Source organism: Nicotiana tomentosiformis, chromosome 6 (assembly GCF_000390325.3).
Source record: "Nicotiana tomentosiformis chromosome 6, ASM39032v3, whole genome shotgun sequence".
NCBI classification, from domain to species: domain Eukaryota; kingdom Viridiplantae; phylum Streptophyta; class Magnoliopsida; order Solanales; family Solanaceae; genus Nicotiana; species Nicotiana tomentosiformis.
In genome coordinates, this window is record NC_090817.1 from 95930599 (window position 1) to 96002687 (window position 72089).

General features: G+C 38.5%; 2 protein-coding genes across 6 annotated transcripts; one reads left to right on the forward strand and one right to left on the reverse strand.

Moving 5' to 3' along the window:
- The first annotated feature begins 28034 nt into the window (after nucleotides 1-28034).
- Nucleotides 28035-40852, forward strand: LOC104103096 (uncharacterized). 4 transcript variants are annotated; one of them, XM_009610978.4, is made up of 16 exons: nucleotides 28035-28173; nucleotides 28795-28947; nucleotides 29279-29363; nucleotides 29616-29748; nucleotides 29831-29915; nucleotides 30764-30850; nucleotides 30962-31057; nucleotides 31271-31725; nucleotides 35715-35796; nucleotides 35884-36060; nucleotides 36134-36187; nucleotides 37383-37475; nucleotides 37549-37614; nucleotides 38458-38504; nucleotides 39090-39788; nucleotides 40310-40852. In XM_009610978.4, exons 2-16 carry the CDS (start codon nucleotides 28831-28833, stop codon nucleotides 40692-40694), a joined length of 2661 nt encoding a protein of 886 aa, XP_009609273.1. In that variant the 5' UTR covers nucleotides 28035-28173; nucleotides 28795-28830; the 3' UTR covers nucleotides 40695-40852. The 4 variants fall into 4 exon arrangements, with proteins under 4 accessions (XP_009609273.1, XP_009609274.1, XP_009609276.1 ...); XM_009610979.4 differs by having other exon boundaries at nucleotides 28059-28635; XM_009610977.4 differs by having other exon boundaries at nucleotides 28060-28663.
- A 2391-nt stretch (nucleotides 40853-43243) lies between these two features.
- On the reverse strand, nucleotides 43244-56497 carry LOC104103097 (NADH dehydrogenase [ubiquinone] flavoprotein 1, mitochondrial). Of its 2 annotated transcripts, none has more exons than XM_070177610.1 (3): nucleotides 56339-56497; nucleotides 52549-54014; nucleotides 43244-43789 (listed from the first exon to the last, which is right to left on the reverse strand). In XM_070177610.1, exons 1-2 carry the CDS (start codon nucleotides 56339-56341, stop codon nucleotides 52554-52556), a joined length of 1464 nt encoding a protein of 487 aa, XP_070033711.1. In that variant the 5' UTR covers nucleotides 56342-56497; the 3' UTR covers nucleotides 43244-43789; nucleotides 52549-52553. The 2 variants fall into 2 exon arrangements, with proteins under 2 accessions (XP_070033711.1, XP_009609277.1); XM_009610982.4 differs by having other exon boundaries at nucleotides 52542-54014.
- Nucleotides 56498-72089: the final 15592 nt, after the last annotated feature.

The following is a 72089-nucleotide window of genomic DNA, read 5'->3' on the forward strand; positions in this document are numbered from 1 at the left end:
CCCTCTCTGATCTCTGGGCGCCTTTCACAATCAACGGTGCATCTAGGCTTGGACTTACTTCCAGTTTGGTTCCCTCCTGAATCGTTACCACTGTCATTTCTGCTCGACCAACCGGCTTGTATTCATGATCTCAACCAATCATTCCCACAAAACGAACATCATTGTGTACTGGCAATGGGTTATTGGTCACATTAGGAGGGTCCTCGCCATTCGTGACTACAATCAATTTTTCAACAATGAGTCTTTCTATGGCTCTTTTCAGGGTCCAACAATCATCAGTGCTATGCCCCGGAGCACCTGAATGATATTCACATCTAGCATTTACTTGAAATCCGTGTGAATCGGGATGCATATGGTGGGGAGCGATGGGTCCAATCACGCCCATCTACTTCAACTTCTGGAACAGACTAGAGTATGATTCAGCCAATGGAGTAAATTTTTCCACCGGCCTCTGCTCTCGACCATAATCCTGCCCAGGATGAGCATTGTAGGGTGCCCGGAAATTTTGCTGCTGAGGTCTGGGGAATCTTGGAGCTGGTGCCCGTACCTGTTGATTGGGAGGACGAGCATATGATTGAGCATTAAACACTGTATATTGTGGCGGTCCCATAGAGTACTGAGGAATTGGCGGGGGATAGTAATGTTGAGGGTAGCTGGATTGCCCTTGCTGAACTTGCACATAAGAGTGCGATGCCCCTCTTTGAACTTCCCTGGATCCCGAAGTCATCATGGACCCTTCATCTCTCTTCTTTCTATTTGCCAAACTTCCCGACCCATTTTGGATAGCTTGGATGGTGGCTTTGAGAGTAGCTTGACTTACAATTCTGCCAGTCTTGAGGCCATTTTCGACCATTTCTCCTATTTTGATCGCTTCCGCAAAAGGTCTACCCATTGCGGACATCATGTTCTGAAAGTAATCAGGCTCTTAGGCCTCTAGAAAAATAGTGATCAACTCGTGGTTATCCATGGGTGGCTTAACTCTAGCTGCTTGCTCCCTCCACTTGATTGCATACTCCCTAAAGCTTTCAGTCAGCTTTTTCTTCATATTGGACATGGAATTGCGATCCGGCGCAATATCTATGTTGTATTGAAATTGTTTGACGAAGGCTTGGGCCATGTCGTCCCAGACATGCCAGTGAGAGATATCTTGGTCAATGAACCATTCGGAGGCTTCCCCCACAAGACTTTCCCCAAAATAAGCCATCAATAATTCTTCATTTCCACCTGCACCCCTCAGCTGGTTGCAGTACATTTTCAAATGGGCGATAGGGTCACCGTGTCTATCATACTTCTCGAATTTTGGGGTCTTAAACCCTGGTGGCAAATGGATGTGAGGGAACATGCATAGATCACTGAACGAAACACTTTTGTGACCCCCTAGTCCTTGTATGTTCTTTATGTTCTGTTCAAGACTTTTCATTTTCCTGGTCATCTCATCCGGCTCTACCGTCTTGGCAAGCTTTTTATTTTTCATTAGTGACTCGTACTGAGGAGTCTGATTATATGGAGCCGAGACCCCGAAAGCCATATTTAGAGAGTAGTATTGGCCATCATAAGCATGAGATGGTGGCTCATTGATTGGCCTCGTGATAGGAGGTGGAGGCGGGATTGTGTATGCCGGTGCGCCAGACACGACTAGAGGAGTGTTCCTGACCGGTGCGACTGGAGGTCGCACATTAGAAGTACCAGGAGCAACATGGAGGCTATAGTTTGGCACATACCCTGGTGGTAGGATGTGGTCACTCGTTGCATGGAGCAGTGGTTGAGTAGCCAGGGGTACGGTGGAAGTTCCCTCTGAGGGACCACGGGGTGGAGGCTGACCAGACACCCAAGCTTGATATACATAAGACAATTGCTGTCTCAATTTTCTTATTTCCTCTGACTCTTGTTCAACTGATTGACCCTGGGGGTCGTCACTGAGCAGCTCGATCTCATCATTGTTGGCCATTACTACGGCTCCCTTAGATCTAGTTAAGTAATGGTGTGTTGCCAGTTTTACCACAAACCAACCACCTTAAGCTTAACATGTAAGAGACATCAAACGTGTTAGGGTTAAGCATTTTATAGATATGAAATCACACATAATGTGCCATGCTCCTATCATTGTCACTATTTCTAATATGCTTTTGAAGGCTTCATGTTTCATTCCGGCTTATGAGGTTGCTTCTTATTGACGCTCTTATTTTCGCCTCATGTTGATCCCTCATCTTAGAATCATTGAAAAATATTTTGATCGAACCTTTTATGGGTTGCCTACGTATCATGTCGTCGCATGAATCAGATCATTACGTAGTTCGGGGGGAAATAATAACAATTTTGATTTATTATTATTATTATTATTATTTGTTTTTTTCAAATTGACTCTAAAGACATAAATACGACTGAAAATGCGACAAATATAAAATTAAAAATACGACAAATGCAAAATGAAACTAAAAACTAATTGACTGCACTAAAACTTTAATCTTCAATGGCATTCTTTCTTAAACTGATATCATCAATGGTCTGCATCCCTTGGCCTCCACTCTCCCCCCAACATCTCGTACAAATTCTAAAAAACTCCCGGCAATTGTGGAACGAGGGCACGTGCCTGTTGACCAACTTTCTCATTGTTTAGATGACGATGATCGTCACGAATATATGCCGCTTTCTCTGCCAATTGAAGTACTTGCTCTCTAGCTTGCCCCATATTCACGTGACAATTCTGCAACCATATCTAGGTAGTGTTGAGGGCATTACCCATCTCAGTCTTGCGTCCCTCGTATTTTTCAATACGATAATTTAGTACAGCTCTCTCAATCATCCACTGACGCCGCTCTACCTCAAAATCTGCATGTTGATGACCTCCCTTATGCCTTTTTATTTCTTCTAATTGTGAAAGAAACTGACCCTTTGAGCGTATCCAATGGGCCCTTTCTCTTTCAAACTGCTCTCTCTGCTGATCAAACTCCAATTGTTGCTGGTGCGCATCCTCTTCAATGATACTCAAGTCTTCGTGCAGCTTATGCATTTCAACATTGTTATTTGCCTCAACTCTTCTAACTAAATCAATAGTGCTTGCCAATTCTTCTTCTAAGCGGGCCGCCTCATTTTTAGCATGCTTTAGATCTTTGTCCATTCCTAGTAAGGCCGATTGATAATCTTTCTCAATATTTAAACGAATTTGAGCGACTCCGGCTTGCAGTTGGGTTTGTTGTTTAGTTATGGTCATTCGGGAATGTTCCAGTTCCTCTTTTAACCTTTCTATAGCTCTTTGATCATTTCTCCTCCTGTTGGACCCTTCAGGACTATCTCTAAGTGACGAAGGGTCATGAAACCAGGTAATATATTCAGGGCTCACATCTCCATGATCTCGGTCTTCTACCATATCATTCAACTCCGAGACTTTACTTGCATACCAAATTTTCATAATTTCTTCTTCGTCATGAGGTTGATCTTTACCAAAATCATAACAGAACTTGCTCCTATCTCGTGTTGGTGGCACCTCCTATAGTCGTGCAAATTGGAGCATTACCCGAAGTAGAGCATAAGCCTGAACACCATCCAATCCTATGAGTACCAAGTAAGAATGGTATGCAGACTCATAAATGACCTCTTTAGAGGAGAACCAATCGTAATTCCAAGTGATCCGTTTGGCAGACAGAGTAAGAAGTAGTACTTTTCACGCGCCAATCCCTTCTGGTAAGTCACATTCATCAATTCTTTCCTGGTGATCATAAGTATGATTGGGCCATAGCTCACTAAAATTAGTGATTGTAGGATGACGATATAAATGCTCCAAAAACCATATCTGTAACAAAATATTGCAACCATCAAAGTTTCGCGCGCCCATTTTACATCTAGTTAAAGCACGGAAAATGCAAGAAAGAATCATAGGGACCAAAGTATAATCACCCCCTCCTGAGGTCAAAGCCTCAACTACACCTGCGAAGCGGATGTCAATGCGTCCCTCTCTTTCCGGAAAAACTACACGCCCCAAAAAAGTGACCATAAATGCAAACCTTCTATGTACCTTCCATGTTTTCTTATCTTCCTTTGATTTCAATTTTCCCCCATTCCTTTCGAAATTGCATTCTAGGCCATACAACTGAAACAAAAAGCCCAACTTAACCCATTTGCCTCCTAGACCTTCATATTGTCCGTAATTTATGTTCAAAAGCTTCAGAAACCTACCCTCGTTCACATTTTTTGGTACTATGGGCCTTTGGCGGCAAAGATTGCGGCCCCACCCCTGGAAATGGGTGATTTCCTCCAAGGTCGGAGTCATTTCACAGTCGGTAAAACGGAACACATTGTTTTCAGGATCCCAGTGCGGAATCAAAGCTTGAATCACATCCCTCCCGGGCTTTATCGTAATCATGTGAACCAAATGTCCCAAGTATTTCTTTATCTGATTTCGCTCATATTCCTTTAAGTCTCTCCACCAATCCCACAACAACTATGGTATCTGATCGACAATGAGAAAATCTGGTATCCCTTCTCATCTGGGCCTCTTTTCAGATTTACCTCTTTCTCCACTCATGGTATACCTATCTAACCAGACACGAGATTAGGCTTTGATCAAACATATTATTGACACACAAAAATTCTGATTTCTCGAATTTTGACTCTATAAAAGAATATAAATAAATAAATAAATAAATAAAAGCTAAACTGTGGGACTATAAAAAAAAATTAGATTTAGTATTTTTTTTGTTTTAGTATTGTTTTTTGATTTTCTAAGGAAAGAATTGTAAATAGGGAATTAAGGAAAAGGAAAATATTTTTGATTTTTTTTTTTGACAATTGGGGTCGGAACCGATGAGATTTGCCTACGTATCTCATATCCGGTTTGAATCAGACCCGCGTAGTTCGGTAAAAATCGACTTTGTTCGTTCAACTGATTTATGCTAAAGTCGGTCGACATGCAAGCCTCCCAAATAATGCAACAAGTAGCACATAACATGACATAATGGTCTCAATAAAGTACCTGTCCTAAAACAGAACTCGGCCCATGAGTCGAGCGCTGCTAATTCAAATGCACATGATGCAAATAAAGCGTAGCCTACTAGGGATATTCATTACTTGTGGCTTGTTCTTCTAAGTTTGTAAATCCTAAAGGAGATGGTATCTAGACCTGGCTTACCCGGGCGGACAACCCGAGCCGAGGAGCGTCAAGCATTACCAGTAGTAGAACAGCACTGGCTAGCTGACGGCTCTCCCGCCTAAACATGTGTGACTAAATCCTTCACCAGAAGCTGGTAGGCTAACTGGCTTTATCTCAAGACAGAAATTTTGTGATGCTGGTAGGCAAACATAACATAACTAATTATCAGAAGACTCAGTGGGATGCGAGAGAGGATACAATTTATATGTACAGTTCAACAATATCAAGACAGTAAAAAGTGGACAAGTAGCACATTAGTCCCAAATAAATCACAGTATATACAAAAATTAATAAAGCCAAATAAAGTCAATGTACAAGCTCGAATTCTTAAGATCACACAGGCAGGTATGACATCACCTTACTTTCTTTACTCAGCAGATATCATGTGTGATGGTGGTTATAAAATATAATTCAAAAAAAATGGCACAAATAAATCAAAATATATTTCTGGAAGGTAATAAAACAGATGGTACAGGTATTCTCTTGCCATGTGCATAGAATGTATAGTGATCATGGTCTGAAGGAATTTGGCTCTTCATTCTATGATTATATACATTTCAAATGGATAAATTATGTGGAAGATGTAGGCATTCCAAAGTCAATGGAGCTCTGGCTGTAGAATGACATCACTCTAACTGTAATTTTAATTCATTTTGAATAATAATTTATTGAACCTTCTATCCTGTGTAGTATAAAATGTGGAATATTTTATGATCTGTATGCAATCATTTAATCAAAATCAAGTAGTGATAAAATTAATAAAATTAATCAAGCATTGTTAATTATCAGATTATTTAGTAGATAGCTAGAGCAGTATGGTGCCTGTGGAATCATAAATCATTTGTCATGGTGTGTATGATATTATTATTGGCAGGGTATAGTGTAGGCTAAAATATGTATTCATCAGTCAACAGTTTTAAAAGAAAAATAAATGTTGTTGGTATATGAATATTTTATACATTATAAATCATGTATGAATATCATATTGACATTAAGATAAATATATGTGACTAAATGGGCTCTGTATACATGCCATATAATGAATACTTTCTATAATAAGTGATATTGATTGGTAATACAATGAATAGTATTTATGATATAAATTGGTGAATGTCTGCACTTTCTATCATTGTTAATACAGAACTAAAAAAATTCTGGCGTCATATAATATAAAATAAACATGTAATATTGATAGCAGCTAAATTTAGGTCTCAATCAAATCTAAACAGCATATTAACCTTGCAGAACAAAGGAACAATCAGTGATGAAAATTTTAATAAACAGGAAAAAGAAAAATGACAATATGATAAATGAATAAAATAAATAAAAATACATGTAATTATTTGATATACAAAAAACATATATATAAAAAATGAATGTAAATGAATAAAATAAATGAAAAAGGAGATAGTATCTCTTGGTGGACATGGTAATGGCTCAGTATGTAATATTTTGGACTATAGTCACACCTTGGAAGGCAGCAGGCAGGTTGTAACTCTCATGGTAGATTTAAACAGAATAAAAAAACAAATCTTAGTCTGTAGATGTATTTTAGTGGTCTCTAAATTATTTTAGAAAAATTTAATTTTACTATAGATAATATAAATTTAGTATACAGTGCAATGAATTTTCCAGGAAGACAGTATTTAGTGATGGCAGGTACTTTGATTGCCTGTACCTACAGAATGTGTGTAGACTAATATATATACTCATGCAAAACCTCTCCATGTGTGTAGGTCTTCATGGAAAATATCTGAGGTCTATATCATGGATTTTGTGGGAGAGACAATGGAGAATAAACATAGTGAAGAATAAAATACAGTGGGTGACAGAATGATATGAGACAAATATGAGACAATAAGGACAGAAAAAAAAAGTGGTGGATGCCATAGAAAGATAAGGCAGAAATATTCAATGTATTTAAAATTAAATTTTCCTGTCACATGCTCAGATGATACCCAGATAAAACAATAGAACAGTAGCATGTAGCATGTATGTGTGATATATGTAGTAGTGATTTCTTTCTATAAGATTATATATAAATGTCTGTCATTTTAGTGATAAGAGTGGCTCTTAAGGCCATCCTAGGTACCTGAAGGAAGGCAGATAATGTAGATTATGTCTACATTCTCTTTCTTATTTTATTGAATTCAGTGCAATATTTTGGATGTGTATGAATTATAAGATATGTATTAAATTGTAGTTTAATTTATGTGACATAAATCTGCATTTTCTATTATTCTTATCTGTACTGTGCCATTTGGTTGGTGACATCTTAAAATGTGATAATTAATGGACTTTAATATTCATTTCAAAGTATATCTTGTGAATATTTGATCTAACCATGAAGAAGAAATTCAGGAGGAGAATGTATGGGAAATATGAACAATTAAGATACAGTACATATGAAAGAAAGATTATCAAAGTAACAGTATATTAGTATAATGTCATGGTAATTTAACATTGAAAAAACATGAGGAGATAGTGACCTAAATTGATTTTAAGTGCAGAATCTTTTGATACAGAGGAGATACAGATTTCTTAATACTCTTGTTTGTTTCAATTAGTATTTTATGATTTCTCATATACAGATATTTAATTTAAAACATTGTACTACCCATTAATTTCTCTACGTGTGTAATAAGATGTGGTATGTTTAGATATCTTAGCTGTTGTTGTGCTCTTCATTGAATGACAATCACAGATAGCTATATAATGATGGAAGGCATTATATATTTCTGTAAGTTGTGGCTATAGGCGTTTGAAGGCTGCAGGTCTCTCAGTGGCTCTGGGTGGCTGAAAATCATGTACATGACCACAATGACATAGGTGAGATCAGTACAGATGGGAGGCTGGGAGGCAGGGTCCTGGTGGCCAGGCGTGTAAATGGCAGGTATGATTAATAATGCATGCGTGAGCATTTGTGAAGCCTCAGCTATTTATGCTCTGCAGTTCAGTGGGCTAAGGGTACTGTATGGTGGTCGTCATGAGAACTTGAGCCTGGTAACTGACAAATGCATTCTGACTCTAAATGACTCTGGGTGTAGATGTGGTACTCTCTGTGAATGTGTGTGTGGATAGTCAGGGAAATGGTCTGTATGCATGGATATGAAATATGTGGTGTGGATATTGTTCATGTGGGTGACAATGTTAATGTGACAGAACATGGATTATAGTAGGTAATGGAATGGTGAATATAGAATGTAATCACATGTATTCATGCATGGGAGGTAGATACTGTGGTGATAGCATATGGTGGTAAGTGGAAAGTTGGGAAGCAAACCTTGTGAGGGCAGTAGTGGATGTGTGTATGGATATTTCTGGTCTGAATGTAACATGGTGATGTAATGTGCCTGGCTTGTGTGATGTGATGTATACTTCTCAGTGATATCAAGGAGCGTCAGTATGATGACCCTCACCTTCTTGTCCATAAGGACACGGTCCAACACGGTGATGCTAAGGAGGTCACTATTGGGGATGATGGTGCGTTGAGTATGTAGGGCATACTATGTGTGCCCAATGTAGATGATTTGTGTGAGTTGATTCTCCAGGAGGCTCACAGTTCGCAGTATTCTATCCACCCGGGTGCCGCAAAGATGTATCAGGACTCGAGGTAGCATTACTGGTGGAGAAGAATGAAGAAGGATATAGTGGAGTATGTGGCTCGGTGCCTAAATTGCCAGCAGGTGAAGTATGAGCATCAGTGACTAGGTGGGTTGCTTTAGAAGTTAGAGATTTCGGAGTGGAAATGGGAGCGGATTACTATGGATTTCGTTGTTAAGCTTCCACGGACTCAGCGAAAGTTTGATGCAGTTTGGGTGATTGTGGACCGGCCGACCAAGTCAACTCAGTTCATTCCTGTGATGACTACCTATTCTTTCGAGCAGCTGACTCGAGTGTATATCCGCGAGATCGTCAGGCTTCATGGCGTACCATTATCTATCATATCTGATCGGGGTACGCAGTTTTACATCACGGTTCTGGAGGTCCGTACAGCATGAGTTGGGTACTCGAGTGGAGTTGAGCACAATATTTCACCCTCAGATGGATGGACAGTCCGGGCGCACTATTCAGATATTAGAGGATATGCTTTGTGTGTGTGATGGAGTTTGGGGTTTCGTGGGATCAGTTCTTGCCTCTAGCGGAGTTTTCTTACAACAACAGTTATCAGTCGAGCATCCATATGGCACCGTACGAGTCTTTGTATGGTAGGCAATGTAGGTCTCCTGTGGGTTGGTTCGAGCCGGTCGATGCTAGATTATTGGGTACAGACTTGGTTCAGGATGCTCTGAAAAAGGTTAAGGTGATTCAGGATAGACAACGCACAATCTAGTCCAGACAAAAGAGTTATGCGGATCGGAAGGTTCGCGATGTTGCATTTATGGTTGGAGAGTGGGTCTTGCTCCGAGTGTCACCCATGAAGGGTGTTATGAGGTTCGGAAAGAAGGGCAAGTTGAGCCCGAGGTTTATCAATCCATTTGAGGTGTTGCGACGTGTTGGGGAGGTTACTTATGAGCTTGTTTTGCCTCCTAGTATAGCGGGAGTTCACCCGGTATTCCATGTTTTTATGCTCCAGAAGTATCACAATGATCCGTCTCACGTGTTAGATTTTAACTCAGTCCAGTTAGACAGGGATTTATCTTATGTTGAGGAACCGATGGCGATCTTGGATAGACAGGTTCGAAAGCTAAGGTCGAAGAATATTGCTTCTGTGAAGGTTCAGTTGAGGGGTCAGCCGGTCGAGGAGGCGTCTTGGGAGACCGAGCATGATATGCACAACCGTTATCCTTTTCTTTTCACCACTTCAGGTATGTCTCTAAGCTCGTTCGAGAACGAACGATTATTTTAAGAGGAGGAGGATGTAATGACCCGGATGATCATTTTGAGAGTAATAGCCCCGATCCCCTACTTACTGCTTCCCTCGTATCCGTTTCTGCTTATGTGACTTGTCGAGAGGTCTTGTTTTTGCTTTCGGAGTGTTTGGGACACTTAGTCACTTAAAACTGAAGCTTAAGTCTTAGGATTTTGACCGCAGTCAGAATTGTGTGAATACGACCCCGGAATGGAGTTTCGTCGGTTCCGTTAGCTCCGTTGGGTATTTTGGACTTAGGAGCATGTCCGAACTGTGAATTTGCGGTCTGTAACTAATTTAGGCTTGAAATGGCGAAAGTAAAATTTTTGAAAAGTTTGATCGGGGGGCTGACTTTTTGATATCGGGTCAGATTCCGATTACGGAAGTTGAAGTAGGTCCGTAATGTTGAATATGACTTGTGTGCAAAATTTGAGGTCAATCATACGCGGTTTGGTATGATTCGGCATCATTTGTAGAAGTTGGAAATTTCGAAGTTCATTAAGTTTGGATTGGAGGGTGATTCGTGTTTTTGCTGTTGTTTGACGTGTTTTCAGGGCTTGACTAAGTTCGTATGGTATTTTAGGACTTGTTGGTATATTTAATTAAGGTATTGGAGGGCCTCGGGTGTGTTTCAGATGCTTAACGATTTGAATTTGGACTTAGGCAAATGGCTGAAGCCTTCTGATATCTGGTGGTTTCACAGTTGTGGTGGGGAGATCGCAGGTGCGTAATCACACGTGCGGATGAAAGAGCGTAGAACCGGGAGTTGAGGAGATGGCCAGGGGTCGCAGGTACGAGGGAATTTCTGCATCTGCGAGCCCGCAGATGCGCTTGAGGTTCCGCATAAGCAGAGAGTGAGATGGAGCGGAAGATCGCAGAAGCGGACCTTTGTCTGCATGTGTGCACATGCAGGTGTGACCACTTGCTCGCAGATGTGGACCCAACCCATTAAGTCATTTCCGCACATGCGAGGTAAATTTTGCATGTGTGGCGTCGCAGGTGTAACAGTATGTCGCAGATGCAGAAAAACTGGGCAGAAAAAGGGGATTTCGACGGTTTGAGTCCCATTTCGATTTTGGGACTTTGAGAGATCGGTGTGAGGCGACTTTTCGATGTTTCTTCAAGAAGATTGTTGTGGTAAGTAATTCTAACTCGGATTGGACTATATTTCATGAATCTATTACTATTTTCATCATCTAATTAGGGATTTGAGTTGTAAATTTGGGAGAAAATGATAGAAACTTCATAGGCTAAAATTTCGAGTTTTGGAAGGTGATTTGAGGTTGTATTCTAGTAATTCTTGTATGGTTGGACTCCTGAGTGGATGGGTGCTCATATTTTGTGATGTTTGTCGTATTTCAAGACGTAGGCGGCCGGTTTGAGCATATTTCAGATTTTGGCTTATAATTCCGTGTTTTTCTTTTGGAATTGATTCTTTTAGTCTATACTAATTATATCGTACTGATTGTGGCTAGATTCTGGGCGTTTGGAGATTGATTCGAGGGGTAAATTCATTGCGGAGTACGATTTTGCGCTGTTTGAGATAAGTAACAGTGTTAAATCTGGTCCTGAGGGAATGAAACCCTGAATTATTGGATTATATGAGTATTTTGGAGGGACGCACATGCTAGGTGACGAGCGTGTGGGTGTACACCGTAGGAATTGGGACTTAGTCCATTCCGTGAAACTGTAAAGTTGAATAACTTGTTGCTAGCTATATGCTCTCCCTGTGTTATAGAAATTTTTCTGGAAATCATGTTAGAAATCATATTTAGGCTATGTGATGGTACTGTTGGGACCCGCATAGGTCACGTACTTGTTGAATTATTTGCTAATTATTGTCTTGTACTCAGTCATGGTTTTACTTGCGTATCATATCTCGGTCTCTTCTTGATTCTTGTTGATACACTATGTTATCTTTGTTTGGGCTGATCTTTATGATTTCCGAGAGACTGGAGAGGTTGATGACTGAGTGAGGCCGAGAGCCTGTCTCTGAGTTATTGATATTATAGCACGTGAGTTGTTCGTGCAACACGTGAGTTGTCCGTGCAGATACATATATTGATACTATAGCACATTATTTGTTCGTGCAGCACATGAGTTGTCCATGCGGTTATAGCGCTTGGGCTGAAAGGAGCCCATACGGAGTCTGCACACCCCCAGTGAGCGCCAGTACCTATTGAGTGTGAGTACTGAGGGCTGAGAGCCGAGTGATTGAGATGTTGTGACGAGTTGAATGACTTTTGCCGTGAGATACTATACTTACTTTTCATTTGTTGATGCACTTAGTTGCTATCTATAATTGTTGTGAAATTTCTAAAAGATTCTATATCCGGATTACCTGCACTTTAACTGTATAAAACTGATTTGACTTAAACTGCCGGATTTGAAAGCATGTATATTCTTTGTTGGAATTATTGAAAATGAACTGTAATTGTATAGCTCGTCGCTACCTTCTCAGTTCCTTATTTAGATTTGTTACTTACTGAGTTGGTTATACTCACGCTACACCCTGCATTTCGTGTACATATCTAGGTGGTCCCGGTCATAGCGGGTGTTGATATTTGAGCAGCTGATTCCGGAGACTATCAAGGTAGTTACACGACGTTGCAGGCATTGGCTCTCCTTCATTATCTTATTCGCATTTCAATTCTTATTCCTTAGCTGTTGTATTAGACTGCTCCTAGTATAAATGCTCGTGTACTGAGTGACACCCCGATGTTGGGCTATTTTTTCGCACTTATGTTTTGGGTTTTACCCCATTTTTATGAAAAACTTCAGTTACTTTAAATGTCTTAATTCATTTATGTTAAATGTTGAAAGTGTTTTGAAATATAGGCTTGCCTAGTATCACGATAGGCGCCATCACGACGGGTTAAATTTTGGGTCGTACAGCCATCAAGGTCGAGACCAGGAAGTCGGACCTTTTTCAAAGTGAAATAGAGAGATAATGAGATGCTTAGGGAATTCGTGTCCCGGTTTCAAATAGAACGAATGGACTTGCCTACAGTCGCGGGCGATTGGGTCGTTCAGGCCTTCATCCAGATACTTAATACTCGAAGCTCGCTGGCTTTGCAGTAGTTGAAGCAAAATCTGATAGATTATCCGGTTGTAACTAGGGCCAACGTACATAACCGATATCAATCAAAAATTAGGGTCGAAGATGATCAGCTTGGGGCCCTTTCCGGTTCCGTTTATCCCATCAGAGCTATTGAAAGATCCAAAATAGACATTGATCGTGAAGCATGATCAAATAGGGACCGGTATCAACCATACAATGGAGACCGAAGAGGTAAGGTGTCTGGATGAAACCCTGTGAGAAGCGAAAGAGAAGCGTTCGAGGTCAAAATAACCAGGGACTCATGAGCAAAAGCGGTTTCGAGAGGCCCATCAAGCCTAAGGAAGCGCCAAAGTTATCGGAGTACAACTTCAATGTCAATGTTGCTACCATCGTATCTGCCATTGGACGCATCAAAGACACTAAGTGGCCTCGGCCTCTACATTCCGATCCAACCCAAAGGGACCCCAACCTAATGTGTAAGTATCAAGGCACTCATGGCCACAGAACGAAAGATTGCTGACAATTGAGAGAGGAAGTAACCCGATTATTCAACAATGGACATCTCCTAGAATTCCTAAGCGGTCGATCCAAAAACCATTTCAGGAATAGGAATTCTAATAAGCAGACCGAGCAGGAGGAACCTCAGCACATCATTAACATGATCATCGGTGGGGTTGACGACCCCCACGGGCCGATGTTAAAGCACAACAAAGTGTCCATCACTAGAGAAAAATGGACTTGAGATTACGTTCCAGAAGAAACTTATCTTTCAATGACAATGACGCTGAAGGCATCATTCAACCACACACCGATACACTGGTAATATCTGCACTCATAATAAATCTCAAGTTAAGCATATGTTAGTTGATCCAGGTAGCTCGGCTAATATCATCAGATCGAGAGTCGTAGAGTAGCTGGGTCTACGAGATGGCATGTGAGACCACTAAAGGGGAGATAACACTACCGGTAAATACCGCCGGAACCATTCAAGAAGCAAAGCTCTACATAATCGAGGAAGACATAAGATACAAAGCTCTATACGGGAGGCCGTGGATTCACAACATGAGGGCGGTGCCCTCGACACTGCACAAGGTGTTGAAATTCCCAATGCCAGGAGGGATTAGAATAATTTACGGAGAACAGCCGGCTGTAAAGGATATATTCGCGGTCGACGAGGTGGTCCCGATATCTGCACCAAAGATGCTGAGTTCGGTCGCCAAGGAAGGGACCAAATAACAATCATTGACATCGGCCCCGACCGAACCAGAGAAGCATAGGACAAACGAGGACGACAACTACAGAGTTCCCAGATTCTTTATAGTCCCCGACGATTCCGACGCCACCAAATCAACAGTCGAAGAACTGGAGCAAGTCATATTGATTGAGCACCTGCCCGGTCTTAAGGTATACTTGGGAACAAGGTTAAATCCCGATCTTAGGAAAAAGCTCATTAAATTCCTTATGGATAACATAGATTGTTTCGCTTGGTCCCACCTCGACATGATAGGGACCCCGCTGAAGTTAACTACCCATAAGCTAAGTCTGGATCCGAAGTTCCACCCGGTCAAACAAAAAAGGAGGCCTCAGTCCGAAGTCAAGCATGCATTCATCAAAGACGATGTATCTAAACTCTTTAAAATACGGTCCATTCGGGAGGTTAAATACCCGGATTGGTTAGCAAATGTAGTGGTAGTCCCTAAAAAGGGAATAAATTAAAAATGTGTGTAAACTATAAAGATTTGAATAAGATTTGCCCCAAGGACACTTTCCGTCTGCCCAACATCCATCGCATGATCGATGCGACGACCGGCCACAAGATCCTTAGCTTTCTCGATGCCATTCCGGGTACAACCAAATTCAGATAGACCCGGGCAACCAGGAAAAAACGTCATTCATCACTAAGTACGACGCCTACTGCTATAACGTAATGCCATTCAGACTAAAAACGCTGGTGCCACTTACTAACGCCTAGTAAATCAAATGTTCGAAGAACAAATAGGAAATTAATTGAGGTTTACACTGACGATATGTTAGTTAAGTCCATGCGAGCAAAGGACCATTTGAAACATTTGCAGAAAACCTTCAACATATTGAAGAAATACAATATGAAGATGAACCCGGAGAAATGCGCATTCGGAGTTGGGTCTGAGAAATTTCTCGGAATCATGGTGTCTAACTAGGGAATCGAGATCAATCCCGATAAAATCAAGGTCATAGAGGACATTACCGTGGTAGACAATGTCAAGGTCGTTCGAAGGCTAACCGAGCGCATAGCCGCATTGGGCCGATTAATTTCAAGGTCTTTCGACAAGAGCTATCGGTTCTAATCGTTATTGAAGAAGAATAATAATTTCTCATGGGCACCGGAGTGTTAGCAAGCCTTGGAAGCACTCAAGTGGTACCTTTCGAGCCCTCATTTGCTTCATACTTCGAAGGCATATGGCAGATGAACAGTTGTACCTATACTTAGCGGTATTCGAGATAGCGGTAAGTGGAGTCCTAGTCCGGGAAGAAGAAGGTACATAATTTCCTATCTAATATGTTAACAGGACTATAGGCAAGGCTGAAACTAGGTATCCTTACCTAGAAAAATTAGCGCTCGCTTTGCCAAGCACCTATAGGAAGTTAAAATCGTATTTTCAATGCCATCCCACATGTGTCGTGACTACTTATCGGTTGAGGAACATAATGCATAAGCCCGAACTCTCGGGACGATTGGCCAAATGGGCCGTGGAAATCAGTGGGTACGATATCGAATATCGACCCCAAACCGCTAACAAATCTCAAATTTTGGCAGACTTCATGGCCGACTTCACACCAGCCTACTCGAGGTCGAGAAGGAGTTGTTGAACTCGGGGACCTCATCTGGAATTTGGACCCTCTTTACAGGCGGTGCCTCGAACGCAAAGGGGTCCGGACTTGGCATCGTTTTAAAGTCACCAACGGGTAATGTCATTAGACAATCTATTAGAACTGTAAAATTGACCAACAACGAAGCCGAGTATGAGGCCATGATTGCAGGTCTCAAACTGGCTAAAAGCTTGGGGCTAGGTGATTGAAGTGAAGTTTGATTCTCTCATTGTGGTGAACCAAGGCAATGGAACGTTCAAAGTCAAAGAAGAGCGAATGCGAAGGTACCTGGATAAACTGCATGTGAAGTTACATCGGTTCAAGGAATGGACTTTGCAACATGTACATCGAGATTAAAACAACGAAGTCAATGTTTTTGCCAACATAGGATCATCAATTGATGACGATGAATTCAACTCGGGAACGGTCGTACAACTCATAAAATCGGTAGTGGAAGAAGGCCACGCCGAGATAAACTCAACAAGCTTAACCTGGGACTAGAGGAACAAGTATATAGATTAACTGAAGACCCAAAATCTGCCCTCAGATCTTAAATAATTAAGAGCTCTGTGCACGAAGGCGGCCATGTTCAGCTTGTCTAAACACAACACCCTATTCATGAGATCGTTTGATGGCCCACTCGCCATATGTGTGGGACCAGGAGATACCGAGTATATTTTGAGGGAAGTTCACGAAGGCACATGCGGGAATCATTCGGGTGCCGAATCGTTGGTTCGTAAGATAGTCAGAGCTGGATACTACTGGAACAACATGGAAAAAGGAGTTCGTACAAAAATGCGACGGATGTCAGAGACATGCACCGATGATTCATCATCCCGGGGAGCTGCTACATTCAGTCTTGTCACCCTGACCATTCATGAAATGGGGAATGGACATCGTTGGCCCGCTGCCATGGGCACCAGGTAAGGCTCAGTTCATATTATTTATAACTGACTATTTTTCTAAATGGGTGGAAGCCTAAGCATTTGAGAAAGTCAGGGAGAAAGAATTTATTGACTTCATTTGGGACCACTGATGGTAGGGTATAATTGCGTATTTTAGTTGATTATCGCACTCTAATTTACTGTACTTTAATTGAGTTTGAGTGTATATCGCTAGTGTTTTTCACTAATGGTGTGTTTTTATGCCTTGTAGGAGTGATCCCGAGCTTTGTAGATGTTATGGAATGAATTCAAGCTATTCTGGAGCTTTGAAGTCTGAGTAAAAGAATAAGGATAAAGTTAGGATCGTGTTCGGAGATCAATGGACAATCGTGCACTTAACGAAAGAAATGGAGAAGCGAGTAGGATGCCACCCAGATGCACGAGCACGCATGTGATGCAGAATACCTTCCAAATTGCGCGGCCATATGTCCGAGCACACTCCCAGGTGCGCGGCCGCGCACGTCCTCTTTCGGAAAGAGTCTAATTTCGCGTAGAAGAAGGTGTGTTCGTTTGAGCCCGACCCTACTTGGTATATATACATGGAAAACGTTATTTTTGGGATTTTTGACATATCTAAGACCTAAGGAAGCTAAAGAGAAGTGGGAGAAGCAAGAGCACAAGGATTTCATCATTCAATCCTCACCCAAGACAAGGGTTTAGATCGTTTATGCTTTCCTTTAACTTAAACTTATTTGTGATGAATTATTTCATATCCATGGAGTAGTTCTCTTTAGGAATTGATGGATTTGGTGTATTGAGAATTGTTTGTGGATATTAACTCTAGTTTTTATGTATTGGATCGTTTTGGATGTTTTAATTGTTGCATCTATTTTCACATGTTCATGCAATCGGAATAGGCATAACTTGTGATGTTTTTGCATTATATTGTTAGTTGAATTCATTGATTCTTCTTAGTAATCGAAAGAGGCTAGCTGAATTATTATTTAGACCTAGTTAGGACGATAATCGAAAGAGGTTCTCATAAAGACCAATCCACTACTAATTTTTGCATATATTCCCCGAGCATAAATTGGTTCATATTGTGAGTTTGAGACTTAATCGAGAGGGGAGTTTCTACTGAACATCTGAAGTAATAATTGAGAGAATTCGAGAGACTCACTTGAATCTTAGAAGTGAATTAGCTAGAGTTAAATTCCAAACAAGTATCTTGCACCTATCCAATCAACCCATATTTTCTCCTATTGATATATTCTTTGCTTACTCTTGTTGCGATTGTCATTAGTCAATAAGTTAAACTCTTAGTTAATTGTAGTTTTTAATCACATAAAAAGTAATTATTGATCATCTTGGATAGCAAACAAGTTATAAACTACGAAAATATTATTTAACTCCAATCCCTGTGGATACGATATTTTTTTATACTATATTCGACTAGCGAGCATATTTAAGTATGTATTTTGCGATCGTCAATTCTGGTGTCGTTACCGGGGATTGGCAGTTAATAGTGTTTGAAATAGTTTGTGGTGCTAATTCAGGAATTATTTCTTTTTATTTTATTTTTTCTCTTTTTACATTTGGTGTTACTTGATTGTGCGCATGCTACATGTTAGATTGTTGCATGACTCGATCCTCTAGGAAGGAAGTGCTACCTTACGAACCAGAAATTGAGAAGCAACTGCGACAGCTGAGGAAAGAAATAAATCTCCCCGAGAATAGAGAGAAGTTTGGTAAATCCTCATCCAAAGAAATTATGGCGGGGAGATGATGATAATGTTGATTTGGCTGCAAGAGAGGCAGCCCAACAAAGAGAAAAAGTTGCACGAGATACTGAGGAGACAGCTCTTCGAAATGCACAATTTGTCTATGAAGAGGAGAGGGCTCAGAGAATTGCTCAAAATCTACCTTTGGGTGCAGACCAATTAGAAAATATAGCTCCTGGTGATGGGCGACCACTGGGTGATTATGCTAGATCGGTCTACAACCAAGGCTTATCAAGTGTGAGACCACCTCCAGTTGCATCTAACAATTTTGAGTTAAAGCAGGGGTTGCTTCAAACTCTTCAAAACAGTTGTGTCTTCATAGAAAAGATGGACGAAGATCCAAACAGTCATGTAATGGAATTCGAAGAGATTATGAACACTTTTTAATACAATGGTGTATCACAAGATGCAATTTACTTAAGGGCATTCTCCTTCACACTCAAAGACATTGCTTTATTGGCTTCGAAGCTTGCCTGATGGATCGATTAGAACATGGGATGAGATGACCAGAAAATTTCTTGACAAATATTTCTCATCAGCTAAGACGTGCAAGTTTAGAAGAGAAATCCATAACTTCTGCCAGAACGAGACTGGAACTGTGTTTGAAGCTTGAGAGAGGTTTAAGGAGATAGTGTGAAAGTGTCAACATAGCGGAATTGAACTCTGGATGCAACTCCAGAACTTTTGGGATGAATTGACACCCGCCGCTCACACAACATTAAGCAATGCATCTGGAGGCCCGTTGATTAAAAAGACTCCAGATGAGATAGTCACAATTCTAGATGAGTTATATGAGGATGCAAATCAGTGGCCCTCTGAAATGGTTGAAAGAAGAAGATCAACTTGTGTTCGCCAAGTTTATGCTAACACATTTGTTCAGGTACAACTTGATGCCATGGCCAAAGAGATAAGGAAGATGACTTTAGCTTCAATACATAGTGAGCCCCATGCAGCGTGTGATATATGTGGAAGAGGGCACCCTACTCATGAGTGTCAACCCTCAATCGAGGAGGTTAATGTTGTCGGGAATTATACCTTCAATGCAATGGGTTAGAAGAACCCCGGTTTTTCATGGAGTTCACCTGGGATACTGCAAATACATGGCAACAAAATAATCCTAGATTTCAAGGACAAGGAGCTCCTGGTTTTGCGAATCAGCCGAGCAGTTCTAGTCTCAACATTCCACTCAGCCTGGGCCAAGATCTAATGAAGTCCTTCATTGTCAAGACAGATGAGAGATTAGATGCTCATGGTTCAGCTATCAAAGAACTTGTCATTGGTTTGAGTAACTTAGAAAAACAAGTGGGACATATTGCAATTGTATTATCTGAGAGAATCTAGGTACTCTACCAGCTGACACTGAGAGAATCCCAAAGAAACGGTAAATGTTGTGACCTTGAGAAGCGGGCAAGTGCTTAAAGATCCCACTACAACCCAAAAAGAGGTGGTACCTAAAAAAGAAAGTGAAGAGAAGCTAAAAATTGAAGGTGATAAGAGGACGAAAGGAAATAAGGGAGTTGACAAAAAGAAGAAGGAGGACACTTCGAGAAAGGAAGGTCGGAATGAGAGTGAGCATATGCCTACTCTACCTTTTCCCCAAAAGTTGTATAGAGAAAAGCTGGACAAGCAGTTTGAGAGATTTCTAGATATGCTGAGACAGGTTAATATAAATTTGCCATTCACATAAATTCTCTCATGAATGCCAACTTATGCCAAATTATTGAAGGAGATCCTTACAAAGAAGAGGAAGATAGAAGATACCTCAGTGGTCAAGCTCGCAGAGCATTGCAATGCAATCTTGGAAAACAAACTCCCACAAAACTATGGAGATCCAGGGAGTTTTACTATACCTTGCTCGTTATGCACTCTTAATTTTGATAAATCTTTATGTGATTCTGGTGCATTAATTAATTTAATGCTTTTGTCTATTTACAGGAAATTGGAGAATGATCTTGGAGAGATAAGGTCTGCGCCAATATCTTTGCAGATGGCAGACCAAACAACTATAATACCCGGGGGGACAATGGAAGATGTCTTAGTTCGGGTAGATAAGTTTATATTTCCTATAGATTTCATAGTGGTGAAATGGAGGAGAATAAAGAGGTCCCATTATCTTAGGAAGACCATTCTTAGCGATAAACAAAGCAATATTAGACATACATGATAGAAAGCTCATGCTTAGAGTGGGTGAGGAGACGATGACTTTCGAGATGACTGCGGAGATAGGGTGAAATAGGAGAAGCTAGCTGCAGGTGTAGATGGAGAGTGAAAAACTCAAAAGAGAAGGTCCCAGTGATTGAGAAAGATAAGTGTGGGGTGCACCCCAAGAAGGCTAAGAAGAAGTTGTCCGCGTGGATGTGTGCACTAGTTCGGGCACGAAGAATGGAGCCCGACTTTGACTCAGACCCCGATTAGAGATTCAGGGAAGTTCCTCTACCTTATATTTTTTAATTGTGTGTCATGGGGACATGCCACAATTTAAAATGTGGGGTGGGGGATATATTTGTATGTATGTTGTATGTATATTAATTTGGTTAGTTTCTTTTCGTTAGTTGTAGTAGTTTGATATAAAAAATTTAAATTTTAAAATTTTTGATTTTTCCCGACGATGGATATTATTCGACGGGTTTCTTGAGGGATTAAAGTCGAAAGAAAAAAGACAAAAATCTTTTGTTAGGTAATGTAATAATTCCCCATTGGTTTTCTTTGTGTCGCGGTTCTTTTTCAAGGATTTTGTTTGAACCGGGTGTAGTTAGTTTTTATTTTTGTGAGGAGTAGAAAACCTTGTGCTATGATTTGAAATGAAAGCAATATTTCTTGACTCTATCATGCCTTGAGAATAGTGAGTGTTTTAGTTGAGACACTTAGGCTTAGTTTTTGACTTTTGCATAAGTACTTTAAATAATATGATCTTAACTTTGCTTAACTGCTTTGACTAGAGTGTCTTGATAATCCGATCTTGAGTGAGTTATGTGCGAGGTGTGTGTGAGGTTTTGTGTTATTCTGTGTATTACATCTGATGTCTAGAACTTGCCCCGTGTGTTTGCAAAGCAAAATAGTAGTTTTATTCAGTCTTGGAAGTGATATAGGCATTTCTTTGTCGATCTAGTTATATGTTTTCACCCACCTAATTATTATGTATCTTAGTTAACCCCGTTTGATCCCGTCACATTGTTTCTTTGGTAACCATATTACAAGGCTTACCTAGTTGTTTGAATTAACCATCTATTTGAACCATTTACCTCTCGTGAGCACTTGAAATTATATGAACTTTGTAAAAGTTGAAGTGTGAGGGTGATTGGGTTGGTTTTTTGAGTGGAGCTAATGAAACAAGGAGAAAGGTGCACTGTTTTGAAAAAGTAAGAGCCACTTAAATTGAAAAAGTAAAAAAAATTATACATAGTGTAGTGTTGTGAAAATTATTCATTGATAAGTGGTAACTCTTTATGTATTTGTGCTTAAAGAAGTTGGGAGTGAATGCAAATTGATGTGAAGGTGGAATATTGGTTTGACATAAGTGTGGGGGTTTAACAATGAGATGTATGTATTAAAGTGCTTAGGGAGGTGTAGTTACTCTTATATCTAAATGTATCCTACCTGTCCCACATCTTACATTACAACCAATTAAAGTCCTACTTGATCCTTGACTGAATGAGCTCAATTATTAGAGTAGTACACTACGGGAAAGCCTATGGTTCATCGTTTGTGGCATATGAATGTTATTTCCAAGAGTGAGTGAATTTTGCCTATCTTGAGTTCCTAGTTATTCTTAATGTTTATTGTGTGTGGAACTACTCTCTTTCGTTGTGAGGGCACTTGATTCGTGAAGGAAAGGTAATGATTGACCTCTATGTTGGAGTAAGTGAGCGGGTTATAAATAATGCATGGTGCTTTTGAGTCAAATCTTGAGGCTAGAATGTTACATTATTGTGCTTAATTGATTTTAAATATTCTTGGTGTGATGAGTTATGTGAGTTGTTTAAAAAAGGTCGTGTCGTTATAAAGTGTAGTTTGATTGCTAGAGGACGAGCAATGGTTTAAGTGTGGGGTGTTGATGGTAGGTTATAATTGCGTATTTTAGTTGCTTATCACACTCTAATTTACTGTACTTTAATTGAGTTTAAGCGTATATCGCTAGTGTTTTGCACTAATGATGTATTTTATACCTTGTAGGAGTGATACTGAGCTATGTAAATGTTATGGAATGAATTCAAGATATTCTAGAGCTTTGAAGTATGAGTAAAAGCTCAAGGATTAAGTTGGGATCGTGTTCCCGGATCAACGGACAATCGTGCACTTAACGAAAGAAACGGAGAATCGAGCAGGACGCCACCCAGGTGGGTGAGCACGCACTGGGCGCGCATGTGAGGCAGAATACCTTCCAAAGTGCACATCCATATGCGTGAGCACACTCCAAGGTGTGCGGCCATGCGCGTCCTATTCTGGAAAGAGTCTTAATTCGCTTAGGAGAAGGTGTGTTCATTTGGGCCAGACCCTACTTGGTATATATACATGGAAAAACATTATTTTTGGGACTTTTGACACATCTAAGACCTAAGGAAGCTAAGGAGAAGTGGGAGAAGCAAGAGCACAAGGATTTCATCATTCAATCCTCACCCAAGACAAGGGTTTGGATCGTTTATGCTTTCCTTTAACTTAAACTTATTTGTGATGAATTAGTCAATATCTATGGAGTAGTTCTCTTTAGGGATTGATGGATTTGGTATATTGAGAATTGTTTGTGGATATTAACTCTAGTTTTTATGTATTGGATCGTTTTGAATATTTTAATTGTTGCATCTATTTTCACATGTTCATGTAATCGGAAGAGGTATACTTGTGATGTTTTTGCATTATATTGTTGGTTGAATTCATTGATTCTTCTTAGTAATCGAAAGAGGCTAGTTGAATTATTATTTAGACCTAGTTAGGACCTTTAAGGTGGTCCTGGGCTGCCTCAGCATCGACTTTGTACTGGGACACCATCTCTCAAGCATCAACCATGATTATTTCCGCCACTGACTTGGTTGTTTTAAACTCCTTGGCAAGGGTATCCCGTTCGGCAACGGTCGAGCCAATTGAGACTGGAGGTCTTCGATTTTTTGGGAACTAGCCTTAGCTTTCTCCCTCTCCACTCGAAGTTGGAATTCAACCGAGGTCAGCTTCTCCTGGACAGTCTCCTTTTCCAAAGCCAATCGGTCTATTTTGCCTTTCCACTCTTCGACCATGGCCTTGACCTCGTCTATCTCAGCTCTAAGCTGGTCGATCCGATCAAGACTCTGCTGGACCTACGGGTTTTGATCATTAGTTGCCATGCATAACTCGTGATCACTAACTTCAAAGATATTTACCTGTTTCACCAGGGCGACATGTTCTTTCTGAGTCGTATCCAACCCAGCCCGGAGACTTTTGACTTCTCCTTCATGTTGCTCGCTGAGAAGCTTATACATGTCCATTTTCTCAGCAAGCTCTTTGACTTTGGCCTCAAGTTGGCTAAGCTCATCCTCGTACCAAATAAAGGTTTTATGGTGGAGCACCGAGGCCTGCAGAATGTGAAAAAGAAAAAGGCATTAGAGTCATCAAAATCCGAATTCAAAGATAAAAGAGTGTGATTACACCTTACCCGGTTCAACACTTGTTGTGCTTCATTTAATAAGCATGGCGTGTCCACCTTGTTCATCTTTGCCTGGTCTTCTTCGATCACCAGGAACCGAAGGTAGCTAGCTACTCTAACGGGGGCGAAAATAACCTGGGCATTCTCCGGAACGGTGATAACGATAGATCGCTTCCGACCAGGATCCATGCTCGGAGTGGGGAACCGATTGATCAACCTCGGGCTTAAGTTCGACCCGCCGATCTCTGAGGATGGACTTTTTCTTGGCACCTCTAGATCTCCCAACCCAGTGAAGTTTTCCAGGGCGGTTGAGTCCACACCATCAAAGAAGCATCGAAGGGGATCATCCGCTACATGAACCCCTTCATTTGATCGATCCTTCATCGCCCGGGCCTCGTCAAACATAGACTCCGTGAACGAAGGCGATCCTGAAATCTCCATGACACCGGGCGGGATAGAGTCGGCGTCTCGAGGAGTCTCGACCCTCGCCCCTGCGCCAGCCTCGTGCACTTGAGGGGGATTAGCCTTCATCGTTCCCCTCTCGGCTGCCACTTGATCCTCAGGGACAGACGACTCCTGGGCCACAAAAAATTTGTCCTCCTCTGGCTCGTCCCTGAGCCGAAAAAGTAAGTTCGAGTCAAGCACTCGGGAGCTGGAGCTTTCCTTTGGCTTACAGACCAACCTTTCCTTGGTTTCTTTTTTTTCCGAGCTCGAAGAACTCGGGGACCTCTTCCTTTTCTTCTCTCCGGTTGTGGCTCCGGGCTGCTCGAAGCAAAAGAATCAATGGGAAAGTCCTGGTCTCCGACCGGAGTCCTAAGCTCAACGGTCTTAGGCAAAATTGCAAAAAGGAAATAAAAGAAATAAGAACATGATGCTAGAAGGAGAAGCCTAACGCAATTTATTCGGGAAAGAAATCTTACCATGGGAACTGTCCTCCCAACAGCCCTTCGGGAGTTTGCGCCACGAGCGATCGGAGTAGGGCATTTGTGAGACAATGCTTTCGATCCACTCATTTAACCGAGGGACAATATTTGGGACTCAAGCGACGACTGTACCACCACAAATACCAATGAGGAAAAGGGAAATGAGCGTGAAATTAACATTCAAAGGAAAGTTGTACTTAAGTGATGCATTCCACTTCTCGGGGAATGGCCTAAATTCGGCCGGTATCAAGTCTGAGGTCCTGACCCGGACAAAGCATCCTGCCAGCCTCGATCCCGGTCTGCATCTATGCTTGAGAATGAGGCCTCACTAGCCCGGCGCATGAGCTTTATCAGCCCCCCTCGGAAGATTCGGGGGACTATACAGACGGAGTAGATGATCTATAGTGAGCCGAGAGGAGTCGATCTTGTTCACAAAAAATCAAAGGAGGATTACGATCCTCCACAATGATGGGTGGAGCTAACCGAGGCATACCTTGTACCTCTTACAGAAATCTATAATGACCGGGTCCACCGGGCCCAGTATGAAGGGATAAGCGTAAACACTTAGGTACCCATCAACATGAGTAGTAATGGCCTCCTCGGAGTTAGGGACCACTATATCCTTGTTGGCCCAGTTGCAGTCCTTTCGGACTGTGGGGAGGTCATATTCCGTGATTGAGCAGATATATCTCGATGCCTTCTCACGCCGACCCTGTACCGAAGAGGGCTTCTTAACCTTGAAGTCGTCATCGACCGAACAACCCCCAGGAATGAACATCTTCAAGGGAGATTCAGGAGCCGGTTCGTCGGTAACCACGTTAGCAGCAGACCTCCCGAGGTCGACCGCATCGAAAGTGGTATCGTTGATTTCAGCAGTCAGTTGGGAGGTAGAGGCGGCCTTTTGGGGAACAAATTTAGAGGTTTTGACCATTATTATCTGGAAAAGCTTGAAAAAGATAGAGAAAGATTGAAAGTTGAAAGTTCAGATGTGCTGGCTTGAGTAGAGAATGAGTAAAAGTTTTGCAACGTACTGAGGAATCTTGAGTAACGAAGGTAAAAGTGCTAGAGTATAAAAAAGGGTAATGAAATCCTGAAGGCACGAGAGTAGAAGTTTGGGCGTAAAGTAAAAAATGAACGAAGGTGGGGATATTTATAGGAGCTTCGTGACGTTTCGTGTCCAGGGACATTCAACCGACGACTGTCACGCATTTGAGGTTACAATGACATGACTGACGAGACGTTTCAGGTTTTTTGTCGTTTCTGTCACGACGTATTGAAGAAGGAGTCGGGGAGATCATGTCGTTTCTCGTCAACTTATTCTCCGAGAAACGAGGAGACTATCTGTATATGGGTAAAACCGAGCTCATGGTACACCCCAGCTTCCAATACGTTAAACCGAGTTAGAGACATGATGATAAGGGACCAGAATCGAGGCAAGGGTCTCATCGAGTCAAAATTCGGGGCATGACGCTTACCCTCGAGAATATCGGGGCCATGATCCGGGGTCAGTCCAAATCCCAAAGGACTCTGGAGAATGTTGCACGACCAACATGAAGCCGTAATATCCGCTACCGGCCGGATATCACGGCGCGAATCTCGGCACGTATCGACGGAGAACCGGTGATCAGTTAAACAGAAGATTTTTTATCTTTTATAGAATTGTACTTAGGGTAAAACTCCCCTACTATATAAAGGGGATTTGATTATTCATTGAACACGTTGTAACACGCATCCCAAAGCAATATACTATTATTTTCACTGTTATTGAAAGCTTTTGTCCTCGTTCATCAGTGCTAGCCATTGTGAGTCCGGATCGAGGGTGAATCTTTCATCAAGGCTGGAGGGAGGGAGCCGAGGGTCTATCGGAAACAACCTCTCTACCCCAAGGTAGAGGTAAGGTCTGCGTACACACTATCCTCCCTAGACCCACTAGTGGGATTATACTGGGTTATTGTTGTTGTTATTTATTTGTTTAATCTGACGCAATTTATCGCTTGTATCGAATTAATCCACGTATCTTTAAAATCACTTACAAATTTAATTGTTATCCGTTTTTAGGGTAAACAAAAACAATGTTTTGTTTTGATTATTTCATTAAAATTGATTTTATTGTATTATTAAATTCATTATTCCGGAACAATGAAAAGTCCTATTTTTGTAAATAACCGATTTGGTGTGGTGGGATTGTTTCTTATTTTTCTTTCCAATTACGCCCTATCTTTTTACTCCATAACTCTATTTTACCCTTTATCTTTTTTTTTAAACTCCAAATATCCCACCTATAACCTACTTTGTTTTCGTCCCCTTTTTTGCCCACAACTTTTGCCGCTTCTAACTCCAGCGTAAAATTGCTAATTTTGTTCCGCTAATTTTGTTGGAATTTGCTTCCAACTCCAAGTAAAATTGCTAATTTTGTTCCGCTAATTTTGTTAGAATTTGCATGAATTTAATTACTCAATCTATTTATAAGACATATTTGGTGATAAATTAGTAGAAATGAGTTTTTTTAAATTATTTTTATGCGTAATTCTTAATGAATTTAATATTTAAACAATTGAGGGTATTTTAGTAAACTTATAAGTTATAGTACAATACGATACAGTCAAACCAAACATCAAAATGTTATTTAACAACATCAAACAAGACAATCTATCTAAACATTGTATTTATAAAATGATACAATACAATATAATACAATATATTATAAAACGATGGGTAACAACCATCCAAACAAGCTGTTATACCTGTTATGCCTGGGTGCGTGCATGTTTAGTTACAATTTTATATTTATATTAAAAAAATATTTATTTTATGTAAATATTTTATTTAAAATCCAATAAGTTATCTTTTTAAAAATTCAGAACCGGTACACTCAAAATTTTAGCTCCGTATATCTAAAATATTTGGCAAAAATTTATGGACAAATCTGATTATTTTTTCTCTATTTTTCTTTTTCACTCTCCCTCTTTCAATCATCTGACCCCTCACCCCTCAAAACAGGCTGGTAAATCTTCTGAAAATGCTCTGGAATCTCACTCGAAAGCTAAGCACAGCGCTGCAAAGTAAGAAGGCGGAGAGTTCTTGTTTGGCTTTGTCAACTTTGATCAGAAGAGAGCTTTTAGGCTTTTTTTTTTTTTTTTTTTTTTTGTCGGTTCACCTAATGTAAAGGCAAGTCAGACTCCTTCAGTTACATGATATTGCTATTCTGAAATCTGAACTATCTCTTTTGGATTTTTCTGAGGCCAAAATATCTATTTTGATGGTAAAAAAAAAAAAAGTTTTGAACATATGCCAGCAACTAATTAGTTTTTTTTCGTTAATAAAAAGGTTAAATATAGCTCAGTTTTATAACGGCTAAGGGCGCTTTCGGTATAGTTTAACAATATATTTGGCTATTTTATTCACTATTTGCTACAAAATTGGAAAGAAACCCATAAACCCCTAAAGCCCCCAGTTTGCCTTTCTGAGAGCACACACTAAACGAGAAAGAAGCTCTCTAAATTATCAAAGAAGAAGCCATTGGAGTATGTAATTTTATTATCAAAATTCAAGGTCGTTAATTTCAGCCCCTTTTCATATGCTTGCAGCATTTATGAGTTATCTTATCTTTGTTGTGATTCTCTATTTTCCAATTTTCCCTCTTTTTTTTATGGGTAGAAAAATTGACTCTTGTTATGCTGTAGAGGGAATTTATCAGCTTTGGTCCGGTAAATACAACAATGTCTTCGAGTTTTCAAGCTTCTATACTGGTGGCTGCCCCATCTTACCCCAATTCTGTCGCTTGGTCAGAGGAGAATTTGGTGGCAGTGGCTTCCGGTCATATCGTTACCATATTGGTAAAATTTTCATATTGACAATTGATCCACTTGTATCTTTCTTGTAATAATATTGTAAAAGCTTTTATCTTTAAAATGCACAAGGGTGTGGCCTAATGAAGTGGGAGGAGAACCATGAGGTCTTAGGTTCAAATCCCACACGAGGCAAAAAAAACAATAGGTAATTACCTACCAGATACTCGATGGAATAATCGAGGTACATGCAAGCTGGCCCGTCACCACCATCGTAAAAACAAAATTTGTATATTTAACAAGCTTTCGATTTAGTTATAATTGATTAGATATTGAATCAGCTGGTGTGATAGTGAATAAATATTTCTCTTTCTTTCAGAATCCAGCTAAACCATTTGGATCACGAGGTCTTATTACGATCCCTCATAGCAAACCTTTTCCTATTGGGTTGATTGATAGAAAAGGTAATGTGATGTGTCTTGTACAGTTAGTTTCTGGTTCACCAATGAGTTTCTTGTTAGTACAAGATGATGTTATCTGTAGAGCACCATATTTTTGTATAGGTTCTTTGCTTTACTGCCACTTGGGTATCCAGAATTTTCCCGCCACATCAATAAGATTATTACCTTATTAAAAGAAGTGCTGTGAATTATTTGGACTACTTATTAATGGTTTGTATGTATGGTCCAAATAATTTCTACTTGGAATCTTCACAGATTTACTCTCCGGTTGTATGCTACATATTGCATTATCTCGGGACTCCTCTCCTCAAGAAAAACAATATCGAGAAAATCGGCCATGTGTCCGGTCAATATCCTGGTCACCTATTGGATTTGCTCCAAATTCTGGGTATGATCATTTAAGCACATCAGTTTAATGATCTTTGGCCTTCTCAACAGCAATATGAACAACAATGTTTTGCTTGATGTAGTTGTTTGCTTGCAGTCTGCACTACTGAAGGACATGTAAGGCTTTACCGGATGCCATTTCGTGAGTTTTCAGCAGAATGGGTAGAGGTATGAATCAAACATGGATACGGAATAGTATATTCATAGCTTCTTGGTTCTGTACTTGTTTTTGTTTGTTGGAGTGCCTCAAATATGTAGACAAGAAAGCTGTTTCTGTCTAAGATTGCAATGTACGATGAATCAACTCCATTGACCTAAAAGGAAAGAACCACAATTGACGATTTGGAAGAGAAAAAAATTCGAGTTCAGGTGCAGAAAGGCTTCGCTGGATCATGAATGAATAGAAAATGTTCAACACAGGACTACTAGATTGATGCCAGAAAGAACTATCAAGATCTTTGTTTCTCTGTGATCTAATTTTTGCTGTTTGCGCACCATTTTTATGGCTTTTCAAACTTAAAGCACCAAACCCGATTGAAGATGCAAGAGAGACGAATCTTACATACGGAATGGGAGTCTCTTTTTAAGTATTGGTGCAAAGCTTTAATCTGCCTTCCACCGAATATAAAAAACCTTAGAGCTGCCTAACCAGTAATTCATCTTTGCATGAATGAAGAATGTGCTATGTCCTCACGGATCGAAGACTTTAATATCAAGAAAAGTACTTCTGAAACATAATATTTTACTACCTCTATAAATGCCCGAGAGCTTTCAATACATCTTCTGCTGTAGTTCATGGCTTTGGTTTTAGATACTGTATTCCTGGTCAATTCTCATTCCAAATATTTTTTCACTTTGTTGTGAATATCACTCTCCAAATCACATTTAACATTTCAGCAGAATCCTTAGTGGCCAAGTAACAATTTCCAGGGGCTTTCTCCTGTTTCTTCATAATGATCTTCTGTCTTTTATCCTTCTAGTCGTTGCCCATTGATCTGGTTATCAAACTTCAACAGGTCATGGATATTTCAAAGGAGCTGTATAGTTATCTCACAACTACCAATTTCCAAGCAGCAAGCTTTAGAGCATCAGAAGCTTCTGATGTAAGTTAAATTCACTGCTTACTATGTGAATTTTATGCTTTTTACATGATACATTGCTTCTTCTCTGGATATTAAGTTGTATTTGATTTCACTTGATTTCTATTCTGACAGCCTAGTCAAGCTTGCTTTGATGAGGGATATGCTGATGATCTGCCAATCTCTGTCATGAGAAAGGAACTTAAGCGTCAGAGACTGAATGCATTAACTGTACTTGCTGATCTCTTTGGTTCCTCCAAGTACTTTCACTATGCATGAATATCGTACTGTCATATGCTGTAAACTTAGACTGCAAAGAATGTAAACAGAGATAGAAGGGAAAAGAAGTCAACAAATAAGAACTACGTTTGCCAAATAATTATTTAGTTATTTTGATGACGAAATGTGCAAACTCTTTTTCTGATGCTATTACTTTTTTGTTAGGTGATGGAGGTCAAAGCTTGCAGTCAGAAAGGGAAAAATACTTTTAATGCTCCTCGTTCAAAAGCAAAGTCTTCTAAGAAAGTAGTTGGAGATGGCAGTCAATCGCTAATAACTGCAGAGGAATATGCCTCTCGCAGTGCAATGATGTCTTCACTTATTGTTGCATGGTCGCCCTGTCTGCCACAGACATTTAGATGTGGTATATCTACTACTACTGGCTTGACCAGTGACTGTTCTGTACTTGCAGTTGGAGGGAAGTCCGGCATACTATCATTGTGGAGAATTCATAAACCAGATGAGTACTCTATCATGAACAGCCCCGACTCGAATGAACCATTGCTTGTTGGACTTCTCAATGCACATGATACTTGGATCACAACAATCAGTTGGGGATTGTTCATTTCTGATGCTTCAGATCCTCTGCTTTTATTGGCTACTGGATGTTCCGATGGGAGGTGCGTACCTATGTTGATATTATTCAATTTTTACCTTGTAACTGCTTTCGGTTTTAGATCTCATTGGGTGTATGGGTAAGCAAAGAATGGCATGAAAGTACCAAGATATAAGCAAATATTGGCATGAAATGACAGAGATGATTGTCAGATATCGAGCAAGTTTTGCAGAATTTTATACACGGGAATAGTGATATGAGAGTTAATATCTTAGCTCTGAAGCTCTGGACAAATCAAGTACATGGGAGCAGATATGCGCACTCCCTGATGACTTTACTGTAAGAAGTAAAATGATTTACTTAATGATTCATATTAGTCCAGTGGTCAAAGGTCAAGCTATAGATTTCCAGGTCCTTATACTGCTAACCAATTATTGAACTAAAGTCAAAAATAAACTATGACTCAACTTCAAAATAGGTGGGGTCGATAAGAGATGCAAGACAAGGACTTGCTCATGGGTAACCCATCTAGTACTAATGCACAAACATGTTTAGCTATGGGATCCGATGCATAGCTGATATGGTTGCTTCTCACATCTTTCATCCAGGAAAAATGGTCGCATACTCACAATAATTAGATTGCTTTTACGTTGGTTGTCAATATCTTGCAACCCTCCTCTTTATCCTCACTTGTGATCGGCTATGCTTTGTCCCATAGATTGAGTTAATAATTGACTTGAGTGAAAAAGAAAAATTATCAACCGTAGATTCTTGAGGCTGGTTTCACATCTTTGAGTTTCTACTCAATGAAATTTAAGGTCATGATTAGACCTATCGTATTTTCACGTGGTGGAGTTAATACTAGGCTGGAGGTTTGGAAACAGACCCTAAAGTCTAAAGAATTCAGGTTGAGCAGGACTAAGACGGAGTACTTGGAGTGCAAGTTCAGTGACGTAACTCATGAGGCAGATGTGGATGTGGGGATTGATACGTAAGTCATCCCCTAGAGAGAAAATTTTAAATATCTTGGGTCAATAATTCAAGGAGATTGGGAGATTAACGATGACGTCACACATCATATTGGAGTGGGGTGAATGAAATAGAGGTTCGCATCCGGTGTTCTGTGTGATAAGAAAATGCCACCACGACTTAAAGGTAAGTTTTATAGAGTAGTTGTTAGACCTGCTATGTTGTATTGGGCAGAGTGTTGGCCAGTTAAGAACTCTCATGCTCAGAAGATGAAAGTGGCGGAAATAAGAATGCTGAGATGGATGTGTGGGCATACTAGGAGGGATAAAATTAGGAACGAAGATATTCAGAGTAAGGTAAGAGTGACCCTCGTGGTTGACAAGATGAGGGAAGCTATGCTAAGATGGTTCGGGCATGTGAAGAGTAGATGCGTGGATGCCGCAGTAAGCAAGTGCGGGAGGTTGGCAATTGTGGGCCTAAGGAGAGGTAGGGGAAGGCCGAAGAAGTATTGGGGAGAAAAGTGATTAGACAGGACATGACACATCTTCAACTAATCGAGGACATGACCCTAGATAGAAGAATTTGGAGGTCGAGGATTAGGATATAAGATTAATAGGTAGTCGAATTTAGGACACTGTACCTACTCAACTATATCAGTATTATTATTTTCATTCTCGTATTATCTTATTATTCGATTTTTATTACTACCTGTTGTTTCCCTTACTTCAGTTATTTTATTGCTTTGTTATTTTGCTTTTGTTACTGTTCTTGTTTTCATTAGTCTCAATATGACGTCTTCACTACTGTTTTTCTTTTTCAAAATTGCTGAGAATTGCTTTTCTTGAACCGAGGGTCTGTCGGAAACAACCTCTCTACCTCCACAAGTTAGGGGTAAGGTCTGCGTACGCGCTACCCTCCTCAGATACTACCCCGTGGGAATACACTGGGTATATTGTTGTTGTTTTTGTATTTTCACTCCTAAGAACTGCCCAGTTTCCATGATAAAGCCTTGATGAATTGAACAGCGAAACTTCAGCCATTATTTGCCACAATTACAAACAGAAAAAACTCTAATTCTAGTTACAGCTGCACGCTCTATGCCACTGATTCAAGTGACTAATATCACAACCATATGTGATGATGTGAACGAGAAAACAATTGAGTGCTATACATTGACCAAAATGCATAACATGGTAAATGATGAATCACTTGAAATTAAAGAATGATTATACTGTCTGGGTTAGTGTTCACATTCATATTTGATATTGGACACTTTGCTATATTTTGAGCTATTCTTGAAGATTGATACCTGATGTCAGTATCCAGTGTGTTCTCACAAAAATGTTAGAAAGTGTTACGCTAATGTCTGCAAAGTAACAAGTTGGAAAGGACAATCATATTGACTTATCTTTAGAAAGAAGAGGAAGAAAGGTGCATTGGTGCTTCCTTAGTAATTTTTTTGATAAGGTAATTAATTTAATCAAATGATTGGAAAATCTCCCGTATATGGGCAGTATAGCAAAAGTAGACAATCTACGACATAGTGTGATTCTCTACAATGATACCAATCTTCTATACAAACTAGAACATCATGGGTACAGCAAGAAGAATTTAGGAATAAGAGGCTATTCCTCAAATATACAGTCATTCTCTATCCCGTGAAAAGCTCTTCTATTTATCTCCCCCTGCAGGACCCACATGAGTGCATACACCGCAACATCCACGCTCTTCGACTTCCCTTCCTTCTTCTAAACTAAATGTCCAACTAGAGAGTGTCTCCTTCATTGTGCCTAGCATCACCTATGGCAGCTCGAACATTTCAAAATCTCATACAAGTGAGCTGCCACTTGACAATGCAGGAGGTGGTACATCTTCACTCGAACATTTCCACATATGCACCTGAAGCACCACCACATATGCACCTGAAGCACCACCTAACATATAATCATCCTTTTTCTCAAAAGGTGCTTCGGTAGTAATTGACTTATCGTAGGAAAGAAGAGGAAGAAGGTGCTTAATCATAAAGAATGTGTTATCATTATTGGGGGTATACGCTAGAAGAACCCTCAATGAAATTAACCATGAGTCTATTCTGGATTAACACAAGATGCTCTGAATATGAACATGAAAGAGGAATAGAATACTTCTGATATTTTTGAACTGGCAATCCTCAAATGTACTCTCCTTTGCCTTTTAATTACTACAATCCTGGCATATATTATTACCTCAAGATTATAACTGAATGATTAAGAGAAGGGATGTTCCTTTTTTGCTTTTTACTACAACTGGGAATGCTTTGTCTGGGAATTTAATGTAATATTCATAGCAAAAAAGCAGCAATGGGAACAGTATACTTCAAACCCCCCCCCCCCCCCCTCTCTCCTCCCCTCCCCGAAACTAAAAAGAAGTTGTTAGCATAGTGACTGCACCATTTTTCACCTGATTGTCTAGAGACTCCTCTGCTTTGTCTTTTCCTCCTTAGTATAACTCTTATGTTCTGAATAAACAAAGCACGACAGGAAAATCCAAAATAATATAGTGCACTTAGCTTCTAGATGATGGAATGATTTTGTTTTATAATTGCCAATGAGGACAGAATAAAGTAATCAGATGGTAAAGTCAGAGGGGAAAACAGTTGAATGACAGCATTAAATAAGAAATACGTGCTAGTGACCATCCTATTAGTAAAGCTAAAGAAATACGTTATTAGTTTTTAACGTTTAATTGCCAAGGAAGAAATGAAGTAATCAATTGTTTAAGCAAGAGGCCTAGAACGGTCATATCAAAGTTTTCAGGAAGAGATATGCGTGAGTGCCGTTCTATATTATAATGCTAAACAGCCTTGTTATATGGGCCTTAAATTACAGGAAGAAATGTAGTAATTAAATGGTAACAGAACAGTAGAATGGAAGCTTTCAAGAATAGAAGTTTTGGATAACATCCTGAATCAAACTGATGCAAAACAACCTTATAGAAGACGCCTATACATGTTGATGTTGGCGTCAAATTAATGCAATGGCCTGCATTATATTGCACGAGTTAATATCATCAAAGATTTATTCTTCTTTATTTTTCATTTTGTAGTGTGAAGATCTGGCAGGCGTGTTGCAGAAGACTAGTAGAATCATCAGAACTTAGTGATTCGCCCTTTTCTCTATTGAAGGAGGTCTCCTTTTAACGTAGAGATCTTTCTTTTGTTATTCTTCTTTTACTTTTTTGTCTCATTATCTGTTTCTTGTTGTCTCTTATACAGGTAAAAGCCGTCGACTTTGCAATGGCCTCTGTGGTTTCCTTCAATGTGTCTGCGCAATCACCTAATAAAATGCTTTTAGCCATTGGCAACGGATCTGGATCAATTGAAGTGTGGAGTTGTGACATTCTTGTTCGTAGATTTGAGAAAGCTGGTTCCTGTGATGCTCATAATCATGTAGTAAGTTCTTTTGATACTCAAATCTTTACCTCTTTATCATCTGGAGACATTAACTTGTGTTAATGTATTCTAGGTTACAGGTTTAGCTTGGGCTTTTGGTGGACGTTGCCTATACAGCTGCAGCCAGGTAAGCTACTTTGTTATTTGGTGTTTCGCTTCAGACTATTTTATGTCTGTTTTGTGATTCTCTTCAAAGACATTTAGGCCTCATTTGTTTGCACTTAATGGAGGTCTAAATCTGAATCATTCAGATCTTAGACATTAAGTGCGTTTGTTTTCAAAGTCTGAATCTTAATTATTCAGATCTTAATCGTTAAGTGTTTTTTTTTTAATTACTTCCCAACCACTTAATGAGTCTGAATAGGTTTGTATCATTAAGATCTATAACAGAGACTTAATTTCATTAAGATGCTATCATCCATATTCATTATTAACTGCCGCCACCGCCTACCATTATCAACTACCACCATGCCACCCACTACCACCATCATCCTCAATCATAGCCGCCACCATTGTCGACTACCACCACCCACCATCCCCACCACTCCCACCAACACTCATCCACCTCAACTACCACAACTAACCACCCCATCACCATCAACAACCATAGCTGGCACTGCCCATCATTATAAACTACCACCACCCACCACCATCTTTCTCAATCACAACTACCACCACCACCACCCGCCATTATTAAATATCACCACCCCCACCACCATCTTCAATCATAATAGCTACCACTACCAATCACCACTAGCTACTACCCTAAACTACCACCAACCACCGCTTTTAGTCGGCATTCACAAGCACTACCGTTAGCCATCGCCACCAGCAACTATCATATTTTAAAAAGCTATATATTTTAGTGATGTACTATTAGATTAATTGGTATTTTATTTGAATTTTATGTTTATTAATTTTCAAATAAACGTAAATTTTATACATTCAGATTTTAAAAATCAAACAGTCTTAATCATTTGGTATTCAGATCTTAATACACGTCTTGACATTCAGATGTGTATTCAGATTTAGATGTATTAATCTTAATACACATTTTAATATTCAGATGTGCATTCAGATTCAGACGTCTTAATCTTTAAAAAAAACAAATGAGGCCTTAAACCGCAATGGTTCCATTCCGTCCCCAAATGGAGAGCAGTCTTCGGATGTCTCTCTCACTATGATGGTTGTAAAAGTAATGTAGCATAAAAGGATTTTCCCAAATTCCGTCTCCAAATCCCTAAGTGAGATTCTACATGGAAGTTCTTGCATTTTGACCATATTTTAAATTTTAGATAAACTTTCTTCCTGAATAATTGCAGGACAACTCAACCTGCTGTTGGATTTTACATGAAAATTCTTTGTGTGAAGTACCTATTCCTTCCAATACTCCTGGTGTGAAAGGCTCTGGCGATGTACGCACATGTATCTTGGTTTCATGCATCTCTATCACATGCTGTTTCCTTTAAAATGAAAAATTCTTTTCAGGTGCCGGATGCATTTAGTTCTTGCTTTGGTCTAGCCGTATCTCCGGGAAATCTGGTGATGGCTGTGGTAATGCATCATCCCTTCAGTCTTTGATACAAGTGTGGTTTCTCTTCATATTAATTCACAATTTGCAATGTACATAGTAAACATCTCATCTCCTGGTTCTGCGAACAACTTTGAAGGGCAAATAAATGTACTAGTACTCTAATACCGCCAAGAAGACCAAGCATTATGCATTTCATGGTTTGGAAGTATTGAATCTCTAATTTAGCGTTCATTCGCAAATTACTCTCCTTTTTCTAGTTTTCTTCCTGTCATCCCAAGCCCTAAGATGTTTAACCTTTAATTTCCTTCCAAAAGATAAGAGACGACCCTTCTTTAAATGATGCGTTCTTCTTTCTCATACATGAAAGATATCAAAAGGTAGAGACGGATCCTCTGTATTCGAAATGATAGATTTTGTTCTTTCTCCCCTGCCTGCGCAGGATAACTTGACAGCTTTATCCGCTAATATTTGCATTTCAGCTGTGCATTAGTCGAGTGAAATCACACTGAAATATTTTACAGGCAACTCCCCCATAAAAGCTTCAGATAGATAATTCTTGCCAGCACCTTAGGTGTTACCATCTTGGAATTTGTTTTTAGAACAGAATGCAACTAAGTTTATTGCTAAGCCTAGATTTTTAGCAGTAAAGTTCAACTAGAAATTTCCTTCTGAAACTATCATACGCCCTTTATGAAATCTACTTTGATGCACTGCTAGATTTTGCTCTTTCGCAAAAGCTTCTTGCATTAGAAACAGATCATCACGTAAAGATCTTTCCTTATTAAATGACAATTATTGAATTGAGATGTTCCTCCTTTTATGTTCTGTTTTAATACTACCAACAAAAATTACACACTGTGCAGGTAAGAGCTTTTGCTACTGAGCAACTAAATCAAATGTATGAGGCAAGGTATTTAATTTCCCCATTTTTGGCTGTTTGTTGTTACCTATTTATGGATGCCAACTTTCACCAGGATCTAGGTATATATTTCACAGGCTACAGATTTATCATCGACTAATAAAAGCTTGTCCTTGCTCTTAATAATACTTTTTACAAAAGAAGGTTTTGGCAGATTCTTTTTTCAACTCCTAGTATCTTTTTTTTTAGTTTTCTATTCATTTTCCTTGTTCATTTCTTCATCTTTTGTGAAGGAAAAATAGGTTTGAGTAAAAGCTATACCAATATATTTCTCAATGAGTTTTCCTACGCAGGTTTTCTTCACCTGCTACATGAAACTGCTGCTTTCCAGCACACATAAATCTATCTTGCAATTGAAAGTATACACAAATCTATCTACCTGAACAAAGGAAGGATGTCTATACTTGGTTGATTATTGATTTGTTGTCTTCTGTAAACATAGGACTTACATCCTTTATGGATTCGTAGGACCAGAAATAATCTGACAACTGCCCCATCTAATCTATTTTGGAAAAAGAGATGATAAACTAGCGGCAATGCTTTAGAAACTAACATCACTTTGCTCAAAACTTCCAGGGCTCTGAAAGCTGCAGTAGAATTTCTTTGGATTGGAGGACAGCAACTGGACAATTCCTCTACTGTTTATCCAGATTTTGATGTTAAAGTTTTCCCAGATTTTCCCGAGAAAGAGCTAATTAGTTGGGAGAATAATATACTATGGTCATTAAATCAGCATGAACCTTTGGATAAACCACTGGTTGTTTGGGATGTTGTAGCAGCACTCTTGGCCTTTAAGCAGTCTATTTCGATATTTGTGAAACGTATCATAATTAAATGGTTGAAATCTTCTGTTGGATCTCAGTTTGGAGTTTCTGCAAACTTGTCTGAAGCAATTAAATGTCTCTCGGAGTTCTCCTCACGTAAGTTGCAACTCCTCAACATCATCAGCAAGCTGGTAGTCTTGAAAAAGGTGGAGACAGATAAAGTTGAGGGGCAATCGCAGTTTTTAGAGGGCTTCAACGATGCTGAAGATGAACGATTGGACTGGACACAGCTTCATTCGAATAGTGAGATGGAACTGAGAGATAGGCTGGTTGGCTATAGCTTTACTGTCTTTCTTGATGATGCCTCTGGTTCTGATGGAAAGGGTAGTAAATCTAGTTACTGGGTCCCTGTTGGAACAGCACAGATGGAGCAGTGGGTTGCAATTCGTGGTGAAGATGTCAAGGATCAACTGAAACTTCTAGGAGAAGAAGTACGAACCGTTGATAAGAGGTAGTCCCCGCGCATGCTTGCCTGACTCCTCTTACATGTGATCTATGCCATTTGCATTGTCTTCATATTTTCACGTTCTGATGTTACATTTTTAACTATTAGCTACGTCTAGTCTAATTATTTTCTTAGTGTGGAATAGAATAACATTTTGTATTCTAAAATTGGTGCTCATTTTCTCTAGTTCTTAACAGATACAAGCATTGATTGGTTCGACGGAATGGATAAGAAATATGCATTTTTATCTTACTCATTGTTTGCATTCCATCTTAACCAGTTGATTAAGGGTTTAATATCACATTGCCATCATCAAAAAAAAAAAATCAAATTGATGCCACCAAAACCTCTTCGTTGTTAATGATGAAACTTTGAATTTCATGTTTGTGTTAGTAATTGTTTCTTTAGACTGATTGTTTATTCTGTAGCTATTGTCGATTAGCATTCAAGTTGGTTGTGACAAATATGTGTAATATGTTGATGTGAATATTGCTGATTCTGACTCACTATGTCTCTTATTTTTGCAGTCAAATTCCCTCCATATATGAATATGTAGAGGAGGAGGAATGTAGTTTCTGCTCAACATCAGTTCCATTTGAGACTCCAGATTTCGCCGTCTGCAAGGGGGTGAAGTGCGATACTGGAAATGGTCCGAGCCATAAGTTATTCCGATGTTGTGTTTCTATGCGTATCTGCCCAATTGTTCCTGTATGGCATTGCATGTGCTGTCAGAGATGGGCTTCAACATTAGCCCCTGCATCCTTTTTCAAAATGCTGGGATATCCTTCAGATTTCAAGTCTTTCAGTAAGTCTACCACTGATGATGAACATTCAAAACCTTGGTGTCCCTTTTGTGGGATTCCTTTAAAGAGATTACTGCCGGACTTTCTACTCTCACCATCCTTTGTATAGGGTCAAAATGAAATTTGAGTAAATAGGGAGACAAAGTACTACCAAGTTGTAGTGTTAGTCGAGTTCATCAAAAAACAGTTATTATCTTGGTCGAAAGTAAGTGATGTAGAGTGAATCACTACTTTGAAATAAATGCTTAAATTATGCCTTTGTCTTCAGTAGTCTAAGCATCATGTTGTGTTCCAATCTAAATGTTGTGAAATTGCATGCAATTCTGTTGGATTATGTTATGAGATCATGGATAGCTTTTCCTAAAAATGCAATTTAGTTCAAATTTTAACAAGTTAAATAAAATATTGTAATGTGCTCAAGTATATTATTTAACCATCTAAGTTACTTGGTTATACTGTTGGGGCTGAAAATTATTGATTAAATTCTGGTTTTGAAGCTCTTTTTTGTGGTGAAAAATTGAGGCTTTTGGGTGGTGGAGCTGCCGGTGGAAGAACGAAGATTGGGGGCGCTGAGGTTAATTATGTGGCATTTTTAACCGAGGGGTCCCAATGTTCTTAGGGGTGTACATGAGTCGGGTTGGTTCGGATTTTCTAATAACCAAACCAAATCAATGGTATCGGGTTATTAAATCTAAATACCAAACCAAACCAATAAAAGTCGGATTTTTTAATCTCGGGTTTTCGGGTTTTTTCAGTTTTTTTTCATAAAGTCTTCATAGCACAAAACGTAAAATTTGTGCTCCAAATATTTCTTTAATCCTAGTAAGACAGAACTATATAAGGTGTTTTTCAATAAAATAACATAAATATGAGATGAGTCATGGCATTGTACTAAAATATTCAACAATAAAGATAATAAAATCGCATAAAATAAATATTATGAATAAGCCATAATGAAAACAAACATAATTTAAAATTATGACTAATAAGTACTATTATTTACATGACTAACCACTAAAAGAAAAATAAGTTATACATTTTATCTAAACCATGGAAAAACTAAAAAATAGATATCCAAGACTATTTTCATTCATAGTACAATTGAATTAAATGTCTTTTATTAGCATTAGTATTGATTTGATTTTGGTTTAGGATTTATTTGAGTTACTAACATTTACGGACTATAAAACTTATTGGAGCATCCAAAAATTATAAGCCCAAGCTTGAAATAATACGTTAAAAGATAAAACTATGAAAAAGTTTAAGAAATATTTATAAACTACACTACCATAAATATTTTTATGTATTAAATATATTTAAAACTTCTATACATATAATGTCGGGTTGGTTTGGTTTCAGTTTGACTTTTTTTAGTTAAAATCAAACCAAACCAAACCAAATATGATCGGATTTTTTTTCCAACACCAAACCAAATCAAACCAAACCATAGTCGGGTTTTTTTTTCTCGGATTACCGGGTTGATGCGGTTTGTCGGTTTCATTTGTACACCCCTAAATATTCTGATGGGCATACGTTAGGGCTGGGGGCAAATTTGTTTACTATCTTAACGGTGGGGTTAAATTTGGACGGAAAGTATAACAGAGGATAGATATGAACTATTTATCATAGTATGGGGATAATTTTGGCCCTTTCCCCATATATGGGAAAAAGTTATTTAATAACAAGTTATCAACTCTAAAATTAACTTTATGCAATATGCGAGGGTGCAGAATTTCACAATACTTTCCTCAATTTGTTTCATTTTATATGATGCTTTTCCCTTTTTAAGTTTGTTAAAAAAAGAATGATATCGTTGTAGATTTAAAAATAATTGTAATTTGAACTTTTTCATTTTAAGATTTTATAACCACAAAAATATTATGTGGATTATTTAAAGCTATGATGTTTCAAAAGTTCATTTTTCTTTCTTAAGGATTGTTTAGGACAACATTGTTTCAAAATTTAATTTTTCTTTTAAATTCCGTGTACAATCAAAGAGGGCTAATGTGAGAAAAGACCAACCACAATTTTGCAGCAAGAGCTTAGATGTGTCCTAAAGAGATGTTACACCAATTCCATCCTCCTCCATTGGTTAACAAATTAATTACCATTATGAATTTGCAGATTTGCCTCTTGATATAACCGCCAGAAGAAGAACATGATCGTATTTTATAAGTCCTATTTGTCTTACTTTAAATAGCTATTTGGCCAATGCAACATATGTAAACTGCATATATTCTCATCCTCCCAAAATGCAGTTACCCCACAAATTCAACTCCACTTTCTTGCAGAATATGAAAAGCATGTCAACAATACAACCTTAGAGAAATTGCAAAGTTACATGTACAAATAATGCAGAAAAGGAAAAGCATGTAACACACTATCCTACCAAAATCTACACAATGACACCTAGGATCATTCCCGATTCAACCATACTAATTACATGTTTAAAGAAGAATATCAGCTGCACTCCAATCCACAAGGTGATTTATTCACACAACAGGCTATAAATAGTAACAGAACATAATATCTATTTCCTCTGCTTTTTTGCCGGTTGGGACTCAATCTGCCATCATCAAAATCCAAGTTGAGGTGAACCGTCAACGTCTAACAAACAAGACACAATTATCAATATTGTCGGACATAAGAACTGAACTCTTACACACAACAAAAGACCTTAGTTAAGTACTGAAAAATTAGAGATGGAGAGAACAGACCAAATCTCATCCAGATGCTGTAGAATAGACGCCTCTGGTGAGAAGGCTCCATAGAACAGGGAGAAGAAAACGATGGAGCAGATTTTAATGAAATGTTTTGGTCTTTGTGAATATTAATCCAGGTATAGCTTATACATATGTATTAGTTATACCACCTTGCATCAAGGATAAAATTATACAGAGATTGATGTATTAAATAAATACATGGATTAACTTTGCTGGATTTGAAAATCACAACAAAACGCTGTATAATTAAAACATAGTTTAATACCAGGATTATTATCCTTATACAGGCTACCAAACGACACCTAGATGTATTAGCTTTGAAACATGAATTACCCATTGTACCACCAATGTAACAATAGTTTACACAAGCTTGACAGCTGAAAAAAAAACCAGCTCCATAGGGAATCTTTGCTTCCTGCTTTCCCTCCGACTTCCATATAACTGGTACTTCAAAATTTATTCCATGGTATCAAACAACAAACTGAAAAAAGGAGAAACGAAACCATTATTAAATAGCTATGACAAGTACATGTAACATACCCAAGCTTGTGCATAGAAAATCATTATTTGACAGAGACATGAAGCGGGGGGTGGGGGGGTGGGGGGGGGGGTTGTCTAGCCTAGGGGAACCAATTTATTACAACGATTGATTGGAGTGAGTAAAGCGTGTATGCTTCCAAATTAGATGTTACTGCTTAATATTGCTAAAGGCAGAGTCCATAACCAAAGTGTGGTCTTTTTTGACTCAAGGCACAAAAATAAGAGAAAAAATCAACTGATGACCAAATTATATATAACATATGGGTTGAATGCGCTATACCTTAACAGCACGTTTGTCCGTTAAGGTATAGCGCATGGATTGCATGCGCTATATTTGAATTTTACTAGCCCAACAATAATTGGTGGGTATAGCGCATGCATTTATCGCGCTACATATATAACGCGTATAATGAATGCGCTATACCCTCAATTATTGTACCCCGCATTGGGTTTTTGCTTATTTAAGGAGTTTCGTTAAAAAAATCCATCCAGGATCCTCCACGTCTTCTGTATCCTTTTTATTTATTTTTTACTCATTCCGAACTATTTGTTTACTTTAATTTTTTCTGAATTTTGTCATAATGTCCGAAGTTTGAAAAATTAGGGTTGCATTATATTTGGGGGGGGGGGGGTGAGGTTGTCGTGGAAAATAATTAAGTACGCTATAGTTGTTCTCCACAGTGTATTGTTAAGTTGTCACTTACAATGGAGTACGATAGATTGGTTTCGTTGTTATGTAAAAAAAAATGAGTATGAGGAAACGTTCGGTTAATATTAAAGTAACCGGAAGATATCCATATTCTGTTATTTCGCAATGGGTTGCTTGTTATGTTGAGTTTAACATCGAAGACGATGAAACTCTGATAGATTTTTTAAGGACTCCGGATGAACACCGTGAACTTCTTGTGATAAAAATGTACATCAAGTTTGAAGACGTTCGCAATATTGAGGTTCCGCAAAATAGAGATAACCCTAAATATCGGGTGGTCTTTTTAGAGCAATTTTATCCGAACAGGTTCCGTTTGAAAGAGTTTGGCCATATTTAAACTTATCTCCACGGGCGAATGAGGACATAATTTCTCCCCAAGTTTACATAATCCACACACCGAGTGGTAAATTCAATTTTTCTTTGTATTACTATGTTTTTTTTATGTATTATATTTGTATTAACACTCATATATTCAAAAGGGGTACCAGCTAGATATGAATTTTACACGTTATGAACCAACAGACAGTTGGAATATGCCCAGTTTTAGTGTTTTGGATCATGATGGTCCATCCGGAAGTCATCAGCAACTCGATAATGTGCATCATGGAATATCAACAGATTATGATTTATAAGTTAAGAGATAAAGTTTATATATAATGTTTGGATGAATTTGAGAAACTCATTATTTTATTGGGAGAAAACGGCCAAATATGTCCCTCTACTATGTAAAAAGGATTGAATTTATCCTCCGTTATACTTTTGGTGCAAAAATACCTCTGCTGTTACATTATTGGTTCAAATATGCCCCTCCTCCGTTAAGCTTATCCAAGATGGAACCCGAATCCTACATGGCACTGACACTATGGTGAGATGGACACCACATGGCGTGCCACCTCACTTTCCCTAACCTATTTTACCCCCTCCCCATATCTTCTTCCACCAGTACTACACCTCACTAAAAGAAAACAAAAAAGGGAAAGATAGCTCCCGGGTAAGAAGAATAAGTCTGGCCAGTTGACAGGAAGGTCATAGCAAATAGATGATGATTAAAGAGAATCTCTACTAGGATGATAATGTTGTTAAAATGAATCATATTCTCCGTCTTAACAAAAATGGATTACAACTAATCAAGAAATGAAGGAAATATCAATTGGGGAAAACTCAACGATGACTGGACAAGGGCCAATCTTAACTCCAATATAGACAAAAGAAAGGATCAGAAATAAACTTGTCTATTCGAGTCTTTGGCGGCAATGAACCATAAACAACAGAGCAAAGATGGCTTTCCCCCATTTCAGTTCTGTTAACATCAACAGCAATAGTATGAATCAAGATAAATTAAGTTCAATGGCTATTTAAAATCTGAAATTTGATCAGTGGGATTATGCGATACGGGACAAGATTTAACCCGTATTGAAGCTACACCAATTGAAGGCTAATTGATTCAACTTGCTCCTATCAGGATATACATTCTACATACCAATTTACTACACATGTTTACCCAGTTGTGCATTGATTATGACTTGCCAAGCCAATTACTCCAGTAATTAAAATTCACTTGATCTCAACTTCTCCTATCAGTTTAAACCAGATAGGAGTATATGATAGCAACAGTTTTGTGTGTGTGTGTGTGTGTGTGGGGGGGGGGGGGGGGGGGAGGTGTCGTGGTGGAATAAGTGGGGAAGGGGGCAAAATATGTTGGGGAAAGTGAGGTAGTACGCCATGTGGTGTCCATCTCACCATAGTCTCAGTGCCATGTAGGATTCGGGTCCCACATTGGACAATCCTGACAGAGTAGGGGCATATTTGAACCAATAATATAACGGCAAAGATATTTTTGCACCCAAAGTATAACGAAGGGTAAATCTGATATTTTTTACATAATAGAAGGGCATATTTGAACCTTTTCACTTTTATTGGTTGTGTAGTGAAAACGAGCAACTTTAACGTCTTGTCCTTATTCAATTTCCCGAAGACAATATATTTAATCAGGATCTGGCAGATGCACAGAGCCAGGAAGATGATAGTGATTATAACAACAATGCTGATGAGTTTGGAAATGACACATCTTTCCCTGATGATGATGAGAATGAGCTACCTGATTTGCCGAGGGAGCATGATGCCACCAATGAACATGCGCTATATATGCAGACTCCACCTCCCGTTAGACCTAGAGTGTACGTGTCACATGTGCCCTTTCATCCAAGGGGGATTCCGTACCTTGATCAGTTGCCCAGTATGCCGGATGTGGATGCCCTCACAAGGGATCTTGACGACATTCGGACAGCAATGTGGGATGAATCTAGACCAACGGTGCTGTCAAAGAACATATTTTTTGCCGATAAAGCGCGCCTAAGCAGGGCGGTGTGAATGTACAGCATAAAAGAGTGTCGTCGAGGTTCATGAGTCATCTCTGGAAGTATACAAGGTTATTTGTCGTAGATGGTTTCAAGGTTGTACATGGATGCTACGTGCGAGAAAGTTGAAAACAAATATATGGATTGTGGGAAAATACATTGGCACCCACACTTGTGATATTGACACATTCAGTGGGAATCATTTTAACTTGATTCCTCTTCTCTTGATTCCACACATTGAATCGTCCATAAGGTACAAGATTAAAGAGTGTATAACAGTTGTCCACTTGGTATATGGATGTACCATTACCAAAAGAAAGGCATATCTCGGGCGTAAACGTGTGTTTGAGATTGTTTATGGTAACAGGGATAAGTCCTTTGCCGCTCTACCCAGATACATGGATGCATTGCAACACTTTAACCCTGGGACTGTTGTTGAATGGAAGCTTGAGTAGAGTCCGGGAATATAAGAATTCATATTCCGATATGTGTTTTGGGCATTTAAACCAGCCATTGATGGTTTTGTGCATTGTCGGTCGGTAATATCCATAGACGACACTCATGTCTATGGAAAGTACGATATTAAGGTGTTGATCGCCGTTGCAGTAGATGCTAATGGAAGCATATTTCCCCTCGCATTTGCTATTTGTGCCAATGAAAGCCAAGAGACTTGGACATTATTTTTGAACCACTTGAAGGAGCACGTTGTTAGACAACGTTCAGGTATTTGTCTAATATCTGATCGACATGGTGGTATTTTAAGTTATGTACAAATTTGCGTGCATGGCAGGAACCGTATGCCTACCACCGTTACTGTTTTAGGCACTTGAAGGCGAACTTCCAGAGGGCTCATCCGAATAAGAACTTACATGATTTAATGTGGATGGCTGCAACAGATCATCAAGAGTGTAAATTCAGAACGCAAATGGACTTGATTAGGCAGGAAGACCCAGAAGCCTATTGTTGGTTGATGCGACATGAGCTTGACAAATGGACTTTGCATAAGGATAGTGGTAGAAGATGGGGAATTTTGACTACAAATGTGTTAGTCTTTCAACGAGTTGTTGAAGGCTGCACCTGGATTGCCTGTCACTGCCATGGTGCGGATGTCATTCAAGCAGATGGCGAAGAGGTTTGTTGAAAGATCCAGAAGTGCATCGTCATTGATGGAAAGGGGTGTTGAATTTATGCCACAACCGATGAAACGATTTGAGAAATATAGGAAGCGAGCACAATGGCTACATTTTTGCAGTGAGCATAATATTTTTGAAGTTCACATTGGTCTGCATAAAAGCCGCGGTAATAATACCCACACCATCAATGAATCTAGAAGAATATGTTCGTGTAGGAAATGGTCGATCTATCAATTGCCATGAAGTGCTTTCAACATACAGGTTTTGTGGCGACGAGGTATGTTGATAAAGAATATAGTGTTGCTGCATACGTAAACACCTATAGTGGCCACCTCCAACCAGTAGGTGCTGAGCATTATTAGTCGCCGGAACATAGTTTTAGGCCTATTGGAAAATTACAGGTTTTGCAAATGCAACTGTGCTCGCTTCCTATATTTCTCAAATCGTTTCATCGGCTGTGGCATAAATTCAACACCTATTTCCATCAATGACGATGCACTTCTGGTTCTTTCAACAAACCTCTATGCCATCTGCTTGAATGACATCCGGACCATGGCAGTGACAGGCAATCCGCGAGCAGACTTCAACAACCCGTTGAAAGACTCTGACACATTTGTAGTCAAAATTCCCCATTTTCTACCACCATCCTTATGCAAAGTCCATTTGCCAAGCTCATGTCGCATCAACCAACGATAGGCTTCTGAGTCTTCCTGCCTAATCAAGTCCATTCGCCTCCTAAATTTACACTCTTGATGATCTGTTACAGCCATCCACATTAAATCATGTAAATTCTTGTTCGGATGAGCCCTCTGGAAGTAAAGTGCCTAACACAGTAACGGTGGTAAGCATACGGTTCCTGCCATGCACACAAATTCTGTACATAACTTAAAATACCACCATGCTGATCAGATATTAGACAAATACCTGAACGATGTCTAACAACGTGCTCCTTCAAGTGGTTCAAAAAAAATGTCCAAGTCTCTTGGCTTTCATTGGCACAAATAGCAAATGCGAGGGAAAATATGCTTCCTTTAACATCTACAACAATGACGATCAACAACTTAATATCGTACTTTCCATAGACATGAGTGTCGTCTATGGATATTACCGACCGACAATGCACAAAACCATCAATGGCTGGTTTAAATGCCCAAAACACATATCTGAATATGAATTCTTGTATTCCCGGACTCCGCTCAAGCTTCCATTCAACAACAATCCTGGGGTTAAAGTGTTGCAATGCAGCCATGTACCTGGGTAGAGCGGAAAAAGACTTATCTCAGTTACCATAAACAATCTCAAACACACATTTACGTCCGAGATATGCCTTTCTTTTGGTAATAGTACATCCATGTACCTGGTGGACAACTGTTATACACTCTTTAATCTTGTACCTTATGGACGATTCAATGTGTGAAATCAAGACAAGAGAAATCAAGTCAACATTCAAGTTAAAATGATTCCCACTGAATGTGTCCATATCACAAGTGTGGGTGCCAATGTATTTCCCAATCCACATATTTGTTTTCAACTTTCTCGCACGCAACATTCATGTACAACCTTGAAACCATCTACGACAAATAACCTTGTATACTTCCAGAGATGACTCATGAACCTCGATCTCACGACACTCTTTTATGCTGTACATTCGCACTGCCCTGCTTAGGCGCGCTTTATCAGCAAAAAGCATATTCTTTGATAGCACCATTGGTCTAGATTCATCCCACATTGCTGTTCGAATGTCGTCAAGATCCCTTGTGAGGGCATCCACATCCGGCATACTGAGAAATTGATCAAGGTACGGAATCCCCCTTGAATGAAAGGGCACATGTGACTCGTACACTTTAGGTCTAACGGGAGGTGGAGTCTGCATATATGGCGCATGCTCATTGGTGGCATCATGCTCCCTCGGCAAATCAGGTTGCTCATTCTCATCATCATCACACTCATCAGGGAAGGGTGTGTCATCTCCAGACTCATCAACATTGTTGTCATAATCACTCTCATCTTCCTGGCTCTGTGCATCTGCTAGATCCTGATTAAATATATCGTCTTCGGAAAATTGAGTAAGGACAGGACCTTCAAGTTGCTCGTTTTCACTACACAACCAATAAAATAATGAGTTTTTCAAATTCATCCAAACATTATATATAAACTTTATCTCTTAACTTACAAATCATAATCTGTTGATATCCCATGATGCACATTATCGAGTTGCTGATGACTCCCGGATGGACCACCATGATCCAAAACACTAAAACTGGGCATATTCCAACTGTCCGTTGGTTCATAACGTGTAAAATTCATATTTGACCGGTAACCCCTTTGAAATATATGAGTGTTAATACAAATATAATACATAAAAAAAATATAGTAATACAAAGAAAAATTGCAATTTACCACTCGGCGTGTGGATTATGTAAACTTGGGGAGAAATTATGTCCTCATTCGCCCTTGGAGATAAGTTTAGATGTGGCCAAACTCTTTCAAACGGAACCTATTCGGATAAAACTGTTCCAAAAATACCACCCGATGATTGACGGTTATCTCTATTTTGCGGAACCTCAATATTGCTAATGTCTTTAGACTTGACGTACATTTCCAACATTTTTATCATAAAAAGTTCCCAGTGTTCATCCGGAGTCCTCAAAAAATGTATCAGAGTTTAATATAGATATCTATATAATACAAGCAACCCCTTGCGGAATAACAAAATACAGATATCTTCCGGTTACTTTAATATTAACTGAACGTTTCCCACACTCATTTTTTTTACATAACGAAACCAATCTATCGTACTCCATTGTAAGTGGCAACTTAACAATACACCGTGGAGAACAACTATAGCGTACTGAGTTATTCTCCACAACAACCTCACCCCCCCCCCAAATATAATGCAACCCTAATTTTTCTCTCTTCGGACATTATGACAAAATTCAGAAAAGAGTTAAGTAAACAAATATTTCGGAATGAGTAAAAGAAAATAAAAAGGATGCAGAAGACGTGGACGATCCTGAATGGATTTTTTAACGAAACAATGAAATTCCTTAAATAAGCAAAAACCCAATTCGGGAGTTACAATAATTGAGGGTGTAGCGCATTCATTATACGCGCTATATATGTAGCGCGATAAATGCATGCGCTATACCCACCAATTATTGGTGGACCAGTAAAATTCAAATGTAGCGCATGCAACCCATGCGCTATACCTTAACGGACAAACGTGCCGTTAAGGTATAGCGCATTGAGCATTCAACCCATGCGTTATATATAATTTGGTCATCAGTTGGTTTTTCACCTACTTTTGTGCTTTGAGTAAAAAAAGACCACACTTTGGTTCCGAACTCACAAGAGAAATCCCTAACTTCATACATGAAGATGGAACTTGTAAAAGATGAAGATTTCTGTTCTGCTTCGACCATTTTGCTACATTCAATCAGCTCTATATTACAGTCACATCCTTCTGGCTTTATTTTTGTTCCTATATTTCAAGACTCAAAGAACACCACATCCCCATGCATAGGGTTGTCATGTAAAATCCATTGAAGTACCAGTGATTTGACCGGGCAGCATTTGAAATGTGCTGCTTCTTTTTTCTTTATTTCTCTTATATTAATCAGAAAGAAGAGTTACTTTTTATGGGTTGGGTAAAGGAAAAGTTGGCACAAATATACTGCTTTGTCATTGCTATATAATTGAAGATTTGCATTGGTAAAGGAGAGGTCAGTAATACTACAAAAGGACAAATGAGAGAATTCCTGAGAGGTGTAGGAGTACTTTGTATTTTTTTGGTAAAGTAATAAATTTCATTAACAACTTGTTTGGATGACTGTTATGTATCGTATCATATTGTATTGTATCGTTTTGATGTATACAATGTTTGGATAAATTGTATTGTTTGTCGTCGTTTCGTAATGTCATGCGCCAACAATACGAGGAATAAACTTGCACTATTACAAAAAAAAAAAAAGGTACGAGGTAAAATTATATAAAAAGGTAAGGTAAGACAAAATAAGATTATTTAATAATAAGAGAGGGCAAGATGAGAGAAAAAAATAAGGTAACGACGCGACCACACCAAATCGGTCGTTCCATAAAGTGGCACTTTTCGTTGTTACGTAACGACGGATTTAACGATACGATATATTAAAATTTAAGTAACAATCAAAACAAACATCGCATTTAAAGTAACAGGTGACAATCATCCAAACAAGCTGTAAAAGGAAGGGCAAAACATGCCCGCATATAAGTACACCAAATAACTTGGAGTATTTAGTAATTTTATATGTTTTTTAATAACCCAAATAATAAGAGCATCAAAAAGACCCATTTGTTCCCAAAACAGGACCGAGATATAAAGAAAAAGTAGTTTACTGAATACAGCACAACTTTTTAGAAGGATGTTTTATCACACGGAGTATTCGTGGTTACTACCAATATATAGAATAAACGTAACAGAAAGGTTTAAAAAACAACCCAAAAAAAAAAACCAACCTTCAACTGAAATCAAGCAGCAGCAGCCTGTTGTAGCTCCCTCTCTGCATGCTCCCTGATCCTCCTTTCTAGCTCAGGTCTAAAGTGCCTAATGAGACCCTGCACTGGCCAAGCAGCAGCATCACCCAACGCACAAATGGTATGCCCTTCAATCTGTTTAGTCACCTCTTGGAGCATGTCAATCTCTTCCAACTTTGCATTACCAACCTTCATCCTTTCCATGATCATCCAAAGCCACCCTGTGCCTTCCCTGCATGGTGTACATTGACCACAGCTCTCGTGCTTATAGAAGTACGAGAGCCTTGCAATTGCATCTACAATATCAGTTGACTTGTCCATGACAATTACAGCAGCAGTCCCCAACCCTGACTGCACAGCTTTGAGTGCATCAAAATCCATTAGTACATCCTCACATACGTTCTTGGGAATCAGTGGAACAGATGAACCTCCTGGTATAACAGCAAGTAAATTGTCCCAACCTCCACGAACACCGCCACAGTGCTTCTCTATCAGCTCCTTCAAGGGAATACTCATTTCCTCTTCCACTGTGCAGGGCTTGTTTACATGGCCTGAGATGCAAAACAACTTTGTCCCAGCATTATTCTTCCGGCCAAAACTAGCAAACCACTCTGGCCCACGCCTTAAGATGGTTGGTGAAACAGCAACTGTTTCAACATTTGTAACAGTTGTTGGACAACCATAAAGTCCTGCATTAGCTGGAAATGGAGGCTTCAGTCTTGGTTTGCCTTGTTTCCCCTCAAGGCTCTCCAGAAGAGCTGTCTCTTCACCACAAATATAGGCACCGGCACCAAAATGAATATATACGTCAAAATCATATCCAGTTCCACAAGCATTTTTCCCCAACAATCCAGCTTCATAGGCTTCTTTCCTAGCCTTCTCAAGGCTCTTCCTTTCATTCACATACTCTCCCCTGATATAAATATAAGCAGCTCTAGCCCTCATCCCCACTCCAGCAATCAGACAGCCTTCCAACAATTTGTGTGGGTCGTGCCGCATGATTTCCCTGTCTTTACAGGTTCCGGGTTCACTTTCATCAGCATTGACAACAAGGTATGAAGGACGGCCATCCGTTGTCTTTGGCATGAAGGACCATTTGAGACCAGATGGAAAACCAGCACCACCACGTCCTCGAAGACCAGATTTCTTCATTTCATTCACGATCCAGTCAGAACCCTTGAGGACAAGGTCTTTTGTTCTGTACCAATCACCTCGCTTCATGGCATCTTTGAGGTAAGGATCATGCAATCCATAGAGATTTGTGAAAATACGATCCTCATCTTTAAGGCCACCAAAGTGAGTCTTCTCGGGAGGTGGAGGTGGTGGAGTAGGTTGGGGGGTGCTAGCAGTTGATGCAGCCTGGGTGCTGAATAACCTACCATATAGGCCCAATCTTTCACTAGAACGCAGTACTAATGCAGTCCTTTGCAGAGAAAGAATGCCCTTTATAGGTGCCTGTGAGAAGAACATGACACACATCAGTAATTTTACCCTCATAACAGACAAGAGATTGAGCAAGCATAAAAAGCAATATCGACGATAAAAAACAGAAGCAACAGTTCATCATTCTCTTCCTGCTACTACCAAATTGTTCAACAATTTGATAATTTAACTTATATTATTTTTTGGGTCCTTTCCTTCACAAGCTTTTTTAGTTCAGTCATCCATATGTAAGGACTGAAACCGATAGACGAAATCCTTTCAAGTGTTGCCTTCAACCCTTGCCCATGCACTTCTTCTGTAGTAGAAAGATGGAGGAAGCTGCTATCCTTAACAAACTCCTAATTTCCGTCAAGCTCTGAGAAACACAGATGCTGAAAATTTTCAGGAAAGCTCTGAAAAATACAGATGAAACGAATATGTTCTTATTGTTTTAGTTAGTTAGCTAGTGCAAACCACCAAGAAGAAGAACAAGGGACAAGAAATCTATCTGTACCACCTTCTTACTTATGTCATCACTCTCTTAGCTACCAAATCGGCGGGCAAAAAAACTATAGAAAATCAGAAGACTTTCTTCAGCAAAGCACTAGTAGAGGAAACGAAAGCAACTGATTGCCCGTATCACGGCTTTATGGCTAGGGAGCCTTGGTTTGGAAACAGTCTATTAGATGCTTTTGGAATGTGCACATAAAGAAAAGATACTTCATAAAATGCTGACTTCAATTTATGGGTTGTGGAAGTGTAGACCAAACCTCTCAAAACTATATAGATCATACTGATAAAGTTGCGAAGAGATAGAACTATTAGCATTAAGATAAACGTCCAAAACTAGAACATAAGAACTTGTCAATCTAGGTCCACATATTATCACAAAGGTGATTGCATGTAACTACTGAAGATGAAGTTGACAGGTGCATCAAGTTATAGGGGGAATCTTTTTAAATTGGATGCATCGAATTATTGCTCAATCAGTATGTCCATCAGCACACCGTAGGGCCATAATTGATCAGGCAACATAGAACAAGAGGTGTAGATATTGGCAAGCTCAAGCGAAATTGTGCCCGCCCACTCCAGTGGCAGCAGATATTTCTGCTTTAAGCATCAAATATCTGCAGACACTGATCACAATGCAAGCAGGGATTTGTACAAAGTGAGACATATTGCACTGGAAGCGGTGAGCTGTTGAGCAACATTAATCCATACTGTTTCACCTTCCTTTTGACCAAATTTAAGCAGTAAGAGAAAGAGGATTACAAAACCAAATAGAGGGATTAATAGGCAGCCTCAAAAACTAAGAGAGAAGATTCAACCAATTAATCAACTATACTCACTCTGAAACTAAATTAGGTCTGCAATCTGAGTACTATGTATCTGTCCCATTCTATTCTTCAGTATTCAAATGATTCATCTTAGTTAGGTCCCTCCCTCTGACAAGGTAAAAGATTTTATTGTACTGCACTAAGTGCATGCATAGGTCTATGCATCATGATTACAAAATACTTAGTCTCAACTGCTCTAGCAGATTTTCCACAACCCTCCTCTTTTCCTGGGCTTCGAATGGGGTATACTTTTCTAAACTCACGAAAAGCAGGTTGATAGATTGCAAACATAAGATCAAGAGAGTACAAAACTATTCACAAAATTAACTGCTAAAACCTGATACTAAAGGGAATTGGGTTAAAAAAGGAAGAAACAAAAACAATTTTTCCCTTTTTGGTGTGTATATGTTTGTCCGTGTCCCAGGGGGGGGAAGGGGAGGAAATTCAGGAGCAAGACATCTCCAACTACACCGTTTTCAAAGTTTAGGTAATAATTTAATTTACATAAAAATACATAAGCCTTCCAAAGTAATAAAGTAAAAATCTATTCTTTTCTGAAAAGAGAATTGCTTTCCTGGAAAAGGCTTCATTCCAAGTACAGGTGCAGACTACATAAATTCCTTGTAAAACACACACACAGAGAGAGAGAGAGAGAGAGAGAGAGAGAGAGAGAGAGAGAGAGAGAGAGAGAGAAAAGAAGCTACTGGGAATATGAATTTAAGAGTTCTGGTTAGGAATTTAGGTTCAAAATACCAACTTGCATAAGCTATAGAATACTCGAATGTAATTTAGGGTTTCTCCTCATACTTCTGTATAGGAATACAATGACCATGACCAATCAGTTAAACATTAACCTTAAACCCCATCTATTCGCAATCAAAATCCTTCAAAAAGAAAAACGAACAAACTTAGGAGGTACCAAAATGCATCTAAGGAATTTTTTCACAAAAATATTTTCAATTTGATTTGGGAAGCATAAAAAAAAGTAAAGAAAGATAGAGATCGAAGAGAGGGACGTACCATGAATGTTGAAGCAGAAATGTGATGGAATCGGTGAAGTTCAGATGCTTCTCCAGCAGATTACGGTGAGAACGAAGCTATTGTGAATCGTGATGGTACGCTGGCCTTGATTTCCAAATCTATTACTACTGTTTCGAGACACATTTCCAGAGTCAATTTAACTAAAATGTAATGAAATATTGGATTAATTCAACTCAGTATTTTAAAATTAAAATTTTATTATACAATAACTATACAAAAAATATTATAAGTTATAATTTTTTATTTTAATATAATAAAAATATATTTTAAAAAGTTAGTCAAAATGTGTCATTTAAGTTGAAAGGATGTAGTAACATAAAAAAGTAGAAGCAATTCAATGTAATTATGTCAAGTGTCACTATAAAATATAACATGTGTCAAATTGTAGGACAAATCTCTAATAAATTTAGAAATTTTAAAAATAGTTAAAATAGAAAACAACTTACAAAATTTCACTGAATTACCGATTCAGTTATTTGAGGGATGGAGTGCCACATTTTTGGGCAGTATTTTAAAAATATTTATCCTGAAAATTCAAAAAATATAATTACTCCAATTCAGTTAACAACTCTCACGTCTTCCCAAACGTGCGTATCAAAACCTAACTCTCATAACTTAGAAAGTGTCCCAAACATCGAGTCCTCCTTTTAATTTATTTTCCATTCTCTTTTTTTCTCTACTTAAAATATAAAATTTTGTAAATATGGCTACAACACTTTATGAAATCAGTCAAATTTCAAGCAACTCGATGCAATGGATTCTCAAAGTTAGAGTCGTTCGAATATTGGGAAATCCTGAATCGTTTCAAGCCTGAAATACCATATTCCGTAGAGTTGATTTTACAAGATGCAGAGATAACATATTCAATTTTACATAGTTTTAACGTTCCTCTTCTCTGCTGGTTTAATGGATAAAATTTTCACAATCTTCAAATATATGAAACTGTACTAATTAAACGATTATGTGTGTTACCCGTATTTCTATTTCTATTTCTGAAAGTAGGATACACAATTGTGTACCAATGTGTATGTATGAGCAATTTATCACCAATATGATACTATATCATAATAATGAATCTGCTTTAATGCATACATTCTATATATAATACATGAAAATCAGCAAGTTCCTCTTCTCTCCTGGTTTAACGGTTACATTTTGTATAAAATAGATGAAAATCAAATTTTTTTCCGTATCCCAACACTACTTGCTAAGAATGATATGAAATTTCGGTGTTGCCCATTGCCTAAATTGTGTAAGAAGTTGCTCAAGTAATTCAAATATCTATACAAACTGCTCTTTAATTTATATGGAACGAATTGTACCAATTATTATCGTTCACCTATACTTAATCTTTGTACTTAATTACATCCATTGTGTTCAAAATATATCTCTGGCAGATATCAAATATGATCGACTCGCTTACACTATCATCGAAAAATTTGTTATTAATTTCTTTAGGACAAACATACAGAAATTCTGCTTATATATGAAACGATTATGTGTAGTACAAGTACTTATCTCTCTGTTTCTTAAAGTTGGACTCACAATTGTGATTCTCAAGTGTCTAAGAAATCGCTAGTAATTCAGATTCTGTGCAAAATATTCTTTAATTGATATGGAACTCACTGTAGAAATTATTATAATTAATCTATATTGAATCTTTTTATTTAATAACATCCATTGTGTTCAAAATAAATCTCTGCAAATATCAGATATGGTCGCCTCGCTTAAACTATCATCATTGTAATTAGGTTTGTTAGGACGAACATAATGAAACTTGGCTTATATATGAAACGATTATGTGTGGTATAAGTATTTCTATTTGTGTTTCTTAAAGTTGGCTTCACAATTGTGCACTAATTCCTATATATATGCAATTTATGTAGGAATAAGATACATCATGGTAATGAATCTGTTTTTTTAGAGTGATCGTATACATGCCTCCAATGGGAAGTATGTAATTAAGTTTTTTAGGACCAAGATACACGAACTCGGCTTATATCGCATGAACTACTTTGTTGTCGGACCAAACAACTTGAAATTAAAGACTACGACACACAATGTGAGGTTGACATTTACAAAGAGGACAGTTGTTGAGGAAATAATTGATTATTCATTTCATATAAAAATATTTAACTTGCGTCCTTTTGATCAGCTAACAAATCAAAATGATGTCGACGAGGCAAAATTATTCAATAATTCTTCTCTTTCATATTTTCACATTTTATAAAACTGTGTAACTAACTTTTATATTTGTAGATGTCATTGGTCAGATTGTGACGTATGAAGTTGTTCAGACCTACAAGCAGGGAGATAACAAAAGTGTATTTATCAATGTTGAACTCGAAGATGATCGGTAAGTCATTCACTGATATAAACTATGATGTTACAGTTCAATTATTTATATATTTTGTTGATGAACGATTACCTTGAAACATATAGGAGGAACAGGATTTCGGCAACCTTATGGGGTGAACTTGTAGATCAAATTCAACCTAAATTGAATGGAGCTATAGACGAACCTTTGAGTGTAGTTTTGCAACTTATGAAAGTTCAAAATCTTCGAGGTTTACCAATTTTACATCTATATTTGAAATTTAATTTCAAAAAAAATTATAATTTATTTTATCCACAGGTAATTACTCCGTGCATAGTTATTGGTACGCTACAAAACTATAGATTAATTTACTATGTCGTAGTCTATTGAGTTTAAATCTAGGTTTGTAAAGGGTATAATTTTTTTTCGCGTACTTAAATAATGTTAGTATGATTTATCATTTACAGTTTTCGACTTATGCAGATTAGTTGCAATATGCCAATCTAACTATGAGTGGATTACTCAAAACAAGCTCTCAACAAGGTTATTCTATTAGAATTGAGTTAACCAAAAGAATTGTATCGTATATATATATATATATATATATATATATATATATATATATATATATATATATATATATATATATATATATATATATATATATATATATATTCTCTTACATCAATATGATTTTGGTAATATTTTCCTGATTATTGTTCCTTTAGTGATCCTTCACATTTGATCCCCAATTCCCCATTAATACCACTCTTAAACTCCATCTAACCACCACGAAAACAACTCCAGAATAGCCATGTAAATAACCACCTGAAAACTCCTAAAAACTAGTTCACAAGGCACGAAAAACTCATCAATCAAACGGCATGTTCTACAATTTTTATTTGGGTGAAAAGATAAAATATGCCATGTTATATTTTGAAGTTATGAAGATAAACTATATTTCATTTGGACCATTTTAACTTGAATTATGTTGGAGCTCTTTAGAAGGACTATCATTGACTTGACAAAAAGATATTTATCTAAATGGTATTCACGTTCGAGCTCTTCAAAAAAATCGAACATTAAAAAATTTAGACATTTATAAATTCATAAGGATAATGCAATTTTTGTTTCTTTTCGATGAGTTTTCAGTTTTAATAGCTTATATACGTGTGCCTTGTAAATAGCTTTTGTACCTCTAAGCTATATTTGCCACTACTTCGTATGTGTATATTCAACATAGGAGATAAAATGCTAGATGGTCAATTTTCCTCATTTAACCGGATTCTATCACACTTATGATTTCATTCCAAATAGAGAAAGTGCCCTTGTCCAAGAACACAAAACCAAAAATAATTTATTGCATATCTCATTGAGCCACACAAGTATTCACCCAAAATTTCAGCCTTAGTAAACTTCAAGTCAGCGCTCGAATTGTAATTCCATGCAGTTGAACAATGTACAGGCGGATCACTAAAGTATCAAAGTACCCAAATTAGGTTCATATTTTGCTGCATCATAGGAATATTGTCACGATCCAAAACCCATAATAGATCCCGATGGCGCCTAACGCGGTCCTTAGGCAAGTCCACAAGTGAAACTACAGTTTATTTATCCTTTTTAACATTTGAAACAAAAGTTTTCCTTTTAAAAGAACAAAAAAAGTAAGATCACATGCAAACGTACATATTCTTTTCTCAACAAAATACTAGTGTGATAAGTACATCTACTGTAGTGATAGAAATGATAAGTACAGCAGTACATAAATGCTAAAGGTCCCCAAAACCCAGCACCACAAGTGCTTGAGCAATCTAGAGAATATACAAAACTAATACCACTATTGTCTGAAAGTGATAGACTGAAATAATAATCAAGGTAGAGGGAGACTCCAGTGTTGCAGATCGTAGCACGGCAAGCAGCTCATCACTAAGTCTCCGTAGATGATCGGCTACGCGCCCGTGTGACCATTGGTAGTACTTGTCTCAGTACCTGCACATTCAGTGCAGAAGTGTAGTGTGGGTACGGAAAATACGCGTACCCAGTAAGTATCTAATCTAACCTCGAAAAAGTAGTGACGAGGGGTCGACTTGACACTTACTAGAGGTCAAATAATAATATGAATATATAAAGTAGACATAGTGAGTGTACAACAAGTGGCAACGAAACAATTAAAAGTAACTACAGTAATTCCACACATGAGTCTATATCAAATCACTGAACACGTCATAACCGGCCTTGATGACACTAACTCAATAATTATCAAACCAAATCCAATTTCAATTATTAAGCACGAAGCTACCGAGGCGAACGGCCCGATCCCATAGGAATAGTGGTACTCAGTACTGCCGAGGCGAACGACCCGATCCCATAAGAGTGGTATTAACAACCTACCGAGGCGTACGACCCGATCCCATTAGAGTAGTGTTACCATCATGCCGAGGCGAACGGCCCAATCCCATAAGAGTAATTTATTTCACTGTCGAGGCAAACAGACCGATCCCATAATAGTAAAAAAATTTACCTCGCTTGCGGAAACACATGCGAGACGAGAAGACACAAATCTATAGTTTATCAAATATTTCCCCAAATTTTCTAAAGTAAGAGTCTAAGTCGATATCCTTAATTAAAATCCTCAATCTCAGTCCTAAACAAGATAATTAATACACATGGTATGCATAAAATAGCACAATTAGAGGCATGATGTGAATCTAAGTCTACCCGGACATATCATGAACATAGCTACGTACGTACTCTCGTCACCTCGTGCGTATATAGCTCCCCACAACAAGTAGCACATAACTGTTAATACACCTAAGGGGATAAGTTCCCTCTTACAAGGTTTAGCAAGAGACTTACCTCGATTCCAAGTCCTCAATCCGGCTCTTCAACCTCACTAGAACTGCTCAATCGACGTCGAGGACTCCGAAACTAGCCAAAAGTCATATAAACTAACAAATATATGCTCAAAAGTTCATACTTTAGCTATTATAGTAGTTACCCAACCCAATTTAGAAGATTCCTAAAATTCACCCTCGGGCTCACGTGCCCGGATTCCAGAAATTTTCAATATTATAAATGTTACCCATGACCTCCCAAACTCAAATATATTATTTATTTCAATTTTTACCACCAAATCCATGATCAAATCTCAATTTTACTTAAACCCTAGCTTCTTCACAAAATTCCACAAGTTTCGCTAATTTTTCATGTTTAATCTACCTATAATCCGCGTATTTAACTTAAAAATGAGTGGAGTTTACTTACCTTGTGATGTTGATGAGAATTCCCCTTAAAAGTTCTCTCAAAATAGCTCAAGACTAAGTAAAAGTGTGTGAAAAATAGCATAAGTCCCGAATTAAATGCACTCACTGCCCAACGATCATCGCACCTGCGGCCACTCGACCGCATCTGCGGTAGCGCAGGTGCGGCCCAAAGATCGCATATGCGAACAGCCCCCGCCTCCAGCATTTTCGCTTCTGCGGACAAGAATCCGCTTCTGCGGATTTTCTCTGCTCCTGCACGCACGCACCTGCGGACCAAGTCCGCATCTGCACCCCATGCCACCTTGGCCATTTCTGCATCTGCGGCCTATCCTCCGTATCTGCGACCTTGCAGGTGCGGAATATACCTCGCACATGCGCTCCCAGGCCATCTCCATAGACCTCGCACCTACAACGAGCCCACCGCACATGCGTGACCGCACCTGCGGCCACTCCCTCCGCAGGTGCGATGACACCAGACTTCAGCAACAATAACAACTCTCTAAGTCTAAGTTCCAATATGTTTTTTATCCGAATCTCACCCGAGGCTCCCGGGACCCTATCCAAACATACCAACAAGTTCCATAACACATAACGGACCTACTCGAGGCCTAAAATCACATCAAACAATATCAATTCTACTAATCGCAACCCAAGTCAAGCCTATCAAAACTATGAATATCTGACTTCCAAAACTAATGTCGAATCATACAAAACAACTTTGAATGACGCCAAATTTTGCGTACAAGTCATAAATCACTATATGAAACTATTCCCAGGCTCGAAATCCCAAACGGACCTTGACAACACCAAAGTATACTCCAAACCAAATTTAAAGAACTAGAGAACCTTCAATGAACCAACTTTCCATATTAAACGTCGAAACGCTCTAGGATCACCCGAAACCCGATCCGAACACACGCCCGTGTCCAAAATCATCATACGAGTCTATTGGAACCTTCAAATTCCAGTTCTTAAGTCGTTTATCTAAAATATTGACTCAAGTAAAATTTGGCCATCATAGGCCACTATTAAGGAACTAAGTGTTTCGATTTTAACCCGAACCCTTCCAAACCTAAATCAATTATCCCCACAAGTTATAAAACAGTAAAAGCATATACTGGGAGTTTTAATTGGGGAACGGAAAGCTAGAAAGCAAAATGACTGGTCGAATCGTTACAAATATTGTACACATTGTGTCATTGAGTTTTTGAAAAAGTTTTCTACCAGTACTTCCACTACTCATGTTGATGGAGGTAAGTATGATTTCGTGAAAATTGTTGTTATGTCTTCCTGAGTACAGAATTTTGCTTCTAAAATTTTGTCTTCTCAGGTACAACATCCATCCATACAGAATTGGAAGAATGTGTTGTTAATTTTGTTGGCAAGCCAGCTACTATCATTACAGGCATGAGTTATATAACAAATTCAACCATACTTCCTATTTTGATTGGAAAGGTACAAAAAGTTTCTAAAAGTTATTCTTATATTTTATTTATGATTATATTTTTCTTTTAATTTGTCATTTACAGGGAGGCCTGATTATCAAAGCTTTTCTTCTCTAATTTGTTGTCACGCCCCGAACCTAGGCCTGGATGTAGCACGACACCCGGTACCTGATTACATGTGACCGAGCGAACCAATTGGTTGACCCAATAAACATGTGATATCATAACATAATGAATACGGAAGATAAACTAACACATGCTGATATACTAAAAGTCTGAATGATATAAATCAATGTGCAGAAATATTAACATAAGTTTGAAATATATCTGTAGCCAACATTACTTGACATGAAAATCATGCGATTTTGTCTAACTATTACTCTAGTCTATGAAGCCTCTAATGAAATACTGAAAACACCAACTGTCTGTAAATACTGAAAGCCTGCAAAGTAATGATAATGCCCCGAAAGAACTAGGGCTCACCCAATAGCTGGTACAAGAATCCTAGCGCCCTGAATCGTCAACTTGTAAATCATTGCATGCATGGGTAAAATGGACGTTAGTACATTTGAATTGCACTGGTATGTAAAGCAACTGAAAGAAAGAACTATTAGTGATGAAACTGAAACTGAGCTGATAACTAAGAACTGATAACTGATAACTGATAACTGATAACTGAAATGATAACCGCTGAAACTGAAACTGAAATTATAATTGATAACTGATAATTAAAATGATAACTGATAGCTAATAACTTAACTGAACAAATGAAGTAGGGATATGAATACTCCCTCTTCTGAATGATGAACCACTTGTTTATCTGAATATTAAACTGCGGTTTCATGCCCAATGTCTATGTGCACAAGCTGCGGCCTCGGGCCCAAGTATACGTATACATAACTGCGGACTTAGGCCCAAAGATGCATAAAGCATAAACTGCGGCCTCAGGCCCAAATACAGGTGTTCAATATTTAGGAATTTAGAATCAGAAACTGAGAATCATATTGCAATACATGATGCTGAAATACTGAATCATACTGAGTTACAAGATACTGAAATGTTGAATAGGACTAGACTAAGACATGTATTTATAATAAATTAATTTGGCATAACTGAAACTCATATATTGAACGATTAAGAAACTATGTCATCTAGAGAATAGAAGTTCTACAACTATTCATGGGACTAGGGAATAATTACTTGATGGGAAACTCGTAACATTCATAAAGAATGGGAGGTATGGAGAATCATAAACATTCCACACGTAAAGAGAGTTAGCCTCACATACCTTAACTCTGGCCCTTTTTAAGAGTATCACAATGTTCGTCGTCTTTTTCACGATAATCTATGGCAATGTATATCAAGATGAACCAATATTAGCGCGAAGGCTCATGTTTTGGTAACTTTGGAATTTTATCAAACACCTTTTGGGCATAAAGTCACATAGCCCTCATTAATGGTGTTTTCCTCACCTAATTCTCATTCTACTACTTCTAGGTGATTCTACAATCCCAAAATATATGTAACTAACACTATTTCTCATCGCCCAAATGTTTACAACAATCATAAGTCAACAATCCAAAACCCTAGCATAGTTCTTATGGTTCTGATTATCAAACTCATTTACTATTCTCTCAAGAACTCATCAATTCATAGCTATAAATGACTAGGGAGTAGAAACATTAGCTTTTTGACGTTCAATCCTCTGGAATTCGAGTTCTAGGGTTTCATTTCTAAACAATGATGTCTCAATCGAATATCTAATAATTTGAAGGATTTTCCCATGTTAATAAGGTGTTAGAGAATTGAAATTAATTTAGAATCATCTTTAGAGCTTACCTTGGATGATGGAGGGACCTTGGGAAAGTTGGGTTCTTGAGATCTCCCCTTTCTAGAGCAATTATACGCGTTTGGGGTTGTAGGGAACAAGGTAGGGTATAAATAAGTGTATGCGTCCCAAAAATTGAGGAGGAAATAAAAGTAGCTCGGATAAACATCGTCGGGCGAGCATCATCAGGGGCGCCAAAATAATTGTGCAAGGCGCCATCAGAGGCGCCAAAACTATAGTGCCTTGCACTGTCAAGGGCGCTAAGGTTAATGCCCTAGACAATGCCTTGTCTATGTCCGTGAGTTTTTATGGCCTTGCATTGTCTATGGCCGTGAGTTTTCATGGCCTTTCACTATCTAAGGCTATAAGACGGACCTCCCATAAACTTAGTCGATTCTATCAAATTTTATGCACCTCGCTCCCGGTCTTGATTCCAACACGTTTTCCACCCATAATCATAATCATAATCATCCCGGTAGGACTTCACATGTCTAAAAGGTCACATTAATACTCATTTAACGCATCCACAACTAATCCGGATTTATGGAGTGTTACATTATCTCCCCCGTAGGATCATTCGTCCTCGAATGACTGTCCTTATTGTAACTACAACTAACTTTTGGACCTTAACAGGACGGATGTACACCTGTGAAAGTCGAATCATCATAAACGCATGCGTACTAAACTGAATGAATACATGATTACTGAACTGAATAGGTAGAGAATTGGATGGCTGCTGAACTGACCGAATACTGAGCTGACTGAATACTAAAGGACATGGAGATTATAGTATAAGGTCTGAATGAGAAGGTTAGTTACCCTCAATATTTCTCCAAGATACCTGCCAGCTAATAGAGCATAGCACAAGCCTCACACGGCATCATAAGACATATAACATTAAACATATACGTGAATACTAGTCTGTCATGGATACGTGAATTCTGAACTAACGTGGATATACGAATATTGAACTGGCACGAATATTTGAGTGCTGAACTAATATGAATATTTGAGCACTGAACTAACATCAATATTTGATTACTAAGCTGGCATGAATATCTGAGTGCTGGATTGACATGAGTATGTGAGTTCTGAACTAACGTGAATGTTATAACATCATATCTGAATACTGGAAACATAAATGTTGTGACGTGAGATCTGAATACTGGAAAATTGAATATTATAACATAACACATGAAATACTGGGTGTACAACCACCAATTCTGGCGAAAACTCTAACTCATAAGCTACTTGCCCGATCCTTCATAGGATCATATATGGCCTGATGTATCTAGGACTTAGCTTTCCTTTCTTCCCAAATCTTATAACACCTTTCATAGGCAAAACTTTCAGAAACACCCAATCATCAACTTGAAACTCTAGGGCTCTACGTTGCACATCCGAATATGACTTTTGGCGACTCTGAGCCGTCTTCAAATGCTCTTGAATCAACTTGACTTTCTCCATAGCTTTATAAACCAAATCTGGTCCCAAAAACTCTTTTTTGCCAACTTTGAACCAACCAATTGGCGATCTACACCTACGCCCATACAAATCATGCTTTCAAATGATCGAGATAATCCTATTATAATGTCCATATTTACCATTTCCACTAAAGGATATGTGTATTCTAAGATAAACACTTAGTTTTCTACTGCTCGATTTTCACTTGCTGACAATTCGGACACTTGACCACAAAGTCTGCGACGTTCCTTTTCATGCCGTTCCACCAATAAATCTCCTTGAGCATGATACATCTTTGGGGAACCGGGGTTGATATAATACCTGGAATGAGGGGCTTCTAACATTATCCTCCTTATCTAAGTCCATCTATGTCTGGACACACAATCCTTCTTGGTACCTCAAAGTACCACCATCTCCCCCTTTGTTCAAAAGACATCGTCTTATGCTTATGAATCCCCTCTTTCAGCTACAACAAGTAGGGATCATCAAAGTGTTTCTCCTTCACTTTGGCTACTAAGGAGGAACAAGTCCTGTTCTGGACAACAACTCCATTATCTTTGGAGTTCGAAAGTCGAACTCCTAGCTTGACTAAGTAGTGAACGTCTTTCACCAGAGTTTTTATCTACCTCAATCATGAGCTATACTTTCCATACTTGATTATCTTTTTAAGGTAATTCCCGAAAATACTTACAGTATTGATGCGAGCTAAGTCTTTGACCAGTACTCCGAAGATTAGAGTCTCGTGCAATGACACTACCCTCGTGACACATAACTGGGCATAATTTTTATAATTTTTATATCCTATGCTGACTATGCGGGATTCAAATTTACAACTGGACTTACCAATTTCACATCTCCTCTTAGACCAATGGTTAAGGTCTTGTACTTGCGGTTTCTTCTCTTTTGTTGGCATCCGAACAACTTTCCTCATCTTCTGCAATTCTTTGCACTTTACGTCAATGGCGAATCATCTTCTCACTTGGTTTGGAGCAATCTTTCTTACTAGAAAAACTAAACTACTTACATAAACAGAAAGCTAATGTATTCACAACTATCATACACAATCTTAATGATTTAACTCTGCTCACATTATCAATCTTAGGAAAACCCCTTTTCGAGAACTCTTAAAGGCTATTCTTATGTAGCTTGCTCTCTTACTACCGAGCTGATTGTTTCTTCTTTCGTTGTCACCGTACTTCAGGTTTAACTTAAAATCTTTGGGTTCACGCATTCTGTGTTTCAAAAAGTTACCCATTGACTAGTGTTAACCTATCCAAGTAAATTATATCGTACCTCTACTAGTTCTGCTGAAATTGCTAATTCACTGTATCTATTGAAAACTTACTTACTATTGTTTTACTAACCAACTGCTAACATCATATTTTCTTGTTCTTCTTTGAATAACTAAAGTGAAGCATAAGATTATTCCTAACTTCTCTCATTATCCGACCCTATTTTACGGTCGCATACTATTTTTCTTTTGTACTATGTACATGGATCACACTTAGAAAAATTTCATTTGTATTAAATGAAATTGGAATATCTAACCCGAAACTTTCTATATACTTCAAAAACATATCAAACTACAAACTTTCGGGGTAAACACTTAGTCATATAACCTAAGGGGCAACTGTCATATCTTTTATCTCACAATAATAGTTGCTTCTTAAGGTAACTTACTAACGTGGTACTTTCTCATTTGAATAAATCTGAACAACTTGAAATCATCCCTTGAAATTAAATATCGGATATTCTTGGTTCTCATTTCATACATCATGTCTTCTTAGTCATATACATGAATCGTACGAAAAGTACATCTCTGGTAATATCAAACGTTTCTGACTCTTAGGTATTTTGCCCTTAGGCACTTTCCTGTCCAAAACTATAGTGACCAATTCTATGCCAGTTGTGGTCAAAGTCTTAACCTGTTACACCATAGGGTCTAACATCTGAAGTATCATCATCCAACCCGTGGCTCCATTTTCGAGAATTAAAATAAAATTATTCTGTGAGGTAAAATACATACGGATACACTACCATATATAAACTTGTCTTTCAAAGTATACCATCATCTAATAAATCACTTCCTGCACCATTCGGCGAGTCTCGAGTCTTAATCTGGACCTAAAACATGCGAAGATTTCGCTATAATCAGTGTTACTTACATTTTCTTTTAACACCCATAGGCATCACTATGTACTCAGAAGTTACCAAAATTTGGATACACTGAAAATTGGAGATCTAGTAGCTGAATAACTGATAACTCACATACTGAATAACCATAAACCTGCTAACTGAAAGATTGTACAACTGGTAACTGAGGTAAACTGATAACTATAGAACATGATAACTCTTCTTTGTTTTACTTTCTGATAAGGTGATGCTTTAATCTGTACTACTATCCATTGTATCCAACTTTCAACATCCTCTCAAATATTATTTGTCACCAACATGTACTCCATAATCATACCCTAATGGGCAATCATCATCTCTAGGACCTCGGGTTTTTCTTACCCGTCGCTTGGGCATTCGATACATCTGGAATTCGATAGGAGGAGACGATTACATATTGCTCTGAGTTTCATGGCATGATCTAGAGTAGAAAGAAATGAGACAATCCTAAATGTCTTGGTAGTTAGCCGTTTATATGTGTGGCCGGCACACACACATAAAGGAAACTCCATTGGACACGACTTCATAGACTCCCTAGGACACTTGAACCTAGTACTCTGATACCAAGCTTTGTCATGTCCCGAACCTGGGTCTGGACGTAACATGACACTCGGTGCCTGATTACATGTGACCGAGCGAACCAACTGCTGACTGAATCAACATGTGATATCATAACATACTGAATACGAAAATACATACTAATATACTGAAAGTCTGATTGATATAAATCAATGTGCGAAAATACTAACATAAGTTTGAAATATATCTGTAGCCAACATTACTTGACATAAAAATCATGCGACTTTGTCTAACTATTACTCTAGTCTATGAAGCCTTTAATGAAATACTGAAAACACCAACTGTCTGTAAATACTGGAAGACTGTAAAGTACTGATAATGCCCTGAAAGAATTGGGGCTCACCCAATAGCTGGTACGAGAATCCTAGTGCTCTGAATCGTCAACCTGTAAATCATTACCTGCATCGTGAGATGCAGGCCCCAGGGCAAAATGGATGTTAGTACATTTAAATTGTACTGGTATGTAAAGCAACTGAAAGAAAGAACTATTAATGATGAAACTGAGAACTAATAACTGATAACTGAAATTATAACTGAACTGAACAAAGGAAGTAAGGATATGAATACTCCCTCTTCTAAATGATGAACCACATGTTTATCTGAATATTAAACTGCGGTCTCATGCCCAATGTCTATGTGCACAAGCTGCGGCCTCGGGCCTAAGTATACATATACATAACTGTGGACTTAGGCCCAAAGATGCATAAAGCATAAACTGCGGCCTCAGGCCCAAATTACAGGTGTTCAACATTTAGGAATTTAGAATCAGAAACTGAGAATTATACTGCAATACATGATGCTGAAATACTGAATCATACTGAGTTACATGATACTGAAATGCTGAATAGGACTAGACTAAGACATGTATTTATAATAAATTGATTTGTCATAACTGAAACTCATAGCATATTGAACGATTAAGAAACTATGCCATCTAGAGAATAGAGGTTCTACAACTATTAATGAAACTAAGGCATAATTACTTTATGGGAAACTCGTAACATTCATAAAGAATAGGACATATGGAGAATCATAAACATTCCCAAACGTAAAGAGAGTTAACCTCACATACCTTAACTCTGGCCCCTTTTAAGAGTATCACAATGTTTATCGTCTCTTTCACAATAATCTATGGCAATATATATCAAGATAAACCAATATTAGCGCTAAGGCTCATGTTTTGGTAACTTTGGAATTTTATCAAACACCTTTTGGGCATAAAGTCACATAGCCCTCATTAATGGTGTTATCCTCACCTAATTCTCATTCTACTACTTCTAGGTGATTCTACAATCCCAAAATATATGTTACTAACACTATTTCTCATTACCCAAATGTTTACAACAATCATAAGTCAACAATCCAAAACCCTAGCATAGTTCTTATGGTTCTGTTTATCAAACCCATTTACTATTCTCCCAAGAACTCATCAATTCACAACTATAAATGACTAGGGAGTGGAAACATTAACTTTTTGACGTTCAATCCTCTTGAATTAGAGTTCTAGGGTTTCGTTTCTCAACAATGATATCTTGATCGAATATCTAATGATTTGAAGGATTTTCCCATGTTAGTAACGTGTTGGAGAATTGAAATTAACTTAGAATCATCTTTAGAGCTTACCTTAGATGATGGAGGGATCTTAGGGAAATTGGGTTCTTGAGAGCTCCCCTTTCTAGAGCAACTGTACGTGTTTGGGGTTGTAGGGAACGAGGTAGGGTATAAATAAGTGTATGCTTCCCAAAAATTGAGGAGGAAATAAAAGTAGCTCGATAAACATCGTCAACGCGAGCATCATCAGGGGTGCTGTTGTAACCCCTCTCAAAGAATATGATAAACTTTACAATATTGTTTCTATATGTGTTAGAATGACAAATTTGGGAGGGTTACAACAGTAGATAGAGAATTGGGAGAACTAGAAAATTTATATACCTTAGGTAAAATCATATTTTTTTTAAGTTTACTGGGTTATCGGTTAAACCATTAATAAAATTGGGCAAACGAGACCCGAACCGATAACCCAATAGTAAAATAACACTAAACCGTTACCGAACTGTTAACCCAATAATCTGATACCAATAACCAAATAAGTTTTTTTCGGTTCGAACTATCAGTTTTACCCGATATATGCCCAGCCCTAAATTCAGCATGCTTTTGCCATTTATCTTTCCAAATGGAGGCTAGGAACCAAAGGGTGAAGAAGAGGTATGATACAGAGTGATATTCCTCTTTGCAAGTTTCATAACTCTATAGTACTCATGCAGAACGGTCTGTTTAGCCCATTTCTTTTGCTGAGAAAGAAGTAAAGGCAAAGCAATTTCTTGAACAAATATTTATTTGATTTAGATTATGGTGTCACAAGAAGTCATCTCCTATTATTAGTAAATTTCCTTTTGCAGTTTCCGAAGTTCAGTATGGCTTCAATTTAAGCTTTATAAGATTAGTGCAAATCTTATAATTTTGATAAGAACTAAAGTTCCTTCCAATTTCTTTTGGCTCGCAGTATTGGAGAATTACATGTTAATTTTGATATCAAGCTACAATACCTTGTGATTATGGGTGATAGAAAGGATTCAAATGCCAAAGTTCTTCAAATGAAAGTCAATTCTCTAGTGATTGCTGCTTTCCTGTCAATGAGGAATCCATTGACCCTTTGCTTCAC

Coding starts and splice junctions, on each gene's coding strand:
- LOC104103096 (XM_009610978.4), top strand. CDS start 28,831: ATGTCTTCGAGTTTTCAAGCTTCTATACTGGTGGCTGCCCCATCTTAC. Junction 29,916..30,763: donor TTTCAGCAGAATGGGTAGAG/GTATGAATCAAA, acceptor AAACTTCAACAG/GTCATGGATATTTCAAAGGA. Junction 39,789..40,309: donor GTACGAACCGTTGATAAGAG/GTAGTCCCCGCG, acceptor TTATTTTTGCAG/TCAAATTCCCTCCATATATG.